This window comes from Benincasa hispida, chromosome 6 (assembly GCF_009727055.1).
Source record: "Benincasa hispida cultivar B227 chromosome 6, ASM972705v1, whole genome shotgun sequence".
NCBI classification, from domain to species: Eukaryota; Viridiplantae; Streptophyta; class Magnoliopsida; order Cucurbitales; family Cucurbitaceae; genus Benincasa; species Benincasa hispida.
This window is the reverse complement of record NC_052354.1, coordinates 34,003,463-34,075,551: the sequence shown is the minus strand read 5'-3', so window position 1 is coordinate 34,075,551 and position 72,089 is coordinate 34,003,463. Positions and strand designations below refer to the sequence as shown.

General features: G+C 35.9%; 1 protein-coding gene, 1 long non-coding RNA gene and 1 other non-coding gene across 4 annotated transcripts; 2 read left to right on the top strand and 1 right to left on the bottom strand.

Annotated features, from left to right (window-relative positions):
• Window positions 1-44,423: 44,423 nt before the first annotated feature.
• On the bottom strand, window positions 44,424-45,915 carry LOC120079465 (protein ASYMMETRIC LEAVES 2). 2 transcript variants are annotated; one of them, XM_039033662.1, is made up of 3 exons: window positions 45,778-45,915; window positions 44,547-45,260; window positions 44,424-44,485 (listed from the first exon to the last, which is right to left on the bottom strand). In XM_039033662.1, the coding sequence occupies exon 2, from the start codon at window positions 45,243-45,245 to the stop codon at window positions 44,589-44,591; it is 657 nt and encodes a 218-aa protein (XP_038889590.1). In that variant the 5' UTR covers window positions 45,246-45,260; window positions 45,778-45,915; the 3' UTR covers window positions 44,424-44,485; window positions 44,547-44,588. The 2 variants fall into 2 exon arrangements, with proteins under 2 accessions (XP_038889590.1, XP_038889589.1); XM_039033661.1 differs by lacking the exon at window positions 45,778-45,915 and having other exon boundaries at window positions 44,430-44,484; window positions 44,547-45,324.
• A 5,350-nt stretch (window positions 45,916-51,265) lies between these two features.
• LOC120079467 lies at window positions 51,266-52,551 on the top strand. Its single transcript, XR_005482242.1, has 2 exons — window positions 51,266-51,608; window positions 51,878-52,551. It is a non-coding gene; the product is annotated as an uncharacterized LOC120079467 (long non-coding RNA).
• A 12,927-nt stretch (window positions 52,552-65,478) lies between these two features.
• On the top strand, window positions 65,479-65,581 carry LOC120080621. The gene has a single exon (XR_005482575.1). It is a non-coding gene; the product is annotated as a small nucleolar RNA R71 (small nucleolar RNA).
• Window positions 65,582-72,089: the final 6,508 nt, after the last annotated feature.

Below are 72,089 nucleotides of genomic sequence, written 5' to 3'. Positions count from 1 at the left end.
TGGGCAGTTCCAGTGGTAAGATTACTTACCTTAATTGAAATTCCACAGATAAACTCCGATAACCAAACGATGACCGCGATTTCAAGTAACTACCCTACCATACGAATACAACTATAAAATTTTAGTCCAACAATAATTGCGAAACTTCAGATTAAAAACCACAATACCCCAAAAGCTTACCCAAGGAACTTGATTAACAACCACTCCAAAATCTCGACTCAAAAATCTCCTTCTAACAAATTCTAAGTCTAATGAACGACAACTTAGAACCTTCAAAACATGAATTAAATGATTATTTAATCCAATAATCAATGGGTGTCAAAAATCCTTCAAGAAATCCATCTCATAACATGACCTTACCTAAATCCATGATTTGTTCAAACCAAGAGTCAGCGGCAGAAACTGGAGTTGAATGGCGGCCACCGTTATAGAAACTCGAGCATCTCGTTGGACAGATCTATGGCGGCGGACCAGCGGCCCGGGGGTTTGTAGGGCTGAGCGGAGGAGTGGAACGCGGCTGGGAATGGCGGCTCCTCCGGTTCGGGCTCGAAGCAGGCGGCAATGACTCGGTTGGACGGATCCTCCGACTGGGCGAGACCAGTGTGACTCCTAAAGGCTCTTCGGCTGGGTGAGATTTGTGCAACTCAGACGGACGGACAGAGGGGGTATAGGGGAGTTACACGGCGCGGTCTGTGATGGTGTGGCTGAGAGAGTTTCGACTCAGATCTGGCGGTCGACGAGGCTGAGTGACTGAGGCGACGGCGGAGCAATGGACATCGGGGAAGGGTCTCGATGGCTGTTAGAAGAAAGGGGGGAAAGAAAGAAAAGAAGAGAGAAAGAAAAAAAAAAGAAAGAAAAGGAAAGGATTAAATAAAATAAATAATTTTATTTTATTTATTTTATTCCTCTCCTAATCCCCATTATTTTCTTAAATTCCCTCATTTTCCAATTTGGAATTAATTCCTGCCATCAATTTTCAACATAAATTTCCCATTCAATAATCAAATTACAGTAATTACTCTTAAATGTCCAAAATTCCAAAAAAAAGAAAAACCCTCCAACTAATGAAAATTACTGAAATTCCAAATTATAAAGTTGTTGAAATTACATTATTACAAAAAAAATGTGTGGGTGTTACATAGACGATGAGGTATGCGATGATGGGCATACGATTGCGTTGGAGCTATGCGATGAAGCTAGGCGACATCGATGAGGTATGTGATGATGGGCATAGGATATACGCTAAAACGATACGATGAAGCTAGGTAACGTACGATGAGGTATGCGATGATGGGCATACGATATCGCTGGAGCTATGCAATGAAGCTAGGCAGCGTACGATGAGGTATGCGATGATGGGCATACGATGTGCGTTAAAGCTATGCGATAAAGCTAGCAGCGTATCGATGAGGTATGCGATGATGGGCATATGATGTGCACCGGAGCTATGCGATGGAGCTAGAAAGCGTGCGATGAGGTACGTGATGGTCTTAGGCAAGTGGCCAATGAGTGAAGCGGTGGTAAGGCCATGCGTTGAGGGTACTATGTGACAGCCTATGAGATTTGTGCCAATCATAAGACTAAGCATGGGAAGGGAAGGTCATATGGACTATGCGTTGGCCTTGAGAGACATGTTGAACGCATGGAGTTTTTGGCCAAGAGTGTGGTGGCTGAAACTAGCTATTCGTTAAAGAGCCCTAGTCATGTGTTAATAAGCTTTGCCATGGGGTGATGGTATACTATGCGTTGATGTTGAAGTTTGATTATGCGCGAAGGTCAGTCAAGGTTAGAAAGCACTTCACAGGCGCATAGGACAAGGTTGGTTAGACGTGGAGTAGGGGAGGTGAGTGGCATGCGATGAAGGAGATGCGTTGATCTTGATGGACGCATGTGCTAAAGGTAAGTTATGCAAAAGGATATATGGTCGAGGGTATGTGATGGTATTGAGGTTAGTCTGGCATATGGGAGATGATGCATTGACCGAGCCATGCATTCAAGCAAACATGCAGCCATGAAGGCGTTATGCGATGATAAGGAAAACTTGGAGAGCAAGGTGGAGCTGTTAAACTCATCCAGACATGTGGCTCACAAAAGATGTCTTAGATTTCATGCAAATCGAAGTGGGTGCATGAAAAGACATGCAAATTGAAGGAGTTTCATTGGTTGAAGGTAGTGAAGACACTTCAGTATTGATGTGGCAAGGATTGGCGTTGGCAGCATAAATAGAAGACACTTAGACATGCAAACAAGTAGGATGTGTCAAGCTAGGAAGAGTTTTGGATGCTTAGAAATAGCACCCAAGGCTTTCACTTCAGCTTACAACACACATTCACTTCAAAAGACATTAGAAAGAGCATTTGAGAGCAAGTTCGGAGGAATCCTTGCGTTAATCAGGAAGGGGCTTGCGTTGATAGTGAAAACCTTTGCATTGGTTAAAGACAGAAGGTGCAAGTACTGTTCAGGCTGTGCAGGCAGACTGTACCACCAAATTCAAATGAGAAGTTCTCTAAAACTACTAGTGCAAATCAGGTGACTCTTAAGCCAAAATCTCTTATATTGAATGTAGTTTCTGTATAGGGCTTTTATAAGAAAATTATAAGTGAAGGGCTATCAAAATTCAAGGAAACCGAGAGGTGGTCACAGAATAGGGGACAGCCAAGCTAGGTGGAGAAATCTTGAGACTCGGAACTCTTTCATTGGAATTTGAAGACAAAATTGTAAAGTAAATAATTTAAGACATTTCTAAGAATATTCGTAGAAGGAAGTATCTCGAAATATGGTTTAGAATCATGAGAAATCTGAGCTTCAAAATGAATCTGAAATAGGGTTTGAAAGAAAGGCAGCAGAAACTAGGGAACTTGGGAAGAGAGAACAGTTCCAACAAATCACGGTGAGTGGTTTCTTATTTAATACTTTTAGCATATTTTAAATTATATGCTATTATTATGAACGAATGGTTAGAACCCTGAGAAAAACATGTGGTCGGGATGGTCAGGGGGTCAACGAGATGGTCAAAGGGCTGAGAGGCCTAGTTCCTAAGCCTGTGGGAGGAACCTAGCACGGGATGGTCAGAGGGCCGACGAGCCTAGCTTCTGAGCCCATAAAAGAGTGATCTATGTGCATAAATGGAAATAAGCAGTAATCATTTTGACTATCTAACATGCGTGTAGGTAGGGTCGAGAACAAGTTCGTTCAAGATGGAGGTTTGCGTAGTAACCTAATGTTGTGACTTGTTTATATGTTTATAAGTTGAAAGAGACTTGTTAATCTGTTACCACTCACTGGGCTTAAAGGCTCACGTTTTCTCTTATGTCTTCCTTGCATGTAGAAGAAGAGTCTAGATTGCTACGAGAACTTGAGGTCTACCACGAGATAGATTATTGCTAGTTTACGTTTGTCGTTGGGATAGGACTATTGTTGTAAAATTTATTTAAAAATGAGTTACGTTTCCAATTGTTTTTCTTAAAATTTCACTGCAAGTTTATTTGTTAAAAATGAGCTAGTAGAATTGGGCAATAGATGTCATGAAAGAGTGGTATTTGTTGTCCTCACGCCTCCTTTTGAGTTAAAAAGGTAAACACAGGAGGGGGTGTGACATTAGCTATATGTCCTCTTGTCTTACTTTTACTTCAAGATATGCATCCATATGGCCCTTAATGCACCCAAAGCTAGACCTACACGCCCAACCCTTCTCTTTTTATGGTTTCCTACACTTATGATGTCTTATGTGGTCCAACACTTAGCCAACTTTTCTCCCTTGAATCCCTATGTGCCCACCACTCCTTCCCCATGTGTTAATTCCAACTTTTCTCCTTTGGTGGTGCATAGTTCAACATATGATCTTCCAACACAACCACTTTTTTCCTTAGGTTTCCACTTGATGCAAAACATCTCACTAAAAAACCTCCTATGTGCCCAAAATTCTCATGGTATGCGCCCATCTTGCTTCCTAATGCATCCATTATGCTCTCCTTTGCGCCCATTCTAGTGTTCAACGCATGTTTCCCTTAAACTCACTACCGCATCTCATAGCATAGCTTTCACATTCCATAAACATCCAAAGTTTATCCAAAACTTCCCTTGGATGGACCTACTATGCGTCCAATATGCTTTGACTTGGTCAACTATGTTGTCAACTATGCTATGTTACTTCCTCTACACTATGCGTTGAACTCATCCCAGATTCTCAATCCTCTTATATGCTATGATACCAAATCTTATCCATATAGCATAGATTGGACACTTAGCCAAATTTTTGTCTTCAAACCATTATGCCTCCAACACTTACAAGGTTTTCTTCTTCTAAAGCATAGTTTATGGACTTAGCCAAACTTTTCCTTCCAAGATTGGCACTCCAAGCTTTCCTTTTTCCACCATGAAGGGAATCCAGAGAGGATGAGGGTGTTACATTTTCGATCTGCCTCATCGCAGCATTGAAACGCTAGGGCGCAGTGTTGCAATGCTACTGTACAGTTGCGAATTCCATCAATCTTGCTCCGAATTGAGCCTTGTTTTCAGAAGAAAAACATCAGGAATAGCACGAACGACTCAATTCAATGAAAGTATAGACTCGATAGCTTTAATTAATCCCAAAAACAAAGGGCCCTTACAAACAAATTTTATAAAGAAAGCAAAGAATCTACACAGTCAAATCCTAAAACATCCAAAATCGAAAACCATTCAACATTCATTCATCGGCATGAATGAAAATCAAAATGCAACCCAACATAAACTATAAATTATTTCTGGAAAAATAAAATTGGGACCAAGAACGCTGCTTTGATACAAATTGAAGGAACCGTGAGGTCCGTAAGCAAAAGCAAGATCGTCCCAATTTCATTTTTACAGAATAAAATTATAGGACATAGAAATGTACCATTCCCCACTACCACGTACTGCTATTAGAGAGAAAAGTCGGGGAGGGGGTTACAAGTCCCTCCAAAATTAATTTCAAAAATTTAATTTTATAAAATAAAAAATTATTTAGTATGTGTATGTGTGTGTGTGTGTATATATATATAATAACCATCTTATCATATAGTATATAATAAACTATATGTTATGTCAAATATAACAAATAATCTATAGTTGTAATATTGTATCAAATAACCTATCGTTTTAATTTCTCTCAATAATACATGGTATGTAATTTCAATCCAATTCATATTAAATTTAGTTATATGAATCCAATCCATATAATTAGTATTTGAATCATATTCAAACATTTAATTCCTCTCAAAATAAACTTTATATTATAATCTATCAAATACATTATATTAATTATATCACACATATAATTGATTTAAATAATTATTTCACAAAAATAATTTATTTAAATAATTATATCACATATAATTAATTCCCTCAATTAATTTGAATAATTAAAATTAATCCAAAATTAGTTTTCAATAATCCCTGTTGAGCTACAAAGGGGACTTTATGGACCTGTAAATTGAAGGTCCAATGGTACTTATATAATTAATTAACCTCCTTTAGTTAAATTATTCAACATCCATTAACTGTCGGTCATTCCACTAAAGACTGACATTTGTACTCTTCACACTACAAATATATTTTTGTGTTCATTGGATATAACCTTTAACAGTTTGATGACCCTTCACAAATTACTTGTAAGTAGACCAAAATTACCGTTTTATCCCTATAGTTAAATCTAACTCCGAAGTACTACTGATCCCTCTATTGAATCATAAGTCATAGTCCAATTATGACCAAACCCCTCTCAAGCCAAGTGAGGGTGTGGCACCACATTGTTCAAGCCTTGGAATCAACCCTTAAGGGAGCAATTTATCTACTTACCCCGACATTAAGGAAGGAGTAAACTCCGTCTTGTGTAGCTGACAACTCCAAAATCAAACAAAATCAAAGGACTGTCTTCATAGTTAAGAGTTCAGAACTCACTCAAGATTAAGGTCATGTCACCTATGTTCATCCTAGGGTGTTATATAATGAGACTATTCATTTCGTGGTCTGGTCTTATACAAATCCGTTTGTATAGAACACGCTCACTTACATGTCTCTACATGAATTATCAAGATCAGATCATTTGTAGCACTTTACAACAATTGCAACATCTACAAAGCAGGTTGTATTCATAGTGTCACTAGGGTACGGTACCCAGCCTTATCCATCTACTACAGATCATTTAGGTTACCACTTAAACATGATCCACCTATATTTCTTTACATACATGTTTAAGCTACAAAAGATGACCTTGAATGTTAGTTTATTATTTTTTTGTGGGTTAATGAAACTAAATGTCAAATAAAATTCCTCAGTCTTTATTAAATAAATAAATCATTTATACATTACAATTACAAACTACAAGACCCCCGAGATTTAAGGCATCAACCCCAACAGACAATGCCCTTGATGAAGATGATGTTGCATATCTCTCACGGAAGTACAAAAAATTCATCAAGAGAAAGAAGTAATTCAAGAAACACCAATCAACACAAAGAGAGTCAAAAGGTGAGAAGAGTAAAAAGGATGAGGTAATTTGTTATGAATGCAAAAAGTCAGGTCATATAAGAATTTATTGTCCATTCCTCAAATCTTCTAAGAAATCCAAGAAATAGGCAATGAAGGCTACTTGGGACTTATTAGGGCCCTCTAGAATTGCTACCTATTGAGGGAATTATTATGCATTTGTGATAGTTGATGGTTTTTCTAAAATTACTTGGGTTGTAATGATAAAACATAAGGGTGATGCTTTGAAAACTTTTATTAGTTTTGTTAAAAGAGTTCAAAATGGAAAAAGGATCTTTTATTTCAAATTAGGAGTGATCATGGAGGAGAATTTGATAATGATGCTTTTAAAGATTTTTGTGAAGAGAATCGTTTTTCTCATAATTTTTCGTCTCCAAGAAATCCACAACTAAATAGTGTAGTTGAAAGTAAAAATCATACTGTTGCAAGAACTTGTTAGGTCAATTTTGAATGAATATGGTCTACTTAAATATTTTTAGGTAGAAGCCGTTAATACCACTTGCTATGTTTTAAATAGAATGTTAACTAGACCATCTTTAGATAAAATTTTTATGAGCTTTGGCATGAAAAAATTCCAAATATTGGGTATTTCAAAGTTTTTGTTGCAAATGTTTTATTTTAAATAACAAAGAAATCCTTGGGAAATTCTACGACGAATGTTGGCATTTTCCTAGGATATTCCTCTATTTGTACAGTTTATAAAGTTTTTAATACGAGAACTTTATATTGGGGTTGATGCCCTAAATCTCGTAGGGATCTATAGTTGGTAAACATCTGTATGAACAAACTCTTTGTGATGTAATAATATAAGATATTTTATTCACTTATGTCTATGAAATATAAGTTATTTTAATTGCATTAACCACAAACTAATAAACTAAGATCCCTAGTTGTCATTGTAACTTAAGCATGTATATGGAAACATACAAGTGGATCGTGTTTTAAGTGATAACCTCAATGGTAGTAGTATATGGATAAAGAAGGGAAACCTTATCCTAGTGACGCTACGAGTGTGGCCCACTTTGTAGGTGCTATATATGTTGTAAAGTGTTGCAAATGGTTTGATCTTGACCATTCATGTATTAGACATGCGAGCGGGGATGCTCTATACAAAGGAGTTTGTATAAGACCAGACCACGAAATGTTTAGTCTAGTTATATAATGTCATTCATGACAGAGACTTTCATTTCACTAGGATGACCATAGGTAACATTACCTTAATCCTGAGTGAGTTGTGAACTCCTACCTATAAAGGCGGTCCTTTGATTTGTATGGGTGGGAGTGGCCAAGTCGCCGACTCAAACCTATCACTTTGGGGAATTGTCTGATTAGGGAGTTGGGAACTCAGCTACACAAGATGGAATTCACTTCTTCTTCAAAGCAGGGGTAAGTAAATATAAATTGCTCCCTTAAGAGCTGATTCTGGGGCTTGAACAATGTGGCGCCACATCTTCTTTTGGCCCAAGAAGGGTTTACTCATAGTAGGACTATGATGTATTGTTCATTATGGGAACCAGTGGTACTTAAGGAGTTAAATGTAACAATAGGGGAAAAACAGTAAATTGGCCCAGTTGTACTTACGAGTGATTTGTGAAGGGTCATCGTACTAGTTATTGGTTATATCCGATGGACACAGAAATATATCTGTAGTGTGAAGAGTTTAGTTGTCGGTCTTTACTGGAGTGCCCAATAGTTAACAGATGGTGGACATCGTGATTAAAAAGTTTAGTTAGTTAATGACGTATCGTTGGAGCTTCAAGCTAAAAGTCCATAAGGTCCACTTAGTAGCTCAATGGATTCATGTTGAGAATCAGTTTTTGGGTTAGTTTGAAATGTTCAAATTAATAAGAGGGAATTTGATTATATATGATATAATTAAATTGATTCAATTATATGTGATATAATTGATTTGATGTATTAGATACATTATTTGGAGGAATTAATATAAATATGAATTACATTAAATGACATATAGGAGAAAAGAACTATGGTTTATATGTTGCATGAGATGTAATATTAAAACTATAGGTTATAAATATAATATTTATTTATAATTAAATCAATATGAGATAATTGGTTTCGGTTTTTTCTCCTAATAACCGACTTAGTGGGAAGTTGTAATCAGTTATGGTAACTAATGGATAAAATGAAAATCGTTTCATTTTTTCAAAATTGAACGCGCATTAAACCAAAAGCTATTCGATAGCCCCGAGAGAGTAAACCATCGCGCATTGAGTTTTTCTATACGATAGACGCTCGCTACTGAATGATCGAGTGTTCAAGTATATACGATAGACTTCTGTTTTCTCCACTTACTCGATCGTCTATACAATCGTTCAATTCCTCTTTCCCTCTACCAAATCCACACAGAGTCTACAACTCCTGGATTCTCACTCCAAGGTAGCCTCGTGGTAATGTATACTTGTTGTTTGAGGGCCGAGGGACAAGTGTTACTCGATTGTGTTCGAGGTTATTTAGAGATGTTGTGTTCGTGCTGTTGAGCATCCGTACTGTTGAAAGTTCATGTCGTTGGATCGAGGAAGTACGAGAAGAAATGGTTCTTCAGAGGTATGTTCACTCAATCTTTTGCATTTTCTTCTTGAAGAATGCTATAATTTAAAGTTTATGCATAACCGTTGCTATTTGATTGTAAATGTGTATGATCTTTCACAATGGGGTTTGGAATGATCTGCTTCCACTCATTGATTCTCTTTGATAAGAGTTCCTTCACTTTAGTCATTCAGGAATCTATGCACGTTGTGTTTGATGAATGATTTACTTCCACTCATTGATTCTCTTTGGTATGTTCAAATGAAGACTTGCTTGAGTTCTTCTTCCAGATTTCTCCATCTCTCTCTCGAGCTGTGAACGAATGAGGTGTTCTCTGTGACAATGTTCTCTTCCCTAACGAGTCCCTTTATTCTTCCTTTTCATTTATATATAGATGCTGGAAACTCTTCTGCCATCTAGGTTGACAACAGGTATGTAAGATTACTTTTTATGATGCACATTTGCAGGTGGCGTCTGTCTCCTTCTTATGCATTTTTCAACTCTTCACTACATGCTTCTTCTACCGCAACCTCCTTTCAACGTATGGCTCCATCTTCTTTGACTTGAGCTTCCTCTTGAAGATATGGAACGTATGGAAGGAAATTTTGCTCCATTTTCTTGTAATCCTAATGGTTCTCTCATCAAATTACTTCTAAATATTCTAATTTTAAGAGATGATAACTTCTATACATACAAGTTATCACACACGTTGGAGTCTACAAGATTGATACACTAAAATTTTTTTTATATAATTGCTTGTGGCTGAAATAATTTACTTTTGCAAATTACAACCCGTCGATTATTTACTTGGGCGTACCAACACTCATCAATTAATGGCAACTAAGTAATTTCTTGATTAATCTTTTTATGTTTACTATTTGGATTCTAGTTCGCCTTTGTAGATAATAGTTCTTAGATTTCTTTTAATTCTCTATAAGCATAGAACTCCTAATGCATCATTAACATTTGATTCATAATAAGATATTGACTTGAGGATTGATGGGGAAGGTTCTCCGTTTGGTTCTTTTGCTCCACAATTTTTGTATCAGAGCACTCACCTCGACCAGCATTGGTTGCCACTAGTTGAAAGATCGAGAAACTCTTATTAGCATCGATCATAATAGGTAACTGCATGAGTTGTGATCCTTTTTAAACAACCCATGCTAATTCACAATGGAGTAAATATCAGAATGCTCTCTTTTAAAGATTAGAGAAGAAATTCTAAAAATTTTCAACTAACACATTACTAGAAAACTAAATGAAATTCAAGCTAGAAAATCAACCTTCAAATTTTGATTGCAACCCATGGAGACAAAAGTCTAAGTTTGGAAATAATTTCTAGCAATTTGGACTTCTTTAACAAAAAAATTGTAAACCCCAAACTCCATTTTTTCTACATAAGTGAGTAGCAAGCGTGTTAAGTAAAATTATGAAAGGAGATAAAGAAAGTAGGCCGATGGAGGAAGAAAATTCTAAGTGTTAGAAATACTTAGTCAAGGGTGAGTTTTAGATAATTTAATAAGTGAAAATTTGCTAAGCATGGAAGCAAAGTGTAGGCATGCGTTTATGGAGAAGTGTAGATGCAAGGGGTTGTATTTGTAGCAACCAAGGCTTATACAGGTTAAGTGTTGAAGGCAAAGATAAACTATGCATTGGTACTAAGGATGAACGCATGGGTTGAAAGGCATGATGCGTTGATAGGGATTGCGGCAGCCTCAAGTGTGTGCGAGCAAAGGCGTTGGACGATCGTGTAGCAGATGAGCGACAATATACGATTGCGTACGCAATCATCTAGTAAGTGAACGGCACTACACGATGAGATAGGCGATCGTATAGTAAATTCGCGGAGAGCTAAGTGATGCGGTAGACGATCGTGTAGTAATTGTGCAGAGCTCAACGATGCAGTAGGCGATTAAGCGGTAAAGCCCGGCACTAGACGATGCGAAGGATCGTGCTAAACGATAGTAATACACATTGTACGATAGCGTAAGCGGCACTGCACAATCGACGTCAGTGCTAGATGATGAGCTGCCCGATAAATGCTAGACGATAGCCATTGGACGCTAGACGATAGGCGTTGGGCGCTAGACGATGGAGTATGTGATGTGCGCAAGGCGTTGAAACTCGATATACGCTAAAGTTATGCTTTGAGGCAAAGGCCTAATAAGGGTTATAAAGGAAGGGAAGGAAAAACAAATTAATTGAAGACACTCACTAATTGGAATTGGCCGAAAGCACTAAGTGCTGGATGAGATGGCGGTTTGACCTTGAACAGGGGAGGCGGCAGGAAGTATAAATGGGAGAGGAACTTCAGAAGCTCGGTATTGAAAAATGACTTAAGCAAACTAAGTGAGATTAGTGCCGTTTGAAAGCTGGGAGAATCTAGTTTTTAGGTTATTTTTCTGGAGAAAGATCTAATATGGAGAAGAACAAAAAGTGAAGAATTTGCAAAAAGGGTAGATTCTCAGATTAATCAGAGCCTAGAGTGAAGATTTGAAGCTCCAAGCCAAACTACAAGGAATTTTCGGCTGATATTTTAAGGTAAGAAATTAACTCAATTCTAAACAAGTTTGTAGAAGGAAGTTTCTTAAAAAGAGTCCTGGATTTTGAGTTATGAATTTTTGAAGTTGAAACAGGGATCGGTGTGTAAGCAGGCAGTTGCTTGGGAAGATTAAACAGGCAGCTCACCATTGTGAGCGAAAGCGAGATAAGAAAATGAGCGAGAGCGAGAGTGAGTTAAGGAAGAGGTGGATCTCGCTAAAGATGAAAATCTCGCTGGTTTTGCGCTGAATCTCGCTGGAAAGTCACAAATCTCGCTAAAAACGACCAAGAAAAGCTAGGAGAGGCATAAAAATCATTTAAGAGCCCCGATAAGCTATGAGTGACTATAAATGATTTGTAAATGGCTTATAAATATTTTAATAATCCATGCTTTATTGACAGTTACTTTTATGTTGGTTATTTTACAAGAAGGTCCAAGCAACGCATTTCTCTAAAGTTTATAAACGCATACTAGTTACAAAGTTTATGAAATATGCTTTGGTACAATGGTTGAACCATGGTAGTTTTCAAATGAAGATTCTATGACATGTTTAAGTTACAAGTATTTGTATTATATTTTAAAGCATATGTGCTCTTAATGTTGTTGAGCATGCGTTAGCAAATGATATTCTTATGAAAACTATGTTTTCTGAGATCAAGCTTTCAGTAAGCTTGTTTTATGAAAATGTTTTCCTATCAAGTATTTTCAGCTCAATACTGAAGTACAAGGAGAAGGTATCAGAGCTGTACTAACTAGTTTCAGTTATGTTATGATTCTGATGCTGAAGTACATAGAGAAGGTTCCAGAATAATTCACTCAGTTCAGTGATAAGTTATGGTACCCTGCCTCAGTTATGATCCTTGACGTCAGGATCCAGTTTGCTCTACGTGCACATATGACAATTAATTAGTTCAGTAGGATTGAACCATAAGGGTTCTTTCCTAGCATTGGCTAAAAGGTGTTGAACAAAAGGGTTCTCACCTCAGTCCAGGATTATGTTTGAGAGATCGAACAAAAGGGTTCTCTCTTAAACATGATATCCGACGTTGAGATCGAACCACGAGGGTTCTTTCCTAGCATCGGCTAAAAGGTGTTGAAAAAAAGGGTTATCACCCCAGTTCAGGCTTATGTTTGAGAGATCGAGTAAAAGGGTTCTCTCTTGAACATTATATCAGACGTTGAGATTGAACCACGAGGGTTCTCTCTCAATCGAGATTTAGTTTAACTATGTTTTCAGATACAATGGTTTTAAAAGTTTTATGTACACGTTTGCTTGGCATGTTTTAGTTCCAGTATTATGTTTTCCATCTTTTAGTTTAAGCATGTGATTTATGTTTTTATTAAGTCACTCACTGGGCGAGTAGCTCATTCTTTCAAATGTTTTTCTTTTCCCAGGTAGTGGTCATCTCCCCAAGGTTAGTTGTCCTGCTGCTCTGCCACTCAAGGACTCCAGTTAAAAGTCCAAATTCTAAAGAGAAGTTTTAGGTGTTTATTCTGTAAATGTTTGCACATATGTGTTGCTCATACTAAGGAGTAGTAAAGTATATTAGGACCCATTGAACTCTCTATGTGTTAATATGATGTAGTTATGTTGTTGTTGATCCCTGGTGTTCTGAGGTTATTTTTAAAGTTTCATTAGTTTGGTAAATGATATATATGTATTCCAGGGATCTAAGCAGGTTAAGGATGTTAGTTAAGCAGTAAGTGCCACAAAAGGGTTGGCAACTACTGTCGTCACATTCACTTCTAGATTAAGAAGGGTAATCTAGGAGGGGGTGCAACAAAAATAAATACAAGAGAGAAAACTCACATGAGAAAAGTCAACATTCAATTATTTAAAAATCTTGAGCATAATAGAAGAAGGCCCATGATGTGATCGTAAAGGCACATACAAATCTTGCAAATAGGAGGAAGAAATACAATTGACCAACCAAATTCCTATAGAATACGATCCAAAACAGTTGGATACCCTAGAGTTCCATTGTGTTTAAGGAAGATGAAGAACAGGATAAAGGCACGACTAATATGAATGCACGACTAGAAAAACCACATTTCTTGATGTTTGCAGTTTTTTTCGAATACTTTTCACACTGACACAATACTTGACAGTTAAAAGTTGTCAAGTTTAAGTTTTTTCTCTTGTCAGTTTTAAAATTACAAGTAATAAGAAAAGAGTTTTAAAACCCTAAAATTAAAAACTTAACTTTTTTGTCTCTTCAACGACTCTCTCTCTTACAGTACCCCAACTCGCACGAAAAGGAAATTTTGACGCTTCTCGCTCTTGCCCTTAAATGTGAAGCCTCTCCCTCCTACTCGTCGATCAGGTGATGTCAGCATCGTTGCTATCTATCGACCAATGTCGTGCTGCTGCTATCACTTTCACCCTCACGCGCAATCGGTTATTCTCTGCCATGATCAAAATTCCTTTACATGTGAAGCTTGACGTCACTAGGTTTCATCACTGCACTCTCTAAATTTGTTTAGTTCACCATCGGTTTGCTTCCTACCAAGTATTTGACCCTTCCATGGGTTGGCTTAATTTTTGTTTTTACTCTCTAAATTTGTTCCCTCATGTCCTCTTCTCTTTAGCATCTCTCCACAGCATTTATCCTTCAAATAGCACCGACAATGTGCTATCTCACTGTGCTTAATTCAAGGTCATTACTTGGTTTTATGTGTGTATTTAATGATTTTATAGGTATTGAGCCTCTTCAAGTAGAATTGACCGTGACGAACCATTCGGGGATGATTTGGAGCACTAGGAGCTAAAAAGAGCATTTGAGGCTTCAAATGAGATAAAATGACCAAAATTCCACTGGGAGCGTAGCACGGCAGCGCAGTGGTGCCATGCTCAATGTTTTTTCCCGAAAACACAAGTTTTGGGAAATTGAAGATAGTGTCACAATCCTCCCCTCCGACATCGTGGCGCTACAACACCATGCGGCAAAGGCATAGCCGCGTGCACCCGCGAGGTGCAGCATTGCACCATCTACCCCTTACACTTCGACAAAGATCTATAGCACTGCAATGTTGTCCCCTAGTAATTAAAACGACGTAAAAGGTCGAATATCGTCCTTAAGGATCAAATGAACAGTTGTTAATTATCTATTTAGAACAATATTGATTTTAGCTTAAGAATTGAAATGTAAATTTCAATGATATTTTATTTAATTGTAAGAATGCTAAATGACTAGAAAAGTCGAGTGTAAATTTCATATTAATAGAATGTTTTAAGGTGTTGATTTCATTACAAACTTCATTAGGTGATATTGAGATTAATCACGAAATTATGCAAAACAATTTACCTAAATCTAGAAACTAAAGTTCGAATTATTATCTTTCGAAAACAACTATTTCTCATGCAATCCTAAATGATAACTAACATTGTGATACCAAATTAAGATCCATGGCATTAAACATTGTCATCAACAAATTTTACTATTCCCCTAACTATGTACATGATAAGCTAATAGCAATCCAATGTTATAGATCAGATTAAACATGCAACCTACCGAATTGAATATTAAATCCAACATTCATTGATGGCCAATCAATAGAAAATTAATAACAATAACATTGAAAGATAAAGAGTTCTACAACTCTATGAAATTATTAATTACTAAACTAAATCCATAGAAAAGAATTATCAACACCCTAAAACAAGAGAATCTAGCCACTCATGGTTCTCAAAAAAATATTCGCATAAAATTTTGACAACATATAAGTAACGAGAATTCAAAAAACAAGAGAAGATCACGTTTGGAATTCTCCTCCTTTGGTAGAAATCGCCAATCTCCTCTTCGTAAGCACGTCAAGAAGTTGAATGGTCTCCACGACAATCCTGAAGAAACTCTAAATATAGAGGACCTTTGAGCGGAAGTAGATCGTTCCAAACTCCATTGTGAAAGAACTCAAACATTTACAATCATACTAAATAGATTATGCATTAATCAACAACGATCAAATTGAATTCCCTCGAATACCAGCAACAAGTATCAACTCAACCCTCGATCAGAATCGGACATTATCATAAGATTACCTTGGTATTCTCAGTATGAGAATCCAGGATTTGTAGGCTCTTACTTATTTTGGTATGAGGGAAGGATTGGATTGAAGTAGGAAACGATCGAGTAAACGATCATACAATCGTGTAGTAGATGAAATTCTATCGCATAGACTCAACGCTCGATCATTTAGATATGAGTATCGAATGACTATCGTATAATAAACTAAATCCCATCGTGTAGTCATTTGATAGTCAATTGTGTTGGTCGTGTTGTAGAATCATTTTGAAAAATAATTGTTCACTTTTATTCCATTTTGCCATAAAAAAACCGTATAACCACCCACTAAGATCGGTTATTGAGAAAAAGAAATATCAATTATCATATAATTATAAATTATAAATAAATACAATAACTAATTTATCATATTACATTTATAACCTATAGTTTTAATATTGCATCATATGCAACATATAAACCATAATTCTTTTTATATTTTATGGCGTTTAATATAAATCATATTTATATTAACTCCTCCAATCAAATAATAATGTATCAAATACATCATATCAATTATATCATATATAATTTAATTAATTTAATTATATCATATATAATCAAATTCCCTCTTGTTAATTTGAACATTTCAAACTAACCCAAAAACTGATTCTCAACTTGAATCCATTGAGCTACCAAGGGGACCTTATGGACCTGTAGCTTGAAGCTCCAACGGTACATGAATAACTGATTAAACTCTTTAATTACATTAGCCACCATCCCTTAACTGTGGAGCACTCCACTAAAGACTGACAGCTGCACTCTTCGCACTACAGAAATATTTCTGTGTCCATTGGATATAACCAATCAATAGTGCGATAACCCTTCACAAAATGCTCGTAAGTACAACTGGGCCAAACTACCGTTTTGCCTCTGTAGTTACATATAACTCCTTAAGTACCACCAATTCCTCTAATGAACAATAAGTCACAGTCCCACTATGACTAAGTCCTCTCTTACCAAGAGAGGGTGTGGTCACTATGTTCAAAACCTAGAATCAGCCCTTAAGGGAGCAATTTATCTACTTACCCCTACATCGGGGAAGGAGTGAATTCCGTCTTGTGAAGCTAAGTTCCAACTCCCCAATCAAACAAATCTCCAAAAATGGTAGGCTTGTTCAGTTGGAAATCTGGCAACTCTCACCCATACAAATCAAAGGACCGCCTTCATAAGCAGGAGTTCACAACTTAATCACGATTTAGGTCATGTCACCTATGGTCATCCTAGTGAAATGTAAGTCTCTATTATCAACGGTGTTATATAAAGAGACTAATCATTGCGTGGTCCGATCTTATAAAAAATATTTGTATAGGATACCCTCCCCTGCATGTCTCTACATGAATGATCAGGATTAGATCATTTGTAGCACTTTACAACATTTGTAACATCTACAAAGCGGCATATCCGTAGTGTCACAAGGATAAGGTACCTAACCTTATCCATCTACTACATACCATTTAGGTTATTATTTAAACAAGATCCACTTGTATGTCTCTACATACTTATTTAAATTTACATAAAATAACCTCGAATCTTAGTTTATTGGATTAAGTAAATACTTATAAAATAACACTTATTTTATTAATAACAATATGTTTATACAGAGTTTACAAACTCCGAGATTACAAGGAGATTTAGGACATCATTCTCAACAATCTCCCACTTGTCCTAAAGTCTAGGAATACTAATATACAATACAAAGACATTATAAAATACAATAAACTAGGCCATACACTATACCCCAGTAACAAATTCTTCACTCTCTAACTCTTTTAGGGCAAGAACTCACTTCTTTAGGTCTAAAATTAGGTCATAATTTCCTCTTTCTTAATGTTGAGAGCCTCCAAATAAATAGAAGTTCCAAACTTGGCCCTCAAAATATCCAAAATTGACAAATTTTTCAAATAAAGAAAGTTGGAAATGATGCTGCGTTGAGATCAATTATGCATCGGGTTGTACCTAAGTTACGCGTTTAGCTATGTGATTGTCAGAAGTTTTCTTATATCAAGTCCAAGTATAAATAGGATATAAGCTTCTCGGTGCAAACCAAGGTCGAACATAGGGACTCGTTAACTAAAATGCTTGTGTAGTTGATGTGTTTATGGCAAGAGGTAAATAAATTACAACGGAGGAAAAGAAATTAAAAACATGTGATCATGAGTCTATGCGATGAAATTAATTAAGGAAGTGATGAACAACCTAAGAATGTGAAGGAAATCGGAAACGAGATTTCCGTGAGTAGCGGAAGCAAAACCATTCCAAATTACAATCATGAATCAACAAATCATTTACAGTCGACTTCAAAACAAGTGGTTATACAATGTACAGAGAAATTACAGCATGAACATCAAATGTACAGAAGGAAAAACTGTACTAACAATAGCAAAAATGTCTCCACACTCCGATGCACACTCTGATCAAACAACAGCAACCACGGACACTCGATCTACACGACTGCAACACTGCATGAAAACTTCGCGTTCACAAGGTCACGATCTCCTCCGCAACAGCGAATGGCCTCCGCAGCACCACAAACAGCATCCGAAAAACCTTGATGGTGTCAAGTAGAGTCTGACACCACCAACAAGGCGACCTTGGTATTTTCGGTGTAGGAATCCAGAGGGTGTGCTCTATTCGGACTTGGTGTGAGGCAGACAAGCGGAGGAAACAACGATCGCATATGCGACTGGGCAAGTGGGAGAAGTCGGAGACCTATCGTATTTGTCGATGCCCAATCGTTTAGATAAAACTATGCAATTGTCTAGCAAAAGCTATGCAATCATTTAGCTCTATCGTTTAGCTCGGTCGATTCTACACGATCATTTACCTTGGGCCAGCGATCGTCTAGCAAAGCTATGCGATCGTTCAGTAAACACTGAACGATCGTTTAGCTAGCACCTGCACGATCATTTACCTAGCCCAGCCGTCATTTAGTAAATCTATATTTACTTGACGACTTCCGTGAGTTTCTTTTCACCGAAGAGAAAACTCATATTCTTTTCAAACTTTTGTGAAAACTTCTGTAAAAACTCTTTTTTAAAATAGGAAATCGATTTTTTTTTAAACTCACGGTTACCATGATCAATAACCACCCACTACTTTGGTTATTTAAAATAAAAAGTATTAATTATCTAATAATTAATATTATTATAAACATAAATGATAACCAACTTATCATACTATATTTATAACCTATAGCTTTAATATTTCATCCCATGAAACATATAAACCATAGTTCTTTTCCTATTCCATGGTACTTAATGAAAATCTCATTTACATCAATCCTCCACTAGATGTATCTCAAACATCATACCGATTATATCACATATAATCAAAATACCTCTTGTCAATTTGAACATTTCAAATCAACACCAAGAACTTATCCTTCAACATGAATCCAGGCTACCAAGGGGAACTCATGGACCTGTAGATCCGAAGCTCCAACAGTACGTGAATAACTGACTAAACTCTTTAGTCACAGGATCCACCATCCGTTAACTGCCAGGCACTCCACTAAAGATCGACAGCTGAACTCTCCTCACTACAGATATATCATATGTTCATCTTAACCCATCAGTAGTGTGCCAACCATTCACAGATCGCTCGTAACTACAGTTGCGCCAATAACCGTTATGTCCCTGTAGTTACATCTATCTCCTTAAGTACCACTGATCCCTCTAATGAACATGAATCATAGTCCTACTATGACTAAGTCTTCTCTTCCAAAGAGAAGTTGTGGCCACTATGTTCAAGCCCCGGAATCAGCCCTTAAGGGAGTAATCTCTCTACTTATCCCTGCATCGGGAAAGAAGTGAATTCCATATTGTGGATTGAGTTCCCAACTCCCAGATCAGACAAGTCCCCAAAAAGGTAGGCATGTTGAGTTGGCAATCTGGCCACTCTCACCCATACTAATCAAAGGACTGCCCTCAAAGGAAAAAGTTCACAAAACGCTCAGGATTAAGGTCGTGTCACCTATGGTCGTTTAGGTGAGATGCAAGTCTCTAGTATCAACGGCGTTATATATAGAGTCTAGTCATCTTGTGGTCCAGATCTTAAACAAACTCTTTGTATAGGACACCCCCGCTCCACGTCTCCACACGAATGGTCAGGATCTACCATTTGTAGTAGTTTACAACACTTGCAAACCTCTACAAAGCGGGTCATATCTGTAGTGTCACCAAGATCAGGTATCCCACCTTAATCCTTATACTACAAACCGATTTAGGTTATCACTTAAGGCATTATCCACTTGTATGTCACATATACATGCTTAAGTTCACATAAGATAACTAAAGAGCTTTGTTTATTGGATATGAATAAATGTCACAATTAAATAACACTTATTTTATTCATTGAACGATGTGTATTTTTACAAAACAAGAAGACTCCGGGAGAATTAGGACACCAACCCCAAAAGAATGATCATGAGAACTCTAACAGAGCAACAACTTCAACTTGTATTGGGAAAATGAATGGAGAAAGCAGGGCTAGAGGAAGTCAATTCCAAGTTCCTAAATCTAACATTAAGGGTAATCCAGGCTTTCTAACATCCGTTCATCGCATACCTCTTGACGGCCGGCCACATTTGTCATATCTCTACGACGTATGTATGATGTAGCATAATGTTTTTTCTATATCTAGAAACACATCTTATTTTACTTAGCGAATTCCATAACTACTTATCCTCTCGGACAGTTGGTTATAGCTACTTGACTCTATAAGTGATCATAGGCAAGCATTTACGTAGTCATACACTAAGGAAATTGGATTAACCCTCAAAACTTAAACTTAGTACATGGTATCAAGCTTCCTTCTTACCCTGTGAAATTTAGTTACCCATGGCAAAGGAAAAAGAAATGGTATAGACAGGTGAGATGATGAAAGTAGTCATGATAATATATAGAAATGAGAAATATTGATTACAAAATGAGTTAATGTCTTTGATAGGTCTTTAAAGGATGTATATTTTCTATGTTAATTTTTCCAAAATTGTGTTGATTATTTTCTTTAATTACTAATTTTTTAGGTACAACAGTCCCTAAGGAGTTAAAGAGTCATTACAAGAAAATCAGGCCAAAAAGATTAAAATGACGAAGAAAATCAACAAATTGAAGAGAATTGAGTAAATACCCAAATTGCCATCGAATAAGGCTATTGAATAATTAAGCATCGAGTATTTAGCAAAATACTATCGTGTATAAATGAATAAGGGTTGTCGAGTAATAAACTATCGAGTCATCGTGTACTATCGAGTCTCTTCTTATTCATTTTTTCATCGAGTAAAAGCTATTAGGTAAAGGCCATCCAGCACCAAGTATCATCTAAAGCAGCATCGTGCATCAAGGATCGAGTATAAGACAGAAAGCTCGCTTTTTTACTGCAAAAAAAAAAAAAAATGTGTTCATTCTTTTTTTACAGATTTTGACACAATTCATCCCCACATCTCACGACGCTTTGCTGCTGGTATAAATTTTGGTTCAGTTCTTCAGCAAAAGGGGTGTCACTTTTAGAAAGAAAAGAAGAAGATGAGAGAAAACCCATTTTTAGATAAAGAACCTTCGAAGATAAGAAAAAACCCCATTTTTTAGAGAGAGATTTCAAATTTACAGAGTGATTCTTGTAATTTTTTTGTGAGATTCATTTAATTTGTATTCAGACTTTGTATCAATATGTAACTATCAATGGATTGTTTGAAGAATTTCATCATCCATGAGTAGGTAATCATTTTTCTTGGAGAATTATGTACATTGACATTTTCTTGAGACTTTTCCTTGAATTTTCTTCATGTAATTACTTTCTTTTGAATGTTCTTGCTGAGATTTAGAACTAAGTTAATTAAGATTGAATTGACGACTCAAGATTAATCAATTTTTATATGCAAAAATTAGTGATCTTGATAGAAAATGTGGACTTCTTTTCCACTTTTCTTGAAATAATCTATTAATTCAGAACATTTATGCAATCAATCTTAACTTTTCAGTCTTTTGATTTCAAGATTGGAGTAGTTAAGAAAACCCACAAGTTTAATGCAATTTAAGGATTAATTGTGAAATGTATTTAGGAAGCAATTAAGACCTAGATTAGGGTTAATTGTCAAATTAGATAATTAGGGTATTAGGAATTTATTCTTAATGAACTACTGAATAATTTAATTGCATGAGTAGTTAATGATAGAATTGCCTAGTTTACATAAAATCCCCAAGATTTCATTTCAATTGAATCTTATCTCACAATCTCTCTTATTTCTCTCATCAATAAATTTCCTATATCAATTCTTGTATTTTTACTTACTTAGTTTCTAGTTCTTAAATCAAATAACCTCCTATTTAATCTTTTGCATTTTGAAATTCAAGTAGTCTATTTTAGGCCAATTAATAGTGGTTCTCTTGGGATCAACCTCTTACTCCATTATTAGTACATATTAGTTCTAATTGTAGTTAGAGTTATATAAATTTCATTTGTTTTGGGTAATATAGAATTAACGACACCTATTTCACACCAAACAAATTGACATCGTTTTCGGGGAACCGAGCAATTGGCCTTTTAGAATTTTTGAATTCTTTTTATAAAAAAATAATAAAATGAAAAAAATAGTAGGTTTTAAACTTTCCTTTTTTGTATGACCCACTCCTCTCGAATTTTACTTTATGATTTTATTTTACATATCGACCACGAGGAGAGGAGATTACAAGGACAAGAAGAAAGCAAGAAGAATTTCAAGAGTTTGATCTAGAAGAAGAACTACCACAACCAAACATCATGGCGATGCAAGAGAGCAAACTTTGCAGGAGTTAGCGGAATCGGATTATAATCAACAACCTTTTGCATCATGTACTCAGAGACAACTGTCCTATTTGAACTCGAACCAGGTCTCGTACATCTACTTCCTACTTTCAGAGGGCAAACCGGCAAAGACCCTCACAAGCACATGAAGGAGCTCCACCTTGTTTGTGACGGAATGCGTCCTCATGGAATATAACTCTTCAACCAAATACGCCAACAAAATATGCCAACAAGAGTTTAATTAACTGATATTTTTTGTATGTATTGAGCACTAAGAAATTCGTGGTTCAAATCCCTTTGCCCCATTTATGCTAAAAAAAAACTATATACAAGATGCATTTGTCCATGAAAAATGGAAGAATGAAATAATAGTCACAAGAGTGAACAAAAGTATAAGAGTTGATGGTTTAATATATATATTTTTATACATACTTAAAACTTCAATAGGAGTCAAGTTTCACACCCTTTATTAGTTAATAACTTTTATTTTTTGAAAAACAATAAAGTTTCAAGTGGTGTTTATATGCTACATTTAGAGACATCTTTTGTAACTTTCAACATGAGTTCTATAGAATAATCTCCACCTTTTCAATGGAAAATTTCATGCAAAACAAGGATGAAAATTTAATTCCTTGGCCGCCATTAAAATCTCTACAAACTATTCGTCTGGTTCCTTCTATTTGTTTTGTTTATACAGTATTGTATTCAAATGTTCATGCAAAACTTAACAAGTTTTCTCCTTCAAGTACAAGTATAAACATAATTGGAGGTAGTCTCGGTGAGAACCAAGGTCGAACAAGGGGATTTTCAAACAAGAATTCAACTAAACAGGTTATGGCTTTTACTTGAAATCCACAAATTAATTAGGAAAATATTATTTGAATATATCAAGTTTTTGTTCATGTTCATAACTTTAGAAAGACTCCACCTCTCAGTGAGTAAGCCATATTTATCATTTTTCTATAATGCATGCTTTTGGTTATTTGAATGTAAGGTTGTATTTATCTCTAAACACATTCCTTACTTGGCTTAATGAGATCTACAGTTACTTTGTCCCTCGGGTAGTTGACTATTACCATTTGGTTTGATAAGCTAGATGGAACCAAGAGTCAGATTTAATCATGCATTAAGTCAAATGGACTTCTACTTGCTAATATATTCGTTGCAAGGTTATTTAACTCATCCCAACCCTCTAAATGTTTAGTTACTCATTGATGAATGAAATATAGAAATCGTAGAGAAGAGGGAGAGGAATATCATGATGTATTATTGTAGATGAGAGAGTTTGATACAAAATGTTGAAAATAAAAAGTGATAGGGTTGAAAAATTACCAGATAATGGTGAAAAAAATGAAGATTAGTCACCGGTAGAAATCCCTTGCTTCCTCCTGATTTGAGGATGAAATTGTTGGGTTTTATGTCATAAAACTCATAGTTTGTAAACAATAAAACTTATTTAAAATTTCAACAAGTTGTTATTGAATGTATAAATTGCTTATTTCGTTATACAAATAAATCCAATAAACTAAAATATTCATGACTATTACATGAATACTTGAACTTTATGTGGAGACATAAAAGTAGATCAAGTTCGAGTAAATAGTCAAAATGATCTTGGCAAACGACCACAATAGGCCCATCAGGGACTATGTGTCGCCCAAGTTTATGATTTCTGATGACGGCCAAAAATGCACGTTATCTTAGGCCTTTTATTTTGAATTATGAGGGCTGTTAAGCAGATTATGCGGCAATATGTTAGGAATTCATGAGAAAATGAGTTTGTGTCATTCAGCATTAAGAATCTCGGCTAACCCACTATTATGCGTTATTATGCATTCAATTGTCTATCTTTGTAGCTAATGCAGGAAGCGGGCGCAGATGCGAAAGCCGGGCTTGATAGAACACGAGACGTACGTAGCGGAATAAGGATCTAATTACACTCTAATTGCTTCTAATCAAAAGGAAATTAGCATGCAAAATGAAGGAAAAAACAGTAAATAAAAGGGATGGGATACAATCTTTGTAGCTCCCGAACACTTTTCCTCGTTGAATCTCGACCCGAACTCTTCCGAACCACTACTAAAGTTGACCTACTATTCTCTGGACTCAGAACCAGGTTGTGGGACCCGATGAATGAAGAAAACCGAGAGAGAGAAAGAGATGGAAAAAGAAATGGATTTTCTTTTGGTTTGGGTTTTCTTTTTTGAACTTCACTCAAAGAAAAGAGTTCTTTTTAAGCCCAAATTTTGAAAACTATTTTGGCAAAAAATGGCAAAAGTTTTTAATCCAAATTCAAAAGCTCATTTTATAGAAAAAACCATGCAACATTTGCATGAAACAAATCCATAAAAACCTAACACCTATAATCTACTATCTTAGTGGGCTTAATGTCTCCACTATAAGCCAACATCTAGCCCACTATTTTGTTAGTGAAATTATCCAACAAAATTTTAGATTTTTCCCACTAACTATAGTCAAAGGGCAAAATAGTCATTTTGTCAAAGTCAAACTTTGACCAAAAAGTCAACATTTTGACTTTTATGATTTTTTTCGTGTTGACTAATTTTGACCTCCCGAACATGAATCTGCATTCATTTTCTCGAAATTCAAATCACATTTGAATATAAGGTCATTCAAAATTTGACTTTTCAAAGTCAAAAGTCAACTCTTTGACTTTTTACATCTTTGACTATTTCCATTATTTCCGAGCTTCCAAATATGAACGTATTCATATTCTTGATATTTAAATCACATTTAAATATTAAAGTTGTATCTCAAAATTGAAAACCGACTACTATATCACATATACTTGTCGGTTTCTCTCTCTTCACCTAATTCGAACAATTCGAATCATTCTATCATACTATTCTAAGTTTATTCCATATGAGCTAATAGGGGAACCTAATGGACCTATAGATTATGGGCTCCAACGATCCTAGATTAGCTGGCTAAACTCTTTAGACAGAGCTAATCAACATTCATTAACTAACAGGTCATTCCACTATAGTCCCGTAGTTGTACTCCCCTCACTATAGATATATTTGTGTCCATTTGATACAACCATGATTAGTAAGCTAATCCTTCACAGGTTGTTCGTAATCTCGGCTGGGTCATAAAAACCATTTTAGCCCCAAGACTACATCTTGTTCCTTAAGTTCCACTGATCCTCTAAGTTTATTCCATATGAGCTAGTAGGGGGACCTAATGAACCTATAGATCATGGGCTTCAACGATCCGAGATTAGCTGGCTAAACTCTTTAGACGGAGCTAATCAACATTCGTTAACTAACGGGTCATTCCACTATAGTCTCGTAGTTACACTCCCCTCATTATAGATATATTTGTGTCCATTTGATATAACCATGAGTAGTAAGTTAATCCTTCACAGGTTGTTCGTAATCTCGGTTGGGTCATAAAAACCGTTTTACCCCCAAGACTACATCTTGTTCCTTAAGTTCCGCTGATCCTCTAATAAACAATTGATTTAAGATCCAACCTATAAACCGAACCCCTCTCAGGCCAAGAAGAAGGTGGGACTCCTTGTTCAAGACCTAGATTAAGTACTAAAGGGAATAACCTATCTACTATCCCTATAACAGGTAGGAATGAATTCCATCTTGCACCCTATATTCCCAACTATCCATCTAATCTTACCCCTGAAATGGGAGGCTTATTCGGCCAGCAATGATGAGCTGCCCTCACCTATGCAGATCTAAGGATAATTCCGAGTGAACAGAAGTTCATAGTTAGCTCAAGATTAAGATTAAGTTACCTAGATCATCAATTAACGAAATAGTCAGTTTTATACATAAAACGACATTTAGAATGTAAAAAGTGATTATTTCATAGTTCAGTCTTATGCAAACTCATTGCATAGGATGCCCCCACTAACATATCTCTATATGAAGGATTTAGGATCACATCGTTTGTACTAACTACAAAGTAGGCCGCATCCATAGTGTCCCCAGAATAAGGCGCCTAACCTTATTCATATACTATAGACCATTTTGGCTATATATTTGAACTTGATCCACATTTATGTCACTTCATAAAGTTTAAACTACATTAAATAGCCTCAGTACCTTAGTTTATTGGATTCAAGATTACAATTTCAATAACAACTTTATCGAAAAATAAAACAGAATATGTTTATTGATTTACAAACTACGAGTTTTAGGACATAAATCCAACAGGGCTATCGCATAGACGACCGCATGCGGAGAAATTCTATATCGAAAAGGCCAACGCATATGTTCAAAGCATAAGCGTTACGATAAACAACTGCATGCGTCCATCGCATAGAAGTTGCAATCATCAAGCGATTGCGGTCATCGTGTAGAAGTTGCAGTAATCAAGCAAATGCGGACATTGAAAGATTGTGGCTACACGATATTAACCATAATAGTGGGATGAACGCAAGGTTAGTGGAATGGAAACATTAACGCATATCTCGAGAAAATCAAAAGATGATGTTGACATTTCACCTACCATACCGTTAGCAGCAGAGAATTCAAAAAAGGACAAACGCGTCGCGAATGTCAGAATCATAGTAGATCCATTAATGTTGTCGGTGATTAAGCTTTATAAATAGAAGTCGATGAGCAGAATTTCATTTTATCCAAGTTTCTATCTTCGAATGGATCCTTGTGATCCAGACGAACGCGTTAGAAGAAAGCTTGAGAGTTCTTCATCTCCTTCATCCATTCCGAGTGACGACCGAAGCCTTCGTCGGAGTTAGATCTNAGAAGAAAGCTTGAGAGTTCTTCATCTCCTTCATCCATTCCGAGTGACGACCGAAGCCTTCGTCGGAGTTAGATCTCGAGAGAGTCAACTCCACCGCCCTTCCATGGCACCACCGGTAGCCTTGACACACATCCGCTGGAAGCATGATATTACTTCCAGCTGGTCCTTTCATTTTCTCTTCTTTTCTTAAATTGTATCGTATTACATTTTGGCTTAAGAAATTAATACATTTGTTGATCAATGCATTTCTATGTTTTCTTCGATTCCATCTCCATCTTCCTTTACTTAGCATCTTTAACATTCATTGCATCACTTAGTGAGATTGCCAGAGTATCGCATACTTAATCATGCTGCATAGGAATATGAAGCATGTAGCAAACCTCCAGGAGTTGTGCGTTGTGTAAGTATTGTGAGAAAGCCTTATTTGCTTAGTTCGAATCTGTAGCAATGTCTGTCTATAGGCAGATGCAATGCTTGTCCATGAGTAAAGTCAACAACAACTAACTGCCTGAAAGGGTAAGTGGTTGGTCGCATTAAGCAATGTAAGCAAGTATTCACTAGAGATGGAAATAATCTTACGTCAGCCAAGTTTATGCAGTTACCTTGTCTTATAAGCGCATCATTCATCATTTAGGTATACTTGAGAGAGTAGTCTAAAAACCAAATCTAAGACTCGAGAGAGCGGATTGGAACGCATAAGTAAGAATGGGGAACTTAGGAATAAGCTCTGTTTGCTATTATACAGCATATGCACCCTACGGAGAGGATATTGCATGCATTCAAGAAGTAGGATTCGGTGGTATGTGGTCATCTTGGTTATGTGTGGGAGCGCATGAGCAGGAATAGAGACTTAGGAATAAGGTCTCTCAACACTTCACATATACATGGCATGCATCCTAGAATTAGGCGCAAGTGTGTGTAGCATGATCGCATAGCTTACATTGGCTGAGGCAGCCCTTGCGATCAAACTTAGGGTTGCGATGAAGACATCCTCACATTTTATCTATTTTTCTATGCATTTACCACGCGTCAACAGTTGTCGTGTCTTCACCTCTCATTCAAACTTCCAATGCTTTGTCTGTTAGTTAGGAGTATGAGTAGTTTGTAGCTTAAAACCCCCCCATCATTCTTTTATTCATCCCTTGCATACACATCACCGCATACATTTAGCTACAAGTCTTTGAGTTCGACCTCGGATCACCCGAGAAACCTGCGTTCGCGTTATACTTGGCGTGAGCAATAGAAAACTTGTGACAAGAACACAAGGTCATCGCATACATTTGTAAACGCATAATTTCATTCCAATGCATGACCACCAACGTATGAGAATTAATGCATAGCTCAAGACATGCATCGCATATTGCGTTCACTAATTTTTGTCACCAATTTCTCACCAGGAATCATGAGGCAAGTTCTTGACGGATCAAGATTCGAAATGAAATCAGTGATGCTCTAGATGATTCAAACTGCCGGACAGTTGTGCGGTAGGCATGACGAGGATCTACACGCCCACCTCCGAAGTTTTATTGAGATCTGCAATACGTTTGTGTTCCCTAACATCTCCGCTGAAGAGGTTCAATAAACACTGTTCCATTTTCGTTGTGTGACCAAGCACGAAAATGGGTTTATTCTCTCGAACCAGGGGAGATTAACTCTTGGGAACAGGTAGTGGAGAAGTTCATGAAGAAGTATTTCCCTCTGACGAAAAACTCCAGAAAGAGGAAGATGATTACCAATTTTGAACAGGATATCGAGGAATTGCTCAGTGACGCCTGGGCACGGTTTAAGAGGCTGGTAAGATATTGCCTGCATAACGACTTATCAGACAGTTTACATATGGAAATTTTCTACCACAGATTGAACCCTGCATCATAGACAGCTGCCAATGCAGCAGCAACTAGAGGTCTGCTTGATAAGACATACGATGAGGCTAAGAATATACTTGATCGCATTTTTAAAAATCATGAAAACTAGAGAGAAAGAGATCAAAGATTAAGAATCAAAGACAGTGATGCAAATAACGGGGCCATCGCATTCCTTCAAAACCAAATGACTACGATGATAAATTTGATATAAGGAGTCTTATTCAGTAGCTAGGAACGCATAGTGGGCAAGTCAACGCAATCAACAAAACGAGTGCAAGTTGTGCTACTTACAGTGAAAGCCATCCAATGGAAGATTGTTGGAGGAACCCTCAATCTGTTTATTTTGTGAAGAATAATCCGTTTTCCAATATGTATAACCCTAGATGGACAAACCACCCTAACTTCGCGTGGAAAAATTAACAACAAAATTTTCAACCAATAGCGTAAAAGGAATGGCCACCAGGATTTTTCCCTCGAACAAATGGTCAACCGCAAAACCAAGCCAGCAGTTCGTAAGCACCGCCATCTTCATCTTTGGAGAGTTTACTGAAGCAATACATTGAAAAGAATGAAACAATGCTTCAGAATCAAGCGACGACCATCCGCAACCTTGAGATTCAGATAGGACAGATTGCGAGCGAACTCAAGAACAGACCACAAGGGGCATTACCGAGTTCAACAGAGCTCCCACGCAACCCAGAGGGTATGAGAAAAGAGCAATGTCAAGTTATGACATTGCGAAGCAGAAAGACAGTAGCGGAGAAGAAGAAGAAGTCGAGTAGAACTGCTTCGATTGCAATAGAACATAGACCACATTGACTCGAGGAGAACAAAGAAAAGAAGGCGATGGAACTAGAGATTGCATCCGCTTCGGAGCCGAAAGAACAGAGAAACCATGAAAATATAGCTACAACCAATTCCCCTGGAGACTTAAAAAGAAGAAGAATGATGAAGTTCAATATCAACGCTTCATGGACATGCAAAAACAGTTGCATATCAACATTCCTTTCATAGAAGTAGTTGAACAGATGCCAAAGTATGCAAAGTTTCTGAAGGATATGGTGACGAAGAAAGAGACGCACTGGTAATTCGCAACAGTGCCATTGACGCCAAAGTTCACAATCCATAATTCCACTGAAAATGCGCGACCCTGGAAGTTTCAACCTATACCCTACTCGAACAGCGGGTTATACATTGGTCAAGTGCTTTGCGATCTCAGGGCCAACATCAACTTGATGCTCTTTCAATTTTCAAGCAACTGAATGTGGGGAATTGCTACCCATGACGGTGACTCTTCAATCAACTGATAGATCCCTTGTGCATCCAGAAGGGAAAGTGAATGATGTTCTAGTTACGATTGAAAATTTATATTACCGACAGACTTCATCATCCTGGACTATGAAGCGGACAAGGATGTACCCATCATCCTGGGACGACCATTTTTATCCACTGGTCGCATTCAGATTGATGTGTACAAGGGAGAGATCACACTGAGCATGAATGGACAGAAGCTCAGGTTTGATATTATCTGAGCCATAAAATATCCTAAAGAAGAAGACCTCAATGAATCCAACGATGAACCAAGTTCTAATGAAGAAGAAAAGTCTAAAAATGAAAATGAAGATGAAGATATGACCGCATCCATAGTAGCCTGCAATGTGATTATAGAAAAAACAACCAAAAAAGATGAGATGATCGCATCCAAAGAAGAAAAACTGACAACGAGTGAAGAAAGAAAAACAACAAAACCATCCTTGGAACAACCACCAACAATAGAGCTGAGGACCCTTCCAAACACCTGAAGTATACTTTTCTGGGGTAGAATGAAACACTACCTATAATAATTTCCTCTACACTTAATGAAGATCAAGAAAATGCGCTGCTAAGCACCTCGAGAAAGTATATAAAAGCAATTGGCTGGACACTAGCTGACATCAAAGGAATTAGCCCCGCATATTGCATGCACAGGATTCGTCTCGAGGACAATAAAAAAGGATCGATCAAACATCAACAGGGAGAAAGGCCACTTCATGGTGAAGGAAGGTATTGTACTTGGGCACAAAGTCTCCAAGGATGGGCTGGAGGTGGACAACGCAAAGATTAAAGCAATTGAAAAGCTTCCATCTCCAACGAATGTGAAGGCTGTCAGGAGCTTCTTAGGACATGCTGGCTTTTATAGACGTTTTGTGAAAGACTTTTCAAAGATCGCATGACCATTGAGTGTGTTGCTAGAGGCAGAAAGAAAGTTTGACTTTGATGATCAATGCCTCAATGCATTCATGATACTGAAGAATGCATTAACAACCGCATCTGTGTTGATCACACCAGACTGGACACAGCCCTTTAAATTAATGTACGATGCAAGCGGTTATGCGATGGGAGCAGTGTTGGCGCAAAAGAAGAAAACAATGCTACACCCCATCGCATATGCAAGTAAAACCTTAAATCTTGCTCAAACAAATTACACTACCACAGAAAAATAATTATTTGCGGTGATATTTGCGTTGGAAAAATTCAGAGCTTATTTGTTGGGAACTAAAGAATCATTCACACTGACCACTCAACGATAAAATATTTGATGACAAAGAAAGATGTGAAGCCGTGATTGATTAGATGTGTTCTTTTCCTCCAGGAATTCAATATGAAGATCGTTGATCGCAAGGGAACGGAGAACTAGGTTGCGGACCATTTATCCAAATTAGAAAATCCAGAAGTTAACCGCAACCGGTCAGAGGTGAACGCAACTTTCCCAGACGAGCAGCTATTTAAAATTGAAGAATTACCATGGTATGCGGACGTGGTCAATTTTCTGGTTTGCGAACAATTTCCTGAAGACTATACAACCCACCAAAAGAGGCGGCTCAGACATGAATGCAAATCATATTATTGGGATGAGCCAAATCTTTATAAGAGGTGAGTGAAGGGAGAATACACCAAGAGATCGTCTTGGTTAACTCGGAAGAGTACTGGGAAGCATCGAATACAGAGAGAGGGTCGACTCTTGCGGAAGAAAGAACATTTTTTGGGCAGAGTAGAAAAAACTCAGTGTAAAAGCCTTGGGAAGCAAGATATTGCTACCAAGCTCTCTATCCTCATTTTTCATTGTCATTCTATATTCTGAACTTATTTGTAAAATGGAATTTGCATCTCTACATTTTTTCACTCTCTTTACAGTACGCATGAGTAACTAAACTGTCGAATGAGGTGAGAAGCACTTAGCTAGCATAACCTGAAATCTTCACTTTACGCGATCATCTTGTATTATGTATGTGTCATTCGTCCTATAGAGATGCTCGGGAGGGTGATCTAAGGATAGAATCTAGGCTTGAGAATGTCATATTAGAATCTCGGCTTGAGAGAGTCAGATTAGAACCGCATAATCAAGAGATAGAAACTTAGGAATAAGTTCTGTTTGCTATTAACGCATCGCATGCACCCTAGAGATAGGATATGATTGTATGCGGTCACCTTATACCTGTATGCATCATTCATCATTACATAAGCAAGAAATAGAGACTTAGGAATAAGTTCTATAGACATCATTGCATACATCGCATGCGTCCTAAAACTAGAAGCTATCGCATTTGCATTGGAAAATGAATTGATGTCGCATGTGTGTAGCATGATCGCATAACTTGAACGCAATCTCAGGAAGCGCTAGCTAAAGATCTTCTCAACCCATTCCTCCGCATACTCATTGTACTTTCGTTGTTATTGACTCTTTTCTCAATTCCAGCGCATAGACCTTATACATTAAACAAACATACCAACCAACACATTTTTTATTTGTCACCGCAAAGTAATTGAAGGTTACCATCACATACTGTTTTCATACTCCCTGTGTTCGACCCTAAGCTTACCAGGAAACTTAGTAGGGTTTATACTTGGATTTTGCTAAGAAAACTTACATGCACAACGCATATTCCACCATCACATTCTACACCATTATTTCATCGCATTAACCACCCATCATTTACCCAATTAATCTCGGATCGTTGGAGCCCATGATCTGTAAGTCCACGAGGTCCCCTTACTATCTCACAAATGGATTAGCCTTAATAGTAGTGTGATAAGTTAATTTGAATCGTTCAAATTAGAATTAAGAGAATTAGTAATTATATGTGATATAATTACCCGTTTAATTTTAGAATTAAACGAAATTGGAGAATCAATTAATAGTTAAGTATGATTTAAATATTAAATTCATGAATAGAGATTCATGATGGTAGAATAGTCTTAAATTAATTTAATATTTGATATTAAATTAATTAAATTAATTAAATTATTTAATATTTAATTATTATTAATTTTATTAGAAAATTAATTATTAAATTAATTTTGTAAAATTAATAAAGATTTCATTTTTGAAAATAAAAATTTATTTTAGAAATCAATTACAAAATCAAAAATTCAAATGAATAGAAAATGGAAAATCCCAAAAAGTTGGATTTTTCCACTTTTTATTCAACTAGCTCACACACACTCTCACCATATTTTTCAGTCAATAAACTAAGCATAAGCTGTAATTCATGCAGCAATTCCTTTTGCATGAAAGTCATGCAATATATAAAGAAGATTGAAGTGGAAATCGGACATGCAATTGAGTGGATTAAGCTAAAAAAACTTCAAAAGTGTAAGGAGAGTCTTCAGCTAAAAAACCAAAACCTCTTCTCCTTTTTCCCTCAATTCAAGATTATTTTGAGTACCACAACTCAATCTAAGGTACCAAAAGGAGAGTAGGGAAGGCCTTGAGCTGGTTCACAAGCTGATTTTGAGATGATTTGTAGCTGGAATCGTGATTCAAGTGTTTCTTCAAAGGTATGTCAAGAAACTCGATTGTCAGTTTATGAGCATGCTTAATTTAAGGCCAAAACTAACGAATTGGAATGCTTAATGATTCGTTTTTCATCCATTGCGTGTTTACTAACTCTAACAAAAGTTGTTTGAATGGTAATGTGGTAATGGTGGTATGTGAAATGAAGAATCGCTCGAGTTCTTCTTCCAGATTTCTTCATCTCTCTCTCAAGCAGTGTGGGAATGAGGTGTTCTCTGTGATAATGTTATTTTCCCAAACAAGTCCCTTTATTCTTCTTTTTCCTATATATATAGGCGGTTGAACACAGGAAACTCTTCTACCATCTAGTAAAGGAAATTTGACATGAGGATTTCCATGAGCAGCGAAATGATTGTCCAAATTCTATTCGAAATTGAACATACACAATTAAAGTCAAGAAACGGAAACTTACAGGTCATGCACAATACGAAATTACAGCATGCTTTACTAGATAATCAAGAGAAAGATTATACATACCTTTGAAGACTCATTTTCAAACTCCTTCGATCACGAACACTCGTTCAGTCTCCAAGACGGTAACACACGAACGCTCGACACAATGACTGCAACACTACACGAACTCAACGATCTCCAAGCTCACGAACCCAACGAACGGCCTCCAAAACCTCGAACTCGATCAAGTTGAGTGAGGACACCACCACAATGGCTACCTTGGTATTCTCGATGTGAGAATCCATAAGTGTGAGCTCTGTGTGGATTTGGTTAGAGGAAAAGATTGGAGGAATAAAAATCATGTAGACGATTAAGCAAGTGGGAGATAAGAAGAGTCTATCGTATAAAAGAATGCTCAATTGTTTAGAAGAAGTCAAGCTATCGTATAGCAAAAGCCCTGCGATCATTTGGCTATGACCACTTGAGTGAACTATCGTGTAGTGTCACTCCATGATCGTTTAGTCTCTCTTTCAGCTATCGTTTAATGAATCCAATTCACTTAACATCAAACCGTGAGTACTTGCCGAGAATAGCAAATCTTGCAAATCTACTAAAATTAGAAAAACATTTTTCCATTTTATCTCACGGTTACCATGAAACCACCAATAACCTCCCACTCAATTGGTTATTAGAGAAAAATATACAATTATCAAATAATTAATATTATTATAAATATATATGATAACCAACTTACCATATTATATTTATTACCTATAGTTTAATATTTCATCTCATGAAACATATAAACTATAGTTCTTTTTCTATTTCATGGTACTTAATGTAAATCTCATTTACATTATTCCTCCACTTGATGTATCTCGTACATCACACCGATCATATCATATATAATCGAATTTCCTCTTGTCAATTTGAACATTTCAAATTAACACCAAGTACTGATTCTCAACTTGAATCCATTGAGCTATCAAGGGGACCTTGTGGACCTATAGCTTGAAGCTCCAACGGTATGTGAATAACTGACTAAACTCTTTAGTCATGGGATCCACTGTCCGTTGACTGCCAGGCACTCCACTAAAGACCAGCAACTCAACTCTCCTTACTACAGATATATTTTGTGTCCATATCAACTAATCAATAGTGCGATAACCCTTCACAGATCGTTCGTAAGTACAACTAGGCCAATAACCGTTATGCCCCAGTAGTTACATCTAACTCCTTAAGTACCACTAATCCCTTTAATGAACATAAGTCATAGTCCTACTATGACTGAGCCCTCTCTTCTAAATAGAAGTTGTGGCCACTATATTCAAGACCCAGAATCAGCCCTTAAGGGAGCAATCATTCTACATATCCCTGCTTCGGGGAAGGAGTGAATTCCATCTTGTGTAACTGAGTTCCCAACTCCCAAATCAGATAAATCCCTAAAAAGGTAGGCATGTTGAGTTGGCAATCTGGCCACTCTCACCCATATTAATCAAAGAACCGCTCTCAAAGGCAGGAGTTCCCAAAACACTCAAGATTGAGGTCATGTCACCTATGGTCGTTTAGGTGAGATGTAAGTCTCAAGTATCAACGGCGTGATATAAAGAGACTAGTCATCTCGTGGTCGGTCTTATACAAACTCTTTGTATAGGACACCCCTGCTCGCATGTCTCCATATGAATGGTCAGGATCTACTATCTGTAGTAGTTTACAACATTTGTAAACCTCTACAAAGCGGGTCGTATCCGTAGTGTCACAAAGATCAGGTATCCCTCCTTAATCCTTATACTACAAACCTATTTAGGTTATCACATAAGGCATGATCCACTTGTATATCTCATATACATGTTTAAGTTTACATACAATAACCATGGAGCTTTGTTTATTGGATATGAATAAATCCTAAATAAAATAACTCTTATTTTATTCATAACAATGTGTGCAGTTTACAAACTACGAGACTCCGGGAGAATTAGGACACCAATCCCAACATCTAGGTCGACAACAAATATGTGAGATTACTTTTTACGATGCACTTTTGCAGATGGTGACTATCCCCTTTTTATGCATTTTTCATCTCTTCGCCATATGCTTCTTCTATTGCAACCTCCTTTCAATGCATGGCTCTATCTTCTTTGTCTTTAACTTCCTGCATAATCGGCAGACTAGTGTTATATTTTTCATAAGTATTGGCTTTGAAGTTAATGAATGCATGGAAGGAAAATTTGCTCCATTTTCTTGTAATCCTAATGGTTCTCTCATCAAATTACCTCTAAATATTCTAAATCTAATAGAGGATAACTTCTATATATACAAGTTATCACACACGCTAGAGTCTACGGGATCAATACACTAAATTTTTTTTATATACTTGCTTGCAGCTGACATAATTTACTTTTGCAAATTTCAACCCGTCCATTATTTACTCGGGCATACCAACACTCATCAATTAAGGGCAACTGAGTAATTTCTTGATCAATCTTTTTAAGTTTACTACTTGGATTCGAGTTCACCTTTGTAGATAATAGTTCTTAGTTTTCTTTTAATTCTCTATAAGCATAGAACTCCTAATGCATCATTAACATTTGATTCATAATAAGATATTGACATGATGATTGATCAGGAAGGTTCTCCGTTTGGTTCTTTTGCTCCACAAATTTTGTATCAGAGCACTCGCCTCTACCAATATTGGTTGCCACTAGTGAAAAGATCGAGAAACTCTTATTAGCATCGATCATAATAGTTAACTGCATGATTTGAAATGTTCAAACTGACAAGAGGTATTTCGATTATATATGATATGATCGGTATGGTGTATGAGATACATCAAGTGGAGGGTTAATGTAAATGAGATTTACATTAAGTGCCATGGAATAGGAAAGAGTTATGGTTTATATGATTGATGAGATAAAATATTAAAACTATAGGTTATAAATATAGTATGATAAGTTGGTTATCATTTTATTTATAGTAATATTAATTATTGGATAATTATCTCTTTTTCTCTAATTACGAATTGAGTGGGAGGTTATTGGTGGTTTCATAGTAACCGTGAGATAAAAGGAAAAATGTTTTCCTAAATTTAGTGAATGTTGATTTGAGATTTCCACTCTTGGAAATTACTCACGGAATAGTTGTCAAGTAAATCAGATTTACTAAACGACAGTTTGGAGTTAGCTAAACGATCGTGGAGTGTTCTTACACGATAAACACTCAGCTGGACGATGAGCTAGATGATCGCATAGCTTTTGCTAGATGATCGCATAGCTTTTGATAAACGATTGGGCATCGACCTATACGATAGGTTATTTCTTCTTCCACTTGCTCAATTGTTTACACGATTGTCCTCCTCCGATTTCTGCCTCTAACCAAGTCCACACAGAGCCCACCCTCTAGATTCTCACATCGAGAATACCGAGATAATCTTCTTGGTGGTGTCATACTCAACTCGATACAGTCGAGGTTTTGTGGAGGCCGTTTGTGGTGTTCGGGGTGATCGTGACTTGGAGATCATTTAGTTCGAGTTCGTTATGATCATGTAGTGTAGCGATCGTGTTGGACTAAAGTTCGTATGTTGCTGTGTTGCTGTGATCAAGCATTCGTGCTTAAGGAACTTGAAGATGAGTCTTCAAAGGTTTGTTAATTCCTTCCCTTTATCATGTAGTAAAGCATGATGTAATTTTTGTTTTATGCATAACCGTATGTTTCCGTTTGTGACTATAATTGTTGTTGTGCATATACAATTGAAATTTGGAAAGATCCTTCCATTGCTCATGGAAATCCTAGTATACGATTTCCTTCAATGTCGACGCAAAAAAAAACGTCTGCATAACCTCTTCCAACACTTTTAAGACTTTGTCCAATGTTTTTTTTTTTTTTTTTTTTTTTGCATGGAGAAAGGTGGAAATTCTTATAGTGTCATATAATCCCTTATTAAATAACTAATTCAACCCAACGTCCTATCATAAAAAAAATTAGGTTGGGTTAGTTTGGTTTACTAATAACGGGCAGAAATGCACGTTATTACAGCACAAAGATATAAAACAATGAAGGATTATGATGGTAAAAATATATAACATCGTGTCCAACAGCGTTAAGTTTAGAACAGTGCGATTGCATGCGTCCATCGCATTAAAGCAGTTAATTTATGTATTTTGTGCAGGAAAATGGGTTGATGTAAAGCAAAGTTACGATCCAAGGAATTCAGCGTCCGAGCGCATTAAAGAATTGCGACTACAAGGCTATGCGATCGTATGCATTCGCGAAGATCTGCTCAAGAAAGTGGCCGCATAGAGACGATACATCAAGGTGGAAGCTTAATAAATCACAATGGGATAGAAAGCTGAAGACGGTCGAATCCGAATTAAGTTGACAAGCCATTAACGACCCACTATAGCAAGTACACTCAACTTTTCAGTGACAATTAACCGGCGCATCAAATAGAGAATTAATGACATCCCATCAGTGCAATCATTTGAGAGAAAAGCTCTTCACCCTGAAACTCTATAAATACCGAAGGCCACCTTCATTAAAAGGGTTCTGCTATTCAGAATTTAGAGTGCTTCTTCACCATGTACTTAGATAGTCGTAGTCTGTAATTTTATATACTTAGAAGGCGGAGGCGAGTGAAGAAAGAAGATGTCGAAAGATCATCCTGGTTAACTCTGAAGAGAGCCGAGAAGCGTTGAGAACAGAGAGAGGGTCGACTCTTGCGGAAGCAAGAACATTCTTTTGGACAGAGTAGAGAAAACTCAGTGTAAAAGTCTTAGGAAGCAAGATATTGCTACCAAGCTCTCTATCCTCATTTTTCATTGTCATTCTATATTCTGAACTTATTTGTAAAATGGAATTTGCATCTCTACATTTGTTCACTCTCTTTACATTACGCATGAGTAACTAAACTGTCGAATGAGGTGAGAAGCACTTAGCTAGCATAACCTGAGATCTTCACTTTATGCGATCATCTTGTATTATGTATGCATCATTCGTCCTTTAGAGATGCTCGGGAGGTGGTCTAAGGATAGAATCTAGGCTTGGAAAAGTCAAATTAGAATTTAGGCTCAGGAGAATCAGATTAGAACCATATAATCAAGAGATAGAAACTTAGGAATAAGTTCTATTTGTTATTAACGCAACGCATGTACCTTAGAGATACGACATGATGGTATGTGGTCACCTTGTATCTGTATGCATCATTCATCATCGCATAGACAAGAAATAGAGAGTTAGGAATAAATCCTATAGACATCATCGCATATATCGCATGCGTCCTAAAACTAGGAGCTATAGCATTTGCATTGGAAGATGAATTATTGTTGCATGTGTGTAGCATGATCACATAGCTTGAACGCAATCTCAGGAAGCGCTAGCTAAATACCTTTTCAACCATTTCCCCACATACTCATTGTAACTTTCGTTGTTATTGACTCTTTTCTCAATTCCGCCACATAGAATCTAAACAATAAACAAACTAACCAACGCATTGTTTTATTTGTCACCGCAAAAAAATCTGTGATCATCGTCGCATACTGTCTTCATAGTCCCTGTGTTCGACCCTGGGCTTACCAGGCAACCTAGTAGGATTTATACTTGGGTCTTGGTAGGAAAACTTGCATGCACAATGTATACACCACCATCGCAATTTACACCATTATTTCATCATATCCACAACGTATCATTTACTCGGATCATTTATTTAAATTTTTGTTTTAAAAATAAATAAAATATTAATATGTAAACATTGTATTTGATTATTTCCATATATTTAATTAAGAATACCAACTCAATTTCAATTTATTCTATGAATTTTTTTTTCCAAACTGTTAAAAGATTATTTTAAGTAGTTGTTGGAGAATAAATTATACAAATATAATTAAATTAAACTAATTTAAATATATGCATATACAATTGTAGCATACGTTTAAAAAAAAACACACTTTTTAAAATTAATAAGTTTGGGTTGATTTAAATTGGCTTGACTTATCTTAATTGAACCACATCAACCAATCTGACTCACAATTTTTTTGTTTATTTGAACCTAATCTAACATAAATGAGTTGATAACCTAACAAAAACCATACGGACTGATTTGGATCAATCGGGTTTTTTTTGGGTCATCACATGTTTTTAACACCTCTAGTACAAACTATATGACAGTAGAACTACGCTCATTTTGACTTCTAATTTTGCCAATATGTGTATATTTTATAACACAATGTATTTAAAAATGTAATTAAGTTGGACCTAACTCGATATCATTCTATAACTTGCTAGTGAGAGAAAATATTTCTAATTGAATTTGAAGGATAGAAATAATTTTATTATTCTTAGTTAATTTTGCATCAAAACTAGTTTGTATCAGATATTATAAATTTTTTGTAATTTCTTTTTAGAGCATTTGAATGCATATTATGTATTTTTATTATATAACTAAACTATATTTAAACTTTAATTATCAAACAAGTTTTTGCTTTTTTTCTTTTTTCATATTTTAATTCTTATAAAACAAGAAATAGAAAAAAAAAAACGTTATCAAACAGACCACTAATTAATAAATAAGACAATTTATTCTTAGAAAGATTTAGAGAATTAGCCTACCACATAACTAATATTTCACAAATGTTCTAAAATTTAGTAATATTTCATAATTAGATTTCAGTAAGATTTTAGGACATTTTAACTTTTGGATAAATTCTCTCTTATCATTTAATTTTGTAATATTTTAAAATTAAAAAAAAAAAGTATATCATTTTTTAATTTACTGTTAATGACAAAAGTATTCAATATTTTGAAATATCACAAATTACATTATCTCTCATTTATAAATTTTTTAAATATTTAATTATTTTCGTATTAACATCAAGGATGGATGTACGAAGGGCCCAAAGGTACGTGTCCCTCTCTGTCGATGACGGTCTATATTTTTATATATCATTTTTCATTAAATATAAAAAAGGTATTTGATTATATCTTAAATATTAATGTCCCCATTAGAAATCAAAGACTACGATTCTCGTATATCTATACAAATATTTTTAGATCTTAATAGAATTATTTTACAAAAATTGATTGAATGATTTTTTGTTTATGTATCTAAGTGAATAATTCAATACAGGTTTATAAATAATTTATAATTAATATTACTTAATAAAGATATTATATATCAATGCATTTAAAATAACATTTATAAAAAAAGTTAAATTACAAGTTTAATCCCTAAAATTTGGAAGTATAACTAATAAATTTTTAAACTTTCAATTTTGACTCTGATTTTTTAAAAATGTCTAAAAAAACCTATAAATTACTTCCAAATTATTTCTAATGGATCTCATAAGTACTAAAATGCTAAAAAGTAATTGTTGTATAAGATAAAAAAAATAATAATATTTTGTGTCTATTCTATCTTAAATTTTAAATTTTGTAGCTAATTGATAATTAATTTTTAAAAAATGTCTAATCGTAACTATTAAGTACAAATTAAATTTAATGTCTAATATGACATTTAATTTTTAATATCATTTAATATGTAAGAGATGTATTAGATGCAAACTTGATATTTTAAATATCTATTAAACACAAAAATTGAAAATAAAAAGATTTGTTAGATAATTTTTAAGTTTATGAATCATACATAAGCACAAAATTATCAGTTAATCGGTTAAACTTCAAACATTATATGCATTTGTGCTCTTTTTGGATTTGCAGCTTATTAACATCATTTGCGAATTTTGACTTTGTTTCTGTTATTTATTAATTTTGTTGATATTTCTTTAGTTCAAGATATTTCAAATGAATATTTCCTTCATTTTAGGAGATTTCATTTATTTTCCTATATATTCCTAGTTAAAAATCGATCACCTCTCCATTGAAATCTGAAATATAGGTCGAATGTACAGGTAATATAGTGGAAAATGTAAATATAAATCGCATATATTATCGGTATATAAGAAGATGATATATCATACAAATTGTCTAGATTATTTCTAAAAATTCAAATATGTAATATATAAATATTCAAATATATCTTGTTTCTCCTTCAAAACTTCTTGTTCATTTTTGCTTTCATTCATTTATAGGAGCAACAATTATCAATTTTTTGGAGAAACTTTCTTTACTTGTGTAGATTTTGAAAAGACTCATTTTTGGAAGTTCATGATTGCGAAAAACCTTTCTTGCATACTTCTTTTGGTATTAATAGTATTATATATTTTTATTAAAAAAAATGAACCGTAAAGAAGATTGAAAAGGTAATTTAGACTAGACTTTTGTGTAAAATAATAGTTCGTTATTCATGTAAACATAACAAAGTCTAGACAATTCTTATTCTTATTATTCAAATCTACTAATTACTTGTGTACATTAACTACAGTTTCATTATGGACTTATACTTTTGAGCATTTCATTATTGTCTCTATCATTGGTCAAAGTCTTCAGCCCGTTCATGACATTTGTCGAGAGTAACAAAAATAAAAAAAATAGCAAACTATATGTGGATATTTAAGTGAATTACTCTCGATAAATTTTAAATTAAGTCCAACAAAATTAATTTATATCGAAATTGGATTATAAATTAATTTATATGGAATTAGATAAATAATAATAATAATTTTTACTCATGAAAATATAATGTGATTATGACTCTAAAATTTACTGTAAAAATACAAACCGATAGTAAAAAATAAAAGTTTTGAAAAATCAATAATAAACTAATGTTAGGGACTAAACTTAAGATTTATTGAAAATATAAGAATTAAAATTAAATATTTGAAAGTATAGAGACTAAAATTTGTATTTTAACTAATTCATATATAAATTTGGTTAAATTGCAAATTTTATTCTTATCGTTTTGAGAAAATTAGAATTTAGTCTCACTTTTCATAATACTTTCATAAATAGCCTTTTACGATAGGGATTATTTATTAATAATTCCATCAAATCATAGAAAAACTGTATATGAAATTCTGAGGTTTAAAATCTTAAGGACTAAATTCTAATTTTCTCCAAATCATAAGGTTAAATTTATAATTTAACCTATAATTTTTGTTAGATTTATGAAGGTTTACATTTATATTTTTGTCACTAGGTCCCATAAGCTTTAATCAAAATAAAACCAAAAGATTATGGAAGATATAATAGAACTTTTAAAGAACTAAAACATCAATTAAATGGAATTAATTGTACTAAATAAAAATAAACATTAAGTACCAATAGTAACCTCCTTTACCTAGGGCTATATAATGGCATTTATTGAAGCATCATTTGAGGCAACAGAAAGAAACATGGATAAAACAGTAATATCATTAATATTTTGTACCAAACAAAAAGAATAATAATGAATACTTACACCTTTTTTTCTGACCCAAAATTACTCATTAATTATATTTTTCTTTATATTAAAAAAAAAACTACCTTAAATTTAATATCTAAACCAATGGTTATTTGGTAATTTTGTTTCCAAAATAAACTAAAAGAAATATAGTCCATGCATTTATCATAATTTTTCAATCTAATTAACATCTTTATACTCCACTTATTATACTAAAAAAAATCATTTTGTTACCTATCAAATTCTTCGATAACTAGATCTATCTCTATCATTTTATGATAAAATAATATCTTATAAAAATGATGTAAATTACATGAATAGACAAAATTTTAATTCCATATATCAACATGTTTATTTTACAAAATCGTGACATGTATTTCTAGCCCTAATTAATAAATGTAATATTGAAGTCAAGTTATATTATTATTTCAACGGTACAGTTAAATAATAATAATTATTATTATTATTATCTGAAGGGCCTAATTTAGAAACAGACGTTCAATTATGAATTCGGTCCATAAAGGTGAACTTTCAAAATTACAAATTAAAAATTTAGAATTTCATTAGATTAATTAATTTTTTAAAGATATTGGATTTGTATTAAACACAGAATTAAAATTTGAAAGAACAAAGACTTATTAAATGTTTTTAAAATTTTAATTATTCAATAAACACAACAAAAAGTTTATAATATAACTCAATACATAAATAGAAGTAAAAAACTGAAATTTAGGGACTACAGGAATTAGGACCACAATAATCATAACAAAAATAGATAACATTTTGATTAAATTAATTTTATTGTTACATATATAAATTAGCAGGATAATTAGCTGTATATGATTTCTCTGCAATAGTTTATGATTTTTCAGGAAAAAAAAAAAAAGAAAAGAAAAAGAAAAGAAACGAAACGAAACCCTAAGAATGATCGAGAGTNAAAAAAAAAAGAAAAGAAAAAGAAAAGAAACGAAACGAAACCCTAAGAATGATCGAGAGTACCGCGACGATCGTCTCCGGCGGCGGCACGAGATTGCTGGAACTGGTGGCTGAGGTTGCCAATACTGGCGGTGACGTTGACGGACAAAAGTCCGTCGTAGTTGCTTCCGCCGTCGAAGCTCCGTCGGAGCATCATCTGCTGTTGTTGTTGATCTCGAGGGAAAAATTGATCGTGATAGAGGCTATGCGGTTGATCTCGAGCAAAATTGAACGCCGGCTGGTGGTTCCGCTGTCCATGAGCGACGGTGGAAACTGCGGAAGGCGGCGAAATCAGAGCGGCGTGGTTTCCGATGCCTAGGTTTTGATATTTAGATAGTTCGGATTTGGCGCAGGTGAGATCCATTTGGAGTTTACAGAGTTGGTGTTGAAGCAGAGAAATTACGCCAACGCAGCCATAGACGGGGTCACGAAGGCGCATATCGGCTTCATAGGCGAGCGAATTGACAGCGTCTTCTCTCTGGTGAGGATGCAATTCATTGAGAAGTTTTGTTACATTACTGGCTCCGAATACCTTATGAACATTCGCGAATTTTTGTGGCTGATCCGGCGGAAAATACGGCGCAAAAACACATTCCAGTTGGCATTTCCGCCGGAGAAATTTGCAAGCTGCACAGGGCGAATTCGAGGAACTCGATGCCATCTTCCAATTCCTCCTCTGTAAGAAAACTCTATTAGACTTCAACATAACCAATCAAACATATAGACTGAAAATCCCTTTACAAAGGGAGAAAATTAAACTACTATGAATTTGACAACTATCATATTATGAACTTATATAGACTCAATCGTTTAGAAAAGGGAGAAAAAAACAATCTGGATTAGAGAACTGTCAAGTTATGCACTTGACTGATTTGCTATCTTGTTTATTTGTCTGTCTGTTAACAGTAGAAAGAAAATTTCTATATAACTCTCTGTAGGGGAAAGATTTTAGCCTATAAATGGTGGATATGGAAAACACTAGGGATTTAAGAGCAATTGAAATTGGGCGAAAAGGGATTGATTATCTGGGGAAATATTTTCCTTTTATACAAAGAATATCTAGAGAACTTTACAAAATAATCTTCATCCATAGTTTTATTTCCATTGAAACACAGTAGGTGTAGAAGATTTGCTTGAATCCAAAGATGGGTTTGAAAACAAAGAAGGAAAAGATTAAAAAACAAAAACTGTACCTTAGAATAGACTGAGGAGAGAGAGAGAGAAAAAAGAGAGGAAATTGCAGAAACCAAAGAGGAAAAAGAGGGGAAAAGGAAAATCTTACACTTTTACAAGTGGGTATGTGAAGTTGGATCTCGTGAAGAAGAAAAGAGAAGCAAAAACGAAGAAAAAAAAAAGTATTTTGGTTCACTGTGATCGATGAATAGTATAATAAGAAAACATGGAAGAGAGGAAGAAGAAGATCTGGTTGAAAATATTAAGTACAGTCCAGTTTTCCAGTAAATGGAGAGGGTTTTAAGAGAGAGAGAGAAATTTTTTATAAAAAATTAATAATAATAATGATGATAAAAGGGTTGAAGGAAGGGATAAATAAAGGATTTTTCCTAAAAAGGAGAGAAGGCAAAAGAGAATAAGAATGACTAAAGAGACTTGTCTCCATCATTCTTTGACTTCAACTTGGGGTGAGATCTCTCAATCTTTTCTCCCTTTTTTTTTTCTTCTTCTTCGTCAATGTCTCGGGATTTCCATACACCTTTTAAAAAATTATGTGTAAATTACTTACATTGCATTACATCCATGCATGCATGAAAATTCATTTTTTTAATATCTTGTTTTCATGAGTTTAAGGACAGTTATTATTATTTAGTGTTAGGTTTAAATGTTACTTTGCTTTGGCAAATTCAATTCTGAATCTTATTCTATTTTTTGTTCCTAAACTTTAAAAAATATTCATTCTAATTCATAAATTTTTAAAAAGTCTTTACTTTAGTCTTTGCTATTAAAATTATGTTAAGTCTTAAACAGAATGGTGAGATGACTTGTATTTTTTGGATGTCTAAGTTATCCAAGGTTTCAATTCTGAATTAAGTGGGAAAGTGATTTTTTATAAGAGATCAAAAGTTATTTTGTATTCAAGATTTTTGTCCTTTGGCACGTTGGTTAGTGGTATTTTACTTCGCCTTCATCTTGCTCAATCCATATTAAATGAAATTTCATCCTTACAGAGTTAATATAATATTAATAGTAAGGATTAAAATAAATATTTTTTAAAATTTTAAGGATTAAAATGGACGTTTTTGAAAATTTAGAGATCAAAATAAAATAATATTAAAGTTCAATAATCAAAATATGATTTAAATTTTCTTATTATGATTATTTTTTTTAGAAGAGGGAGTTGGAGTTTTCCCTCCCCTATGTCCGGGGACACCTGTGTCCACTCTAAATCTCGGACTTTGAACACTTTTAAGATTTTTTTTTCTTTTTTTTTTTTTTTTGGTAGTAAGCTCAATTTTAGTGTATCTATATATAAAATAGAAAAATATGATAGCTTTGTATTGACGGGATGATAGAGTGAAAATTAAGGGGTTTGACTTCTTAGATAAAGTTCATACCGATTAATTAGAATTTACTTCATTAACGATGAAGTTCATCAATTAATTATAGTCAAGATAGATGAGTTCTTTTTCTTTTTTCTTTTTCCTGTTTTTCCTTTTTTTTATTTAATGCTTATTCAATTTCGTATATATTAAATCAATTTAAAATTTCTCATAAAAGAGACAACTTCAAACATAGTCAGACAATTTCAACTTTAACTTCAGGATTAAAGTTTTATTGTTTGTCAATTGAGCTATTATTAAGTAAGATATTATTATTATTATTAACTAGGGAAGAGATAACTACTTGCAATGATTTTTATTTTTCAACTATGATAAAATATTCTCTCTTTGATCTTAAATGTTGGTATTACTACCAAAAGTTAAAGAAGCTGGATACACTAATACCATAGTAAATTGTGTGTACATAAAAAGATAAAAAGAGAGAAGGTGATAATAGAACAAAGCTTCTCGACTCACCATCCTGAGTCGAACAAATTTTTAGAGCTAATTCACCCTAATAGAAATCATGACCCTTTGTTTGGGCCATGGTAACACATGTATATATCTTTTTATACATATACATACTTTCAACATAGACTAGGGTAGCCCCTCCCTCTTGAATCCAAAGCTTTGGAAATGTAACCTTTCCCATAAGTGACTTTGATTTCTCTCTTTCTCAGTAAAACATTTAATTTTGTTTTGCATCTGATCCAAAAGTGCATTATTATTATTATTATTATTGAAGTCCAAGTTGGGGGTTCGATTAAAGCAAGTGGTCAAATAAAATTGAATTTTATTATTTATTTAATTTTTAAAAATATTATTTAGGAATTGGAAATGGAGTTTATAGGGTTGGTAAAAGTCATGCTTTTAAGGCAATTAATAGATAAAGGGAAGAAATTGGTATATGTGTGGGTTTAGGGTTTCCTCTACTTCTTCGCCGAGAAATGATTTCGCTTACTCTTACAACACCCCCGCATATAAAGATGGTGACCACCCATTGCCATTATTCACCTCTTCAATGCATTTATTATTACTTTTCTTTTTCCTTTTCTTCTTCTTTATATATTTACACTATTTTCCAATATTATTTTACTTCAATTTTATATTTAGTTTCTATACTTTTTTTTATTTATTTATTTTTTGTCTATTTAAATCCTGCATTGTTGAAATTGTTGATGAACCTTTGATTTTGTGTCAAATTTACCTTCTTTTCTCTCGATTTCTTATAATGAATTTCATCTTTTTTTTTAAGGTAAAAAGAGTTGATTTCTTACCTAATTTTTAAAAATAAAAACAAGCTCTTAAAAGTTAAGGCTATATTTAGTAACCATTTCATTTTTTGTTTTTACTTTTTGAAAATTAAGTTTATTTCTTTCTCATTTCTTACAATGATTTACATTTTTTTCTAAGTACAATGGTTGAATCCTTAATCAAAATTCAAAAACAAAAACGAGTTATTAAAAGCTACTTTTTTTTTAATTTCCAAATTTTGACTTGTTTTTTGAATTATTTGTAAAAAGTAGGTAACTAAGGAAGAAATTTGGAGGTAGAAGTAACGTATATAGGTTTATTTTTTTAAAAAAAAAATTAAATACCAAATGATAATCGAACGGGACCTATGTTTTTTAGTTTTCAAGAAATTGACTTAGTTTTTAAAAATATTGGTAGAAAGTAGATAACAAAGCGATGATTCCAATTTATCTTTAATTTGTTACATTAGAAAGGAAAATTTTTTTAGTGTCTTTCATAAATACACGTCTAGTTACACTTATTTACATGATGAATAAATATTTATAGAATATGTTCAAACCTCGGTGTGGTAGGTTAATTAGGTGTAAAGATGGATTTACAATTTTGCTAAATAATTAAATAAAAAAATAATAGTAATGACTATAATTGTTTTCTGTGTAAGACCTTGGATCTAGATTACAAGTAATTAAAAAGTAAAGGAAAAATAAATAAATATAGACGTGTAATGTAAATAGTAAGGTCTCAAATATAATCCAAACCTAATTTAGAAAGTGAGAAAAAGAATATATATATATATATACAAAGACATTGGATTGAAAATAATACTTTCCTTTGGAGGATTTAAAATAATATTTTAGTTCTTATAATTCATTTAGATAAAAGGAAGTATGTCATTGTTTGTATTGATTGAAAGGTGAAAGAGTTTATTTTTTCATAGAATATGTGGTGAGAAAATTGAATATCAAATTTCGAAATTGATAATATAAATTTACGTGATAAAACTATATTGATAGAAGAATTAGGTCAGAGAAATGGACAGGAAATTTATGTAATGAAATTAGAAATGGAGAAAGAAGAAGAAAGGGGGGCATAAAATTAAAATGGAGAGTGAGTGTGTTTAATTTAGTGTGTCAGAGTGAGGAATTGAAGAGTGTTATGTAATGTCGTGTTGTGAAATGACCCATCCTCCTATTCTCTGCCACANTTCCCAATTTTCATTACATACTATTTTCCTTTTTTCCTTTTTTCTTCTTTTTCTTTTTTACTTCTTTCTTTACATTCACACCTACCTTTCTTCATTAACCAAACTCCCTTTTCAAGGTTTGTTTTTGTAAATTTCTTTTTATTTTTAGTTTAAAAAAACACAAAACAAAACACTTTTTTTTTGTCTCCATACTCTTGTAGAAGTAACGCTTTAGTTTTGAGATTTTTTTTAAATTTTTTTTTGTTAAGATTGTGTATTTTTTTTTAAAAAAAAAGTTGTTAGAAATATACGGTTGTTTTGAAACTTAATATTGACATATTGTTGTCTTATTTATTTTTCATTTTTTTAAAGATATCCTCGTCTCTTTAAAAGACAAGAAAGATTAAATTTATTTTTAAAAGAAGATAATACTTTTTTGGTCAATAAGTTTTAAGTCTAATTTCTATTTAGTTCTTGGTTTTAAAATGTAACATATTTAGTCTTTAAATTTTGAGTTTGGTTTCAATTTACTTCCCAGTTAATGTTGCAATTTTACGATTTGGTCCTATGTTTCAAGATTTAAACTTTTTAACCTCAATTTTCACTAAATATTCTCTTTTCATTTTTAGAGTTAATTTAGGTTAATAAATTAAAAATCGTTAAATGAATTATAATTAACTAACTTTTATTATAAACGTAATATATATTATAATATACTATTTGATGTAGATATCCATAACCTGCATAGGTTATCAAATATCATAAACCTTCTATTGAATTTCATATTATAACATGCACCCTTTATTGAATTTTATGCAATAACATAGAACATTCCATGTTCTATAAATAGTGGTGCATGGTGCCTTTGTTTGACACACTACAATTGAGTTCAATATGTATTCTCTCTAATCTCTCGTCTCTTTTGTTCTTGTTTTGTTTTTGCATTGTTTTTATTTTCACAATACATTATCAGCACGACTCTACCACTTTCCCTTGCAAAAGGTGGGTTAATTTCATTTTTGCTTTTGTTTCTGTGTTTTGACTTATGAATGTTTCATATATACAGTGTATGTGCATCCAATACCTCATATATACACTGTGTATAGTTTAAACGTTGACAACATATTCTTTTATGCATATTGACATGTTCTTCTTATTGATATAATATACTTAAAAACTATATAATTCCAGGGTTGGATTTATCTTTCTTTATAATTTATATTTTTGCTCATGTATGTGAGTAATATGTTATGTTGTTCATTTTCTATAATATCTTTTTCTTATTTTACCTAAACTTGTTGTTTGTGTCATTCATAGTATTGATCTAAATAGTTATACCACTTTTATCTAAACATGTTGTCAATCGTTTTTTTTATGAGCATATATTGCAATTTATTTATTAGAACCATCATCAATATGTGGATAAAATGTGCATATTTGAATTTTCATTACTTGATACTTTAAATAAAAGATTGGTATATTGCTATGTATTATGATATGTTTATAACTTTAATAGTTCATTGACATGTATGTTTTGAATCATTTTGTATTATGTCGTTTGTTATTATTATTTTTATATGTACAGATCATGTTTACGAATACATATATATATATATGTATAATATATATATAATATAATATATATATTGAGTAGGTTATTTATTTTGAATATATACTTTTAAAACATAATAAAACATGTTCTAATAATTACATACATTGTTTACAATGCATGATTGATATGTTTATTTAATTTTTTATATAAGTATATTTCTTTGTTATAGTTTTACCATGACAAGTCTGATCAAATTGGAGTTTCTAGCTCTTGATATCAATGGTAATAATTATTTATCATGGATGCTTGATGCTGAAATTCATTTGGATATCATGAATCTTGGAGAAACGGCTAAAGAAGGAAATAAGACTTCTAGTCAAGAAACCATGATTTTTCTTTGACATCATTTTCATGAGGGATTAAAGATTGAATATCTTACAGTAAAGATCCCTATATCCTATGGCAAAGTTTGAAAGAAAGGTACGATCATCAAAGAACAGTAATTCTTCCTAAAACTCGCTATGATTGGATGCAAAGGTTTCAAGATTTTAAATAAGTAAATGATTATAATTCCGCATTATTTAAAATTAGTTTAAAATTATTGTTATGTGGAGAAAAAATAACGGATGAAGATATGTTAGAGAAGACATTTTTTATATTTTATGTCTCGAATATACTCCTACAGCAGCAATATCGAGAAAGATGTTTTAAAAAGTATTCTAAACTTATATCATGTTTTCTCATTATAGAACAAAACAATGAGCTATTAATGAAAAATCATGAATCCCGGCCAACTGCAGCAACACCATTCCCTAAAGTGAATGCTTTAATTTCAAATAATCATGGTTGAGGTCGAGGTCGTGGTACATGGTAATAATCATTCAGATTTCAAGAAAACCACAAATACTGATGATCATAGAGGGAAAACTCCACAAAATAAGAGCTCTAACAATCTTGAAATTCAATGCTTTTGATGTGGTATGAAGGGGCATTGTTCTTGTATCTGTCGTACGACCAAACACTTAGTTGATCTCTATCAAGCTTCATTGAAGGAGAAAGGGATAAGTGTTGAATATCCTATTTCTCATGTTCATACACAAAAGGTTTAGCTTAATCATTTATCAAACATTCATAATGGTAGACCATTACTTTTGAGAGCAGAACTTCCAATATTTTTTTTATGGGGTCATGCTATTTTGCATGCAACGTTGCTTATATGCATCATACTGATATCTTATCATAAGTACTCCCCAGTACAATTAGCTTATGACCAGGAGCCAAATATTTTCCATTTGCGATTTTTTTATTGAGCAGTCCAGTTGTCCTACCACAACATATTAAAATGGGACCTCAAAGAAGGTTAGAAATATATGTTGGATTTGATTCCTCATCAATTATTAGATATCTTGAACCCCTCACAAAATTGTATTTACTGTACGATTTGGTAATTGTCATTTTAGTGAGACAACTTTTCCAACATTTGGGAGAGGAATTAAGAAGTTCGAAAATGAAATTATCTGAAATGCAGCATTATTATCTCATTTAGATCCTCGTACAGATTAATGTGAATTGGAAGTTTGAAAGATAATTCATTTACAAATCATAGCAAACCAAATGCAAGATGCATTTACAAATACTAAGAAAGTGACCAAGTCATATATTCCAGCTGTCAATGCTCCATCTAAAATAGAAATCCAACCTCAACAAGTTGTTATAACTATGAGTCAATGATATGCCAGAAGCATAGTAGACTAACAGGTTCAAAGGATAAAAATCCTCGAAAAAGAAAAGTAATCAATAGTCAAAATGATTCAATTGAAAATGGGAACATTGAAAAAGAAACCTTGAACATGACTAATGATAAAAATGTTGAAGAGACTCAAGTATATTAAGATAACAATGAGATCTCACTCAAGTATATTAAGATAACAATGAGATCTCGACAAATTATATCACCACTGAAGAAAGATGGACTAGAACTGATGTAGTTATAGACAACATTTTTGCTTATAGTGTTGTCTATGATATCACTCATGAAAATGAGGATTTTGAACCTAGATCTGTTGAAGAATATCGTCATAGAAAGGATTAGCTCAAGTGGAAAGAAGTCATCCAAGCAGAATTAAAATCATTTTTAAAACGTGAGGTTTTGGGCCTGTAATCCATACACCTGAAGGTGTAAAACTCGTAGGATATAAATGGGTATTTGTACGTAAAAGAAATGAAAATAATGAGGTTACAAGATATAGAGCACGACTTGTTGCACAAGGATTTTCTCAAAGACCAGACATTAATTATGAGGAAACATATTCTCCTATGCTGGATGCTATTACATTAAGATGTTTAATTAGCCTGGTTGTATATGAAAAGTTTGACATGCATCTTATGGATGTTATCACTGAAGGGGTTTGGAATACCCTGAAGCAGAAGCAATTGAATGCATGTGTTTCAATTTTGTTTTACAGAATATAAAACTCAGAGGAACGAAAATATGGATAAACAAAAAATTAATGAAGCATGCTACTCTAGAAGAAAGGGAAAACGGAAATTTACCCTTGAAGTCTCACTTCTTCGCGTTTTCCTCTCCAACAGCACGAACAATCCTCTGTTTCTCTTGATTTCCTAAACTTGGCACCACGAACACAACGAACAGGGCAACCAAAAAGACACCACCACAAATCTTCCTTGTTATTTTCAATTATGTGTATCAACAGAGAGTATGTGGGCTTCTAATGCTTAATTTCGGTACAAGGGAGAAGAATTTTTCACAGGGAGATCTTAAATGGGAAGGATGAAGAAGATGAAGCACATAACTAAGAAAACTATTTTCACATATTTATATCTCTGTGTCATCACGTAATGGAGAGAAAGGGGGTTGAGGGGAGTTATCAAAATAACTCCCTTCTTCCCCTTCCCCTACCCCCCTTCCATGTTTTAATAATATACATGTGTGTGTGTCTATATATATATATATAAGTGGATATTATATCACATATAATATGACCTATAATATTAATATAAATCATATTCATATTAATTTTTAACCTGTAGCTTTTATATGAATCACATTCATATAATTAATTAATCCAAAATTAATTTGATTCTTATTAACCTTTATTGAGCTAACAAGGAGACCTTATGGACCTATAGATTGAAACTTCAATGATACTTAATTAATTAATTAAACTCTTCAATTAAATTAATTGACCTTCATAAACTATCGGTTACTCTACTAAAGACTGACAACTACACTCTTTACACTATAGATATATTTTTGTGTCTATTGGATATAACCAATCAATAGTGTGTTAACCCTTTACAAGTTGCTCGTAAGTACACCTAGGTCAAAACTACCGTTTTACCCCTGTAGTTACATCTAATACTTAGATACCACTAATTCTTCTAATGAACAACTAGTTATAGTTCAACTACAATCGTGCCCCTCTCGGGTCAGGAGAGGGTGTGGTGCCACATTATTCAAAATTTGGAATCAACCCTTAAAGGAACAATTTATCTACTGTAACATCTCGGGTGTTCGTAAATTGGATATAATGTTTTTGTAATAATTGAGAACATTTTTGTTAATTTTGAAATTTAGTTTTGTTTAAAGAAAAATTTGGGATTTATGTTGAATTAATATGATTTTTAAGTTAATGTCGAAATTGAATTTAAATTTCGAGAATTGGTTCTATTTTGAATTTGGGATTTGGATAGGAGAAAGAAGGGGTTATATATATATATGTGTGTGTGTATTGAAGGAAAGAATAAAATAAGATAACATAAAATAAAGTATAATAAAATAAAATAAAATAACTTTTTTTTAATTAAATCTCTCTCTTTCTTTTTCTTTTCACACGTGAACCCTCCCCCTTCCCATCTCTTGTTTTATATTGCATCTTAAGCCTCCCCTTTCTCTCGCCATCGAGCCCCAAGCCATCGTGAAGTCGCGTCACCACTCAAGCCCTCAGTCGTCGTGAAGCCGCCAACACCCCAGCCACCTGCATCCGAGTCGGCGCCCACGTTCGCGCTGCCCTACACAGCAGCTCGTCCAGCCGCCCTTCTCCGTCGAGTCGGTTGTTCGTTGCTATCGTGAGATGCTCTAGGAATGTACTGTATAAAATAAATTGGAGAAATAAGTTCTAATTATAAGTGATGTGTTTATGCTTTGATGCGTTTAAGTAATTGTAACGCATTGGGGCGTTAGTTATATGCACAGAACGCACACAACTCCTAATAATGACGTTCAAGTTTTCCTAAACTAGACCCAAGTATAAATCTAATTTAGGTTCTTGATAAGTCCAGGGTCGATCTCAGGGATTCAGTTAACCAAACGCAGACCTTGCGTTGTATCTATTGTAGGGGTTTTCCAAAATGAATATGAGAGATGTATTATTTACACTAACTTGTTGTGTCTGTGCAAGAAGATACAAAAGAGTGGAGTGGTAAATGATGGGTCATGCGAAAATGGAATTTGAGGTAGGAGGACACGTCGGTCTAAGATGAATGTACACAACTAAGATGTGATGTGGATGAGATGGGATGATTTGCTTATTTGTTTGTTTATGCGTTAGACCTTATTCAACATTTCTCAATGCGAATAACATACAAAGCCTATCTCTAGGATGCATGCATCTAACACAGAATGCAGGAAACACCAATAAGTCTATCTCTAGCTGTACTAGGCGTTCTACTTGATGCGGCTTAGTTATTCCTTCGAACAATCTAAGTTAAGAATGCTTTTACCAAGTTGTCAAGTTAGCTTGAGCGTTAGAATGAAGTTGTGCATAAAGTATTAATGCATTCAACATAAACAAGAAATAAACAATAGCAAGTATGAGGGATCAAATATATGAATTTTATAAAGAAACAAGGAGTCTTTACAAAAGCAATATTCAATCGAATGGAATGGAAGCAATAAATAAGAAGGAAACTAGTCAAGCCAAAGAATACAATCTCTTGTAGTTCTTTGGCTCAATCTCGTTGTGTACAATCACTTGTATAGGAAATGGACGGAGTGTCTTTCTCAAGAGTGGCGTCCTCCGCTCCCTAACCGATGGTGGTGGTGGTTCTCAACCCTTTTGATCGTCTCAACTCCATGGCACAACTTCTACAGAATTAAGACTATAACTATAATTTACAGAGAGTAACGATCTTGATGATTTTCAAACTGTTTTACTCTGGAGGGACTTCATCTATTTATAGGCGTTGGTCACGTCCACTTGGTGAATGGGCAGCATTAAAGTCCATGCTCTGGTCAGCATTAAAGTCCATGCCTTGGTTAGCCACCTAACTCTCGAAAGCCTTTTCAAACACCGCCTGCTACTTGGAAGCTTTTCAGACGCCGCGTGCTACAGGTGCCCATATTTGCAAGTGTTGATGTGACACAATCAGCCTGGAGCAATGAATCTTCTCTACATTGAACTCCCTCCAACGCATGGCCCATGCGTTAGAGCATTTCTTGCGACACTTGTCTAATGCGTTAATGTTAATCCTTGCGTTGAAATCCTACAATACAGTGCGTTAGTGCCGCGATATTTAGTAATAAAACTTCTTTTGCATGAGTTTGCTGATGTTTGAATAAATCCATGCATTTCTACTAAAAATGAGGAGAGTTTATCATTAAAAACCTTAGTTGTTCCAACTTAAGAGCAAGAATAACTTGTATTTCTACAAGTTATCACCACCCCCAAATTTGAACAATGCTTGTCCTCAAGCATTCCAAAATAATTCTTTTTTATCTCCTTTTTCTTAAGTGTACAGAGTTCGCCTCTCATCATATTCAGTTATAAGCTTAAGATAAGAATTTCGAAAATATAACTCAGATTGACTCTTTTCTTAAAGGGACTAATGTTTAATTTCAGGTGCAGCAGGCCTTTTATCACAAATCCTTTCATTTCTCAAAACATTCCCATTTTTTTCTAAACTAGCAATGCGTTAGATGTTCTTTGTAAAATAAATGCTGGATAAAAAGAAAAAGATTATGAACTTACTTACCCATGCGTTGTTCCAGGTATCCCACTTTCGTTTTGGCTTGCCCCCACGGGTGTGATGCGAGCATCCAACTACGTGTGAGAACCCTTCACAACTAAACTCATATCTAATATCAGTGCATTTCAAGATATAATCTTTTTCATACTAGATAGAGGAGTTATATGGGACGCATTGGTCTAGGAGACTTAACTTCGTTTTGGATTTCCCCCACGGGTGTCATGCGAGCATCCAACTACAGCTAAGTGCCTATTCCAACTAAACTCATGCCATTTAAGGTTTTTTTTTTTTAAGTAATGACAGAGGAGTTGCGTTTAACATTCTTCTTATTTGTTCCCTTTTCTTTATGATGTATTCGTTTGATGCGTCTTAACTCGGATTTTCCTCATCCCCAAATTTGGAGATGAGCTATACTCATCCCAAATTTGGAAACGAGCTAAATCCTCATTGCTAAAAGAGAAACAAAATTTCAAAAGGCTTTGAGAATCTGAAAGGAGTTTAAGACTTAAAGCTTGCACGCGTTAAAAGGTAAACTTAATCTTTTTAGAGAAGTTCAAGCCTTGTTGATTTTCCTAATGCCTACTCTATGCTTATAGATTTCATATAGTTGATACCATTGAGGTTAGGCCAAGAACAAGACTTAGAAATATCCAAAGAACAAAAATCAAGCATGCTAAGTTCAAACGCACGGAGCAAAATGATAAGAAATTTCTCATTCATCTTCATAATTTCACATGAATTAAACAAAAAAGTCAAGTAGATGCAAAAGAACAATTAAATCAAAATACAGAAAAAAATAACCCAACACCCCAAAACTCTATTGTGTAGCGCTTCGTCTCGGCATTCTTCCTCAAGGTTTTCATCCATGAAGCGTAAGGGGTTTCTAAGATGAGCAGGTAGTGGAGGCAAAGCAAACATTCCAACCAAGATCTTATTGATGTATTGCATTGTGTAAACAAATTGGTCTTGCATCCGTCTTGTTTGTTCCCTTAAATAATCTCTTAGTACCTGATTCTGCTGTTGGAGACCTTCGATAGACGCGGCCAACGGTCTGAGCTAATCACTGATAAATGTTGTTGGTTCATTTCTTCCAACTGGGTCTTTAAAATTTGCTTCGTTGCTTGACCCTAGCCCAGTTGGCTCAAAAATTATTGGAGGAGGCACGAAGTTGGGAATTGGACTTGGTTGGGGCAAAGGAAGAGAATAAGGGATGTCCTGATCCATAAGAGTTGGTTCTTGGTACGTTTGATTAGGACTCCCTTCTGGCGGGGCCAATGGTGAGTCATGGGAAGTAAAATCAAGGGCTAGTTGCGCTTCTTCAGCCGAGAATTCAGGCTCAGCTTCATGTTCTTCATGCTCTGAAGCTTCATTGCTATGTTCAACAATTAGGACGCGTCTTCTTTTAGGGGTGCGTTTTGATGATCCAGGCTTGGGTGCCACTTCTTTGGCAGGTAAGGCAGGTTGATGTGGTGAACCACGAAGTAGACGCCTTACTAACTTTATGTCTATCAAGCCATCGACATCTTCATGATCATCCCCCAGAGGGTTGCCCCCGCGTTCGCACAATGCACAGATCAGCCATGGAAAGTAGAGTTGCCTTTGTGGCTTAGTCTTGATGGCTTTAATCTGATCCCTTATAATTCTTCCAATGTCCAGAGGGATGCACTACATAACGCAATAAGTAGCCAGGACGCATTCCTTTGATAATGTCTCATCATGCATTGTAGGCATGATGCTCCGTTTGATCAAGTAATACCACAGATTCGCATATAGAGTTAAATTCCTGGAAGCCAACATTTTTGCTCCATTTCTCGATGTTTGCCGTTTGCTTTTAGGCTTGGCTACTGTCCTTAATGCATCTTCTAATTAACTTGACGTAGGCTGCTCCAAGATGCGATTTCCTTCCGCGTCTGGGTTACTGTCAATGTTGAAAACTTCGTTTATTCTGTCAGCTGAGAAGCGCACTAACACCCTATCAACAAAAGCTGTGTTTTTCTCCATATCGAACTCACTATTGTAGAACATGCGGACAAGGTTAGTCCAGATACGGGTGTGCCCAATGCAGAATTGATCCCATCCCAACGCGTTTATTGTCTCAGTTATGTAAATCGGCAGTGGGTGGCGTTCGAGGAAGAAACCCTTCTCTACGAGTATGTCATTAAACTAACGCTTTCTTCCCGAAGTCTTCTTAGGTAACGCGTCGGTTATCTTGCGTTTTCCCGCCGCATACTCTTTTGTTTCCCTTGCCAATTCTCTCAGTTCATTCTCCAATTCCCTTTGGAGATCAGTCTTCCTTCGCCCTTGCCTTGCGGGCTGTTAATTTTCCAATTCTTGCTTTAATGCATCGTGCCTTAAGCCGTTTTCATGCGTTGCACCCTCAGGTCCAGATGCAGACTGCTCATCTTCTTCTTCCTCCAATATCAATCTTCTTTTTCTCGTTACTCTTTTTTATTTTAAAGGCTCTTCATTCGCGTCGGATGAGCGTGGTTGAGACGCGTTAGGGCCAATTCTCCCTTCTCTATTTTCTTCTTCCCTTTCTCCTTCTTCTTCTAGTTCCTCTTCAAGCATCATCGCATACCGCTCCGCTTCGTCTAACTCAAGTGATGCGTTCGGTGGGTCTAAACACATCATCTGTTCTTCCTCTTGGCTTTGATTGAGGGATGCCAAGATTACACCAAAGACCTTTTGTTCGTCGAGTCAAGCCAGCTCTGCCAACTCTTCAAGATTGCGCTCTGACATAGGACTGTCAGAGGGTGGTATGGGTAGAGTGAATGGAGGGGTGCCCACTAGGGTGTGAGGCGTCCTAGGGGATGATATGAGGATGGGCAAATTAGGTGGTTGGCTCGACGCGTCCAATTCCACGGGATAGATGGTGGCCAAGGTTTCGATAGAAAGTAGAGGTGGTAGAAGCACTACTGGTGACGGTGCGTTGTGGGCATAGGCCGGGAGTGGATTGTGAGTTTCACCCACCATAATGATGTTAGGGATAATTTGTGGTAGGGCAGGCTTGGTGTAGGGTTTAGATCGTAGATGACGGACGCGTCCTTGGTTTTGCAGGTGTCTTGGCCTTATGCTTGGGGGCAATTCTGGGTTTTGGTTGAGGAGTTTTAAGTTTAGGTTAAGGGTTTTTGGCCGGAGGGGTAACGGTGGTTTTGGAGGCTTTGGACGGGAGTTTCGTGGGGGCTGAGGAAGGTTTCGAAGCGGACAGCCGTTGGGAAGAGGCAGCTCCACCGTGTGTGGGTTTGGTTTGGGCGAGGGCTTTGGTGGTTTTCCTAGGGCTTGAGGGGGGTGAAATCGACACAGAGGCAGAGGAGTAAGAGCTTATCGGAGAGTCGTTCCCAAAGCTAACGCTCTAATTTTGGCTATCTGAAGCAGACGACATGGTGGTTAGAGAATCTCAAGCAATGCAAGCGAGGGAGACGGAGGGTTCGGTTTTCCTTTTTTTTTCTTTTTGTTTCAGATGGTTCGAGAGCGAAATGAAGAAGATGAAGAAGAAGAACTTGAATCGTTGGGCCTTTTTATAGGAAGAGAGATGGTAATGGTTGGCGTCAGACGGCGCCTGACGTCTGTAACAAATGTGAAGTTAAAGTGTCGTCTAGGTTATCTAAATACTCGAGTGTTTTTGTGTTCTCGAGACGCGTCCCTTCAACTGGGCCATGCGTTAGACTTGCATCTAACGCGTTCGTTGTTCCAAATTCGATCATACACAACTTTTTTAAAAAAAACAAACAAGTTTCCAACTTTTGTAAAAGTTAAAACAAAGACAATCAATCTAAAAATATCCAAATTCAAACGCATCATAAAATACAAAATGCAAAAAAAAAAAGACAAGGGTGGGCGAAGCGTCCCTGGAATATATGGCGTTGCAAACGCAGGAACACTTCGACGCAGGCCTCAACTGGCTTCGCGTAGTGCGAGAGATGACTTCTGGCGTTCCAGTCCATCTTTAAAGTAAGGCTTTACTCTTTGGCCGTTTACCTTGAATGTGTTGGTGCCATCTTCTCATGTTATTTCTACAGCTCCATATGGGAAGATTGCTTTAATGATAAAAGGTCCTGACCACCTGGATTTTAGCTTTCCTAGAAACAAACGCAAACGTGAATTGAATAATAAAACTTTTTGACCGACAACAAGTTCTTTCTTACTGATGCGTTGATCATGCCAACGCTTTATCTTTTCCTTGTACAGCTTGTTGTTTTCGTAGAGTTCAATCACCACTCCTTGAGCTCGTTAAGCTGAAGTTTGCGTTGAACGCCCGCGGCCTACAAGTTCATGTTCAACTTCTTAACTGCCCAAAACGCCTTGTGCTCCAACTCTACAGGTAAATGACAGGCTTTTCCAAATACAAAAGAGTATGGAGACATACCTATAGGAGTTTTGTAAGCAGTCCTGTAGGCCCAGAGCGCCTCATCCAGCCTCTGTGCCCAATCCTTCCGCATTGCATTGACGACTTTCTCCAAGATGGACTTGATTTCTCGATTTGATACTTTCGTTTGACCGTTTGTTTGTGGGTGGTAGGTAGTGGCAATCTTGTGCCTAACATTATATTTCGTAATTAATTTGGAAATGATGCGATTAATAAAGTGCATACCTTCGTCGCTTATCAGGGCTTTCGACGTTCCATAGTGTGTAAAGATATTCCTGGTAAGAAACTTAGATACAGTAGACGTATCATTCCTGGCACAGGCCACTGCTTCTACCCACTTAGATACATAAACTATTGCAAGCGAGATGTACTATTGGCCACAAGATAGGGGAAAAGGTCCCATAAAATCTATGCCCCAAACATCAAACAACTCAACTTCGAGAATATTGTTCAAGGGAATTGCGTACCTTGAAGAAATATTCTCGGTGCGTTGACAGGGGTCACATTTTCGAACAAACTCCCTTGCGTCTTTAAAGAGGGTGGGCTAAAATATCCGCTTTGAAGGACCTTCGCTGCGGTTCTTTGCCCACCGAAATTCCCTCCGTAGGGAGAGTCATGACACTCGGCTAAGATGCGTTGTATTTCCTCCCCCGGAACGCATCGACATAATATGGAGTCAGGGCCTTGTTTATATAGAAACGATTCATCCCAAAAATAAAACTTGTTGTCATGAATTAACTGTTTCTTCTGCTGAGATTTGAAGTTCCTAGGGAATTGCTTGGTGGTTAAATAGTTGACTATGTCCGCATACCAAGGTTCTCTGCCTTCAACTCTAAACATGCTTTCATCAGAAACAGCGTCCTTGATTTCACTTTCTTGGGCTTGCATTTCTTGATTCTCTAGCCTGGACAAGTGGTCAGCCACCTGATTTTCGGTTCCCTTTCTGTCGTGGATATCGATATCAAACTCCTGTAGCAGCAGCACCCACCTTATCTACCTTGGTTTTGCGTCCTTTTTGCTCAACAGGAATTTTATGGCTGAGTGATCGGTGTATATGGTGGCTGACACACCAACTAAGTAAGATCGAAACTTTTCAATACCAAACACTATAACCAACATTTCCTTTTCAGTAGTGGTATAGTGTTCCTGAGAGTCACTTAATGTTTTGGACGCGTAGGAGATGGGATGTATCAAGTTACCCTTCTTCTGCCCTAACATTATTCCTACTGCTACTTCACTCACGTCAAACATAAGAATAAAGCGCTGCGTCCAGTCTGGTGCTATCAGTACTGGGGCTGTCGTCAATGCATACTTTAAAGTTTCAAATGCGTCAGTGCAATCTTCATTAAAGTCATAGGCCGGTTCGCCTCTAGTAATGTGCTCAGAGGTTGCGCAATCTGAGAGAATCCTCTAACGAACCGTCTATAGAAGCCAGCATGCCCTAGAAAACTTCGTAAAGTTTTAACATTTGCTAGTGGTGGAAGTTTTGCAATGACATCTATTTTGGCTTTATCTACTTCCAAGCCAGCCTTAGATACTTTGTAACCTAAGACAATTCCTTCAATTACCATGAAGTGACATTTCTCCTAATTAAACACCAAGTTTGTCTCCTTGTATCGAGCTAGGACGGCCTCCAAATTATCTAGACATGACTGGAATGAGTCTCCAAAGACTGAAAAATCGTCCATGAAGACTTCAACGGTCTTTTCTAGGAAGTCAGAGAAGATGGCCATCATACATCGTTGAAATGTCCTTGGTGCATTACACAACCCAAAGGGCATGCGTCTAAATGCAAATGTTCCAAAGGGACAAGTAAATGTAGTCTTCTCCTGATCTTCCGGATCTATCAGAATCTGGTTGTAACCAGAATAACCATCAAGAAATCAAGAAAATTCTTTACCTGCAAGTCTGTCAAGCATAAGATAGACTTATCCCACGGATATTCGTAAGCATCCAGCCTATTGCATGCTTGTACTTTTTCAGCATCTGCAAGAGAGATTTCTCATTAGGCTCTGTAAGATTTGCAGAAATGATCACAGGTAAAGTGTTATTGGTTCCAAGGAATGCATATTTTAAGTGTCCAGGTAACTGTTTCAACTCGAGTTCTGTTGGTTCTTCAAGTGATGGACGCGTTGGTTTTTTCCGCCGCTCGCTCAGACTTGGCGGCTCTGATTCCTTCAAGCTCTCCTCCAACACGAGGACATCACATGCATGAGTCTCTTCTTCAGGCAACTCAATGCTGTTTATTTGACATTCTTCACTGTCTGGGAACTTTAATGCATTGAGCACATTAAACTTCACCTCTTCATTGTCCACGCGCATAGTCAATTCACCTTTATGCACGTCAATTAAAACTTTCCCGGTAGCTAAGAAGGGGCGTCCAAGGATAATTGGCACCTCCCTATCTGCTTCATAGTCCAAGATAATAAAGTCTACTGGTAATATGAGATTGTCAACCTTCACTAAAACGTCTTCAATCATCCCTTCTAGGTACTTAATTGTTCTGTCAGCGAGCTGAAGGGTGACAGAAGTAGGTTGTGCTTCGCCAATCCCCAATTTCTTAAAAATTGAAAGTGGCAAGAGATTAATGCTGGCTCCTAGATTGCACAACGCATGACCCACATCCAATCCTCCTATTGAACAAGGAAATGTGAAGCTCCCAGGGTCCTTCTGCTTCTTTGGTAGATTGTTGCTTACTAACGCGTTACATTCCTGCGTTAGTGCTATCACTTCCTTCTCACTGAATTTTCTCTTCTTCATCAAAATGTCCTTCAGAAATTTTATATATGTTGGCATCTGCTCCAAAGGCTCTATAAGTGGAATGTTGATGTGCAGCTGCTTTAGGAGCTCAAGAAAGCGCTTGAATTGATGTTCATCATTCTTCTTCATCAGATGCCTAGGGAATGGTGCATTCAGCGGCACCTCAGGCTTTCCCGCGCTAGACGTATTGGTTTCTGAATGGCTTGTAGTCTCGGGCGTTCTTTCTTCCTGATCCATTGAACATGTAATGCGTTCTTTCAAAGGACTGTTGTTTCTTGGATTCATTCTTCTTTCTGCAAGGGTTCTGTCTCTTATACACATCTAGATGTGTATAAGAGACAGGTAATGCGTTCTTTCAAAGGACTGTTGTTTCTTGGATTCATTCTTCTTTCTTCAAGAGCTCTTCCACTTCGCAATGTCACCGCGTGACATTGCTCCTTCCCATTATTGTTCCCAGGTGTTTCGGTATTGCTAGGTAGAACTCCAGGTTGCCTGTTTTTCAACTCGCTTCCTATCTGCCCTACCTGGATCTCCAGGTTTCTGATCGATGACGCTTGGTTTTTCAGCAACGCGTCGTTCTGGGCTATGTACTCCTTCAATAGGTTCTCAAGTGAAGATCCTGAGCTTGATGCCTGTCCTCCTTTATTGAAGGGGTGTTGATGTTGCTGATGCGTTTATTGAAATGCAAGCGACGGTCCTTTCCTTTGCTGATGGTTCGCCCCTGGGTGGTGCGCCTGCTGATTTCCTCCTATCCAAGAAAAATTCGGATGGTTTCTCCATCCAAGGTTATATGTATTAAAGAATGGGTTGTTTTTTATGAAGCATTCTGACTGAGGGTTTTGTGGACATTCAGCATAGGAGTGAGGATCTCCGCAGCCCATACAGCTGACCGTGGGCTGCCCAAACGCCTCTACCTGATTCACCTTCTACTGATTTGATGCGTTTCCCAACGTTATGTTCTGCAAAATGATGGTCATCGTAGCCACTTGAGCAAAAAGTGTGGCTATTGCGTTGGCATCAACAGAATTAACATTCTGAGATTTCCTTCTGTTGTCATTTCTTCCATCATATGTATCATCCACCCATTCCATATTGTGTTTAGCAATGCAATCTAGTATCTCTTTAGCCTCAGTATAGGATTTGTCCATAAGTCCACCAGCTGCTGCTGTGTCTGCTGCCATCTGTGATGCTCTATTCAGTACTCCATAAAATGTCTCCATTTGGATAGTCAGTGGTAGTCCATGGTTTGGGCAATTTTTTACTAAGCCCTTAGAATGCTCCCATGTGGCACTTAAGGTCTCAGTATCTTCTTGTTCAAAGTTCATAATCTCTTGATGCCTCCTCGCGTTGGTGGTAGGTGGGAAGTATTTTTGCATAAATTTTTCCACCAACTTCTCCCAGGTGGTGGTTTCACAAGGCTCCAGTGAACTCACCCATTGTTTTGCGTCATCACGCAAAGAATAGGGAAACAAGGACAGCCTGATTGCCTCTGGGGTGATTCCAGGAATCATAAATGAATTACATGGGAAACTCTTCATATGGGCGTGAGGATCTTCACCACGACCACCCCCAAATTGTCCAGCAGTCTAGAGCATTTAGAGCATAACAGATTTCATTTCGAACCTGGTTCCATCTGGCGTTGGGTATATGATTCCTGGAGAGAAATCATACAGTACAGGGGACGTGTATTCACTCATGGGACGCGTGCTGCTATTCGCCATCAGGATCAGATTCTATGTAGCATGAGTTAGTTGTTGATTTGGTTGTTCTTCCTTCATTGCTAGTCGCTTATTCTGTTTTCTGAGAAATTTCTGCCTTAACCTTCAACGACGGTTGGACCGGTTCCTACGTCGGAAGGTCTTTTCAATCTCGGGGTCGTATCTGAATTCAGGAGTGCTCTCCCTGCTCATAAATGTTCACAAGCTTAGGTGTAGCTTGTAATACTCCCTCGACAGAAGTGTTCCTACAACAGATACAAACGAAATTTCTGGTTAGTTCTTGTTTCTGAATCCCCGACAACGGCGCCAAAAACTTGTTCGTTGCTATCGTGAGATGCTCTAGGAGTGTAGTGTATAAAATAAATTGGAGAAATAAGTTCTAATTATAAGTGATGCATTTATGCTTTGATGCGTTTAAGTAATTGTAACACGTTGGGGCGTTAGTTATATGCACAAAACGCACACAACTCCTAATAATGACGTTCAAGTTTTCCTAAACTAGACCCAAGTATAAATCTAATTTAGGTTCTTGATAAGTCCAGGGTCGATCTCAGGGATTCAGTTAACCAAACGCAGACCTTGCGTTGTATCTATTGTAGGGGTTTTCCAAAATGAATATGAGAGATGTATTATTTACACTAACTTGTTGTGTCTGTACAAGAAGATACAAAAGAGTGGAGTGGTAAATGATGGGTCATGCGAAAATGGAATTTGAGGTAGAAGGACGCGTCGGTCTAAGATGTATGTACACAACTAAGATGTGATGTGGATGAGATGGGATGATTTTCTTATTTGTTTGTTTATGCATTAGACCTTATTCAACATTTCTCAATACGAATAACATACAAAACCTATCTCTAGGATGCATGCGTCTAACACAGAATGCGGGAAACACCAGTAAGTCTATCTCTAGCTGTACTAGCCGTTCTACTTGATGCGGCTTAGTTATTCCTTCGAACAATCTAAGTTAAGGATGCATTTACGAAGTTGTCAAGTTGGCTTGAGCGTTAGAATGAAGTTGTGCATAAAGTATTAATGCATTCAACATAAACAAGAAATAAACAATAACAAGTATAAGGGATCAAATATATGAATTTTATAAAGAAACAAGGAGTCTTTACAAAAGAAATATTCAATCGAATGGAATGGAAGCAATAAATAAGAAGGAAACTAAGTCAAGCCAAAGAATACAATCTCTTGTAGTTCTTTGGCTCAATCTCGTTGTGTACAATCACTTGTATAGGAAGTGGATGGAGTGTCTTTCTCAAGAGTGGCGTCCTCTGCTCCCTGACCGGCGGTGGTGGTCGTTCTCAACCCTTTTGATCGTCTCAACACCATGGCACAACTTCTACACAATTAAGACTATAACTACAATTTATAGAGAGTAAGGATCTTGATGATTTTCAAACTGTTTTACTCTGGAGGGACTTCATCTATTTATAGGCATTGGTCACGTCCACTTGGTGAATGGGCAGCATTAAACTCCATGCCCTGGTCAGCATTAAAGTCCATGTCCTAGTTAGCCGCCTGACTCTCGAAAGCCTTTTCAGACGCTGCATGCTGCTTGGAAGCTTTTCAGCCGCCCTGCAGGTGCCCATACTTTCAAGTGGTGATGTGACACAATCAGCCTGGAGCAATGAATCTTCTCTGCGTTGAACTCCCTCCGACGCATGGCCCATGCGTTAGAGCTTTTCCTACAACACTTGTCTAATGCGTTAATGTTAATCCTTGCGTTGAAATCTTGCAATACACGTGTGTTAGTGCTGCGTAATTTAGTAATAAAACTTCTTTTGCATGAGTTTGCTAATTGTTGAATAAATCCATGCGTTTCTACTAAAAATTAGGAGAAGTTTATCATTAAAAACCTTAGTTGTTCCAATTTAAGAGCAAGAATAACTTGTATTTATACAAGTTATCACCGGCGTCGCATACTGTTATAGGCCCAGCGCGCGCAACTCATTCCAGCTGCAACTTTGGGACCAGCCATGACACCAGCTTCGTTTCCCTACTGTTTCTGTCCATCTCGTGTAGGGGCTACTGCAGTCGACGAACGCTTCTCAGATCTGGCCAGTGCCCACCAGTTTTTCATCCATCGATCACGGCTGTTTGGGTTTTAGCCGGATCTTGAGTTTGGTGTAAGTTTTTGGGTTTCTTGAATGTCCTTGATTACTCATTTAAATTTTGGCCCAATATTTACCCATAAATTTTGGATGTTGGATTCAGGAATTTTAGGATATTAAACCATCCAGTGGTGTTAAAGGTTCGATTTTGGTGTTTTAGGTTAAGCTTATTTTTCATGTACGTTTTGGGGCCTGAACTTGAGTTCTTGGAAGGAGTTTTATAGGCATAAACATGATGTCCAGTTGTTGCAGTGATCAATTTTGGAAGTTGGAGTTGAGATCTTAAGGTGGTTTAGATCAAACCACTACTGAGGTAAGTCATGTCGTTAACTTTTAGAACAATTAAATGTTTGAAGTGCGGGCTTAAAGGTTAAGATTGATTCTTTATTAATATATTAGGATCTAATTCAAAGTTTGTGGAAAGCTAGGAAGGAGTTCGTTTGCTTGGATTAATTTTGGGCTCAATTTGAGGTAAGTGATAACTGGCAGAAATATCAGCTATTATAAGCCTTTTATTTAGAATTATAAGGGTCGACAAGTAGAAAATGTGGTGATAATACTTAGAATTTGTGAAAAATTGAGTTTTGCATCGATAAGCACCTAATTTTTTTAGCTATTGCAGGAATCAAACGCATGCACTGGAAACAGGCAATCGCAAAATCAAATGCATGCGCTACAGCCAGGCGATCGCAAAGACAGTCGCATTCAGTGAAGTCGAGCTATCGCATAGATGATCGCATGCGGTGATCGCATACATTCATCACAGGGATGTTGCGGGTATCCATCACATAATTTCATCGCATAGATGTTGCGGCTATCGATCGAATGCGTTCATCACTTGAAGATTGCGGTTAAGGAGTTATAACCATAATAGAAAGGCGATCGCAAGATGGGTGGACTATGTTGATACTTCAGTTGAAATAAGCTCGAACGTATACTTTGGGAGTATCAACAAGATAAGATGATGTGACATTGCCCATACTGCGACAAAGGCAGTAGTAAGACAAAACGCAATCATGATTGCTATCGGTGTTTAAACTCTATAAATAGCCCTTTGGACCTTCATTTCAAGACATCCGAGCTTCTACCTTAAGGCAGATGTTTGCGATCACAGATGAGGGCATGAGCGAGATTTTCTGTGAGGATTCTTGATCCCCATAAACCATTCCGAGTGACGACTGGAGCTTTCGCCGAAGATAGAGCTCGAGAGAAACGTCTCCACCATCCATCCATGGCACCATCAGCAGCCTTGACATAGAGTCTTTCATTTCTTCTCTGATCTATGTGTTGTATTACATTTTAGCTTAAGATATTAAGAAATTTTGTAATAAATTCATATATTAATTCCTTCAACGCCATCTTCTTCATCTTCTTTATCTTTATCATTGTTTACCTTCATCGTTTAATTATCAAAGGCAATCACATACTCAATCACGTAGCCTAGAGATAGGACGCATGTAGCAACCCACTGAGAGTTGTGCGTTGTGCGAGTATAGTGAGTTAATCCTCTTTGATTGGTGTGAGGCTGTAGCAACGCTTGTCTATGGGCTGTTGCAATGCTTATCTACGAGCTATTTAGCCGCATCTAACTGCCTAAGAAGGTAAGGGATGAAATGCACTAAAGCAAAGTATGCATTGTTCCTAGAGATAGGCACGGTCTTATGCTCGACGCAACCATGCACTATAAAGATATAGGCATGCGGCTGGCCACCGAGAGGTGTGCGATGCGTTAGTGTGGCGAGTTGGGATTACTCGAGTGACTTAAGATAATGAACATTACTATGCGTTAACAATTGTTGCATATCTACCAATTCTCATCGCAAGTCTTCCATTGCTCAATCTGATTAGTTAGAAGTAGGAGTAGTGTGTAATCCATTAACTTCTTCTTTTTACTTTTATTCATCGCCTCAAATGCATCGCTTCATAAACACATAAGTTGCAAGTCTCTAAGTTCGACCTCAGACCGCCCAAGAAACTTGTGATCTCGTTATACTTGGCGAGAGAGCAAGAAAACTTGTGATAGGAACGCATGGTCATTGCATACGAGATTAATGCATACATTCCATTCTAACGCATGACCACCGACGCATGAGAATATACGCATAACCTAAGACATGCATCATATATGCTTACAAATTTTTATCACCAGTAAGTAATCTTACTTATGGAACTACCTATGTGTCCAGCGATGAAATTTCAGTTTTCGTTTGAGGATTCTGAGGTTGATTGTATTGATCACATAAGGTTAAATAAGTAGTTCTAATTATGTATGCAAAATGTTGTGAATGTTAGCATGGACTATATTATAGTTATTTGTATGATTGGTTGGATGAGCTGTGAGCATGATGAAATGAATTTGCATATTGTGGGACTATGTTCATGATGCATGTCATATTTACAATAGTAATAGTTACCCTTATTGATAATTAGATGCCCACTAGAGGTGATGACTTCCTTTGGGACTTCATCAAAGGTTTGTGTTTCCTTCGGGATTCACTAAAGGTTGTGTTTCATTCTGGATTCACTAGAGGTTGTGTTTCCTACAGAATTCACCAAAGGTGGTAAGCTCCATTAGGACTTCACCAGAGGTTTGTGTTTCCTTTGGGATTCACTAGAGGTTTGTGTTTCCTTCGGGATTCCCTAGAGGTTGTGGTTGTTGGAGAGACTAGCACGCAGCGGAAGCGAACAGGAACAATAAGTACTCTAATTCACTAATTTTGGTAGAAAAGAAAACATGCTTAAACAGAATTTAATGGGTTTCAAGAGCATACCTTTGAAAAACCTTTGAAATCTTGATTTCTAGCTGCAAAATCATTTAAATCTTTGTGTAGACCACCACAAGATCTTCCTTACTATTCTCTTGGTGCTCTAGATTGAGTTGTGGGACTCAAGATAAGTTGGAATCAAAGGGAATTTGGAGAAAGCTCACTGCAACAACCCAAATGAAGAACACCTTCTTCTCAAGAATTTTCAGAAAAATTCATTCGGTTGTCTCACTTCATCTTTACTTCAATCTCTTCAATATATTGCAGACTATCATGCAAAGAGATTTGCTGTATGGGATGCAGCTCATGCTTGGAGTAAATGAAGGTTGAAGATGGTGGGTTTCATTGTGAGCAAGTTGAAGATGAAGATGGAAAATCTGACTTTTCATTTTGTGTAATTTCTATTTCCAAAATCCAAATTGATTTTTAAAATCATATTTTATTTCTAAAATAAAAATTTATTAATTCCATAAATTAATTTTCTAATAAAATTAATAAATAATTATTTAAACAATTTAAATAATTCTAATTAATTTAATATCCAATATTAAATTAATTTTTACACAAATTCATCTTCATATATTTAAATCATATTTAAATATATATTCTTCAATTTCGTTTGATTCTAATTTAAACATTTCAAATTAACTTATCACGCTACTCTAGAGCTAATCTATTTTCGAGCTAGTAGGGGGACCTCGTGGAACTACAGATCATGGGCTCCAATAGTCCGAGATTAATTGGCTAAACTCATTAAATCAATCTAACCCTCATTCGTAACTAATGGGTCACTCCACTAAAGCCCATAATTGAACTTCCCTCACTGTAGATATATTATGTCCACTTGGTATAACCGATTAATAAGTCAACCCTTCACAGATTGTTCGCAATAACGGTTGGGCAAAATCTCTATTTTACCCCCGAAATTACCTCTTGTTCCTTAAGTCCCCACCGATCCCCTAATGAACAATTGTTTTGTGATCCAATCAACAAAACCGAGTTCCTCTCATGCCAATGAGAGGGTGGAATCCTTTGTTCAAGATCCTGAATCAGCACGAATAACCTCTCTACTATCGTTAAAGCGGGTAGGAGTGAATTCCCTCTTGCACCCTATGTTCTCAGCTATCTATCTAGTCTTACCCCTGAAATGGGAGTCTTATTGAGCCGACGTTGTTGAGCCAACCCTTACCTATGCAAATCTAAAGGGAATCCCGAATAAACAGAAGTTCATAGTTAGCTCAGGA

Excerpts from the sequence above, each read along its gene's own strand:
- LOC120079465 (XM_039033661.1), bottom strand. The coding sequence starts at position 45,290 with ATGTTGAAGTCTAATAGAGTTTTCTTACAGAGGAGGAATTGGAAGATG.